The 65856-nt window shown below is 34.3% G+C and overlaps 3 protein-coding genes across 6 annotated transcripts in view; 2 read left to right on the forward strand and 1 right to left on the reverse strand.

Annotated features, from left to right (window-relative positions):
- Window positions 1-2644, reverse strand: part of LOC137837293 (protein RRP6-like 2) — a 13473-nt gene extending 10829 nt beyond the window's left edge. Inside the window, exons 1-2 of one of the 2 annotated variants that reach the window (XM_068646258.1) lie at window positions 1749-2644; window positions 775-930 (exon numbers count right to left, since the gene is read on the reverse strand). In XM_068646258.1, coding sequence (XP_068502359.1) covers window positions 775-930; window positions 1749-2414 — 822 coding nt within the window. In that variant the 5' untranslated portion in view covers window positions 2415-2644. The remainder of the gene's footprint in view (window positions 1-774; window positions 931-1748) is intronic. The other variant, XM_068646259.1, reaches the window with a different exon arrangement.
- Window positions 2645-21325: 18681 nt separating this feature from the next.
- On the forward strand, window positions 21326-37339 carry LOC137837294 (FH protein interacting protein FIP2). Its single transcript, XM_068646260.1, has 11 exons — window positions 21326-21570; window positions 21659-21765; window positions 22462-22596; window positions 25865-26020; window positions 26149-26232; window positions 26634-26680; window positions 26758-26831; window positions 31841-31899; window positions 35305-35364; window positions 36209-36289; window positions 36954-37339. The coding sequence occupies exons 1-11, from the start codon at window positions 21522-21524 to the stop codon at window positions 37005-37007; spliced, it is 906 nt and encodes a 301-aa protein (XP_068502361.1). The 5' UTR covers window positions 21326-21521; the 3' UTR covers window positions 37008-37339.
- A 15432-nt stretch (window positions 37340-52771) lies between these two features.
- On the forward strand, window positions 52772-55797 carry LOC137836430 (probable arabinosyltransferase ARAD1). 3 transcript variants are annotated; one of them, XM_068645149.1, is made up of 4 exons: window positions 52834-52955; window positions 53031-53042; window positions 53094-53743; window positions 55112-55797. In XM_068645149.1, the coding sequence occupies exons 1-4, from the start codon at window positions 52841-52843 to the stop codon at window positions 55664-55666; spliced, it is 1332 nt and encodes a 443-aa protein (XP_068501250.1). In that variant the 5' UTR covers window positions 52834-52840; the 3' UTR covers window positions 55667-55797. The 3 variants fall into 3 exon arrangements, with proteins under 3 accessions (XP_068501249.1, XP_068501248.1, XP_068501250.1); XM_068645148.1 differs by lacking the exon at window positions 53031-53042 and having other exon boundaries at window positions 52772-53017; window positions 53087-53743; XM_068645147.1 differs by having other exon boundaries at window positions 52772-53743.
- The last annotated feature ends 10059 nt before the right edge of the window (window positions 55798-65856 follow it).

Consider the following 65856-nt stretch of genomic DNA (forward strand, 5'->3'; position numbering starts at 1 on the left):
CCTTGTGGTGCCCTAAAATTTATCTTCCATCCTTGGAAGTGGCATATATCCTACCCATATCATTTCTTCTGCTTTAAACCATTTTCTCTTAAAAAAGTCCAATTTTGAAAACTGAAACAAAAACACCTTCAAAATCCTAAACCAAAACCAAACTCATCTCTACCCTAATTCTATTTATTTTTTAGAGCATAAATCACCCTAAACCATAGCCAAAAAATTCATCCAACCTCCAGCCCCATTTTCTGCAAAAAAAATTACCCAATTTGGATCCTAATTTCCAACAATTGAAATCAACAAGGCAACCCCACCTAGAAGGTGCACGTCATCAAAATGTTAAATAACTGCATCTTATAAACTAGAAAAACAATAATCCTAATATACTAAAGACTATCCACTATTGACAAATACAGAAACCACCTAATAAGTAATGATTATTGTCACAATAGAAACAAAAATCAAAACACAGACCTGAATAACTAAACTCTCTGGTCAAGAGTTAAAATAGAAAAAATGGAATAGTGATAGTTTACCTTTGTCAATGACCAAATCTAAATGTTTAAGTTTAAAATATAAATGAAGGCCCATTAATGTAATAAAATGAAATTTCATGAGAGACATATTAGAAGATTGAATGGCTAGAACTTAATGGCCCATCCAATTGTGCTCCTTATCATGTTTCATTGTAATTACACCTTTCAGATACGATAATCAAATTATGTAATTGGTCATGAGGTAATTTCAAAGTAAAACTTTATTAATAGTGATCATGTTTACCGAAAATTCATTAACAGAACGCAGCTTAGCAGCCAACTCCTTTAAATCTTTGACTTCCTCCACAAGCTTGAAAGGAGTGCTATCTATTGACGGAGGCTTCACGGGCACAACATCCCCAGGATTTCTATCAACAAAATCCAAAACAGAGAGCATTTCCTGGAATAATAAATTAATGATAGATTAACATGAAAAAGATACAAAAGATGATAAAAAGAAATTGAAAATTTTCCTTTAGTTCACCTAATATACACATGCCCAAGGTTAGAGATTACTAATGCAAAACAAAATACAACTACCAATAGCTACTCTACCGAAATATAAATCCTAGAAAAGCATGATCTAACCGTAAAATGCTATCAGACAACCAAAAGTTGTTTTCAACAAGATTTCAATACCAAAAAGAATTTAACATTTTCAAAGGATTTATTCATCATGTATCAAAAGACTTTTCAACAAGGCTCATTGAACCTACATCACTGATTCATGCAAATATTAGAAAAGCAAAAGGGTTTGAACATGACCCAGAAAATATCATTCAACACAAGCTATTGCTTTAAAGTACACCATGCCAACATATAAATAGTCAGCATGATTGATCTCAAATATAATATTTAACAACCCTGTGAAACTGGCATTACTATCACTTCTTGATTTAATAAAAATTATTTCTTCCCCCCAAGAGGACCATGTCTTGTTTCTTAACAAGCGAAAAAGAACCAAATTTCTTCTCTTACCTGGCCAAGTTCCATTGGAAATATTCCCTTCATATAAGTTTTGTTAAAAAATCCAAAACATAAGGGAAAATAACAAAAACAACAAAAGATTTTGCTCATTCTAATAACTCAGGCTAAATTGTTAAAAAAAATCATCCATGCAACATCCTTTAAAGTCCAAGTGAATTAAACTTCAGTTACAGAAACACACCCATACAAATTATGTAAGCAAAGCATAAACAACAATACTAAATAACTAACCAGCGGATGAATGAACCTTGACCCATCGTCGCTAGTCTGCAACCACACATGCTCAAAAGGCATGTTTGCATTATTAACCACTATACTAAACTCATCCTGCGGTCTCCTTATCGTCGGAATATGAAACGGAATCTTGGGCTTGGGCCCCATCGTCTTCTTATCTTTAGTCGCTACAGTAACTCCAGGTGTCGCCGGACTCGCCTCAGAACCCATCCCTGGAGTGATATTCCCTCTTCCCCCTTTCTTCTTCCTCCCAGAAACCAGCTGAAACCCATCCTCCTCCATCGGGTGCTTCGCCGGATGCCCAGTCTTCTCTTCCTCCTCCCGAACCCTCCGGAACTCGTCCATTGATGCATCAAACCGCTCCAGAACGTCATCGTTCACATTCACAAGCCAGTCATAGGCGTCGTCCACGTCGGCAGGGAACGCAGCGTGCGCCGCGGCGCCTATGGCCTCCAGCATCGACCGCGACTCCCTCGCGATTTCCTCGACGGGGACCTTAAACTCCTCGAAGTTGCGGTAGAAGTGGAAGTCCTTGTCGGAAGGGAGGCAGCGCGAGGACGCAGCGAGCTTTGCCACCGATGAGGAGAGAGGACCCGCTGCTAGGGTCTGCAGCGCCTGGGCCTTCGCCGTCGCGGCGGATGGTTGATCGTGGTCCACGTCCATGGCGTCGCAAAGATTGATCAGTCGAACTTTCGTAAAGAATCACAATTTTTTTCGTTTTTCTTAGGGTTAGGGTTTTAGGATTTTAGAAGCGTCGCCACCATCGTCGAGCACTGCGTTTCGCTTTGAAGTGAGAAAAAAAAAAGTGAGAAAATCAAGAAAGTGCATTCGTATTTATATACGTTCATGTCACGTATTTTGGGTGTAAGAGTCCAAGTGGCGATAAAACTGGTGGGAAAATCACATGCATCAAAACAAGTGTTTTTTATATGTTAAGAAAAAAAAAACTGATTTTATTTACTCGCCCAATTACTATTATTATTGTCTCTAATGAAAATTTCACAACTTTTAAGAGTTTTAAGAAATTTAAATACATCAGAATTCGAATTTATTTAATTTCAAAAAAAAATCTAGTTATTTTATTTTATAAGACTTTAGATTTAGTAAATTATTTCTTTATAATGTATCTTAAATATCATAAAGTGTAAAAATATATTTAAATATTAAATAAATGTTAATAATTTTAAAACATTAATATTGAAAAGTTTGGTCAATCTTAATTAGTGTTATTTTTCAGTTGAAATTTGTCTAGATATTTTAATTGATATTTGTAAAAGAAAATCTATAAACCCTAATTGATATTATTATTATCATTATTATAGATTTCGTCCACATTATTTCTAGTTGATTTAGTTGATGTCGACCATTAGGTTAACATTAATTAAGTTATTAATTAAGTCTTTGAAAATAACATTTGTAATGTTGTAAAAATCAATCATAATTAATATTGGTTAACATTTGTATTAATTTAAATAAATAATCACCGCAGATGTCTAACCAAAAATAATTAAGATAGACTTCAATTGGTTTGGTAGTTCACATTCGTTAAAAGAATTTGTCTCTCTAATATTAGATGAAAAAACTCTAATATCGTGTAAGAAATAATAGTAGTTTAAAAAAATTAACAATTTAAATTAGAAAAAAAATTCTATCCACATCAATAAACAATCTCAACCGAAAAATAATTCTTAGTCAATCTTAGTCAAGTTATGATGTTACATGCAAAATTGAGTTAAAGATAAAATTAAAAAAAATACAAACTTAAAAATATTAAAAATTTCAAATTCTTACTTTTTCAGGTGTAATTTAAATTTTTCTAATTTTAAATAATTTTGTTACTTTAATAAAATTCTATAATTTCAATTTAAAAAAAAAAATCTGACCAAAACAACAAGTTTTATCATACTTCATCTCAAATTCTCTATAAATTGTTAAAGAAATATCAATAGTTATTAAAGTCAACTACATCATTTATAATATTGAAACTTATTTTATCAAACAAAACAATTTTTAAATATCGAATAAAACATTAAAGAATAAGAATTTTTTTAAAATAAAAGGAAAAAATTATAAAGCTTTATAGTTTAATATATACATTGTGTAAAATAAATTAATATTTTTTTTACAAAATACGCATATCACCAAAAGACTTTAGCATCCTAATTAAGTTGGCACCGACAACTCAACCATCATATGCAAAATTGTATAATGAATAAATATTTAGTATAGTTAAAAAATTGTATTAAATAAATATTTTTAAATATATAAATTTATAATGAATAAATATTTTTAATCTATAAATTATATTTTGAACAATTTAAAAAATATACATTTAAAGATAAATTGATGGAAACTTGATGAAAATGGTGATCTAATTGGTGTAATGCTCTTTTATTAGCCAAAGCTTGAAAGAAGAAAAAGGATATAATGATGGAACGAGGCTTTTATTGGAGTACCTAGAAGCTAAACTAACAAGGAAAGTTTCTTGTGAGAAGGTTGAGTGTAGGAAACAATTATAAGGTAACTCTTCAATAAGTTGAAAGGTAAAATGGACATTAATTTGATCAATACTCATTCAAAAGTGAGAAATGCATGGAGAAAGGATCTTATTTATAGGATGTTGTTCGACCACGAGAAGTAGTAAATGGAGGAAGATTTAAATTTGAATTTGTTGAATTTAAAGAATAAAGTCAAGTATTAGAGAAATGGAATTTGATGATGATGTTTGATGAAGATGACGTTGAAGATATATTGTTTATTATAATTTTTATTACATGTGTTTGTCAGTCTTGCACACAAGGTAAGTTACAAAAACATCAATTTAGTACACAATCTAACCTTAATCTTAACCATAAAATTTATTTTGAAAGGTTCAAATATGTTTAAAAAGGTTTTAATTTTGTTTAATCAATTAATATTGATTAATATATTCTTAATATGTTTCCAAAACAGGATAATTTAGTAGCAGTTTTGTTAATGGATTAAAACAGCGAACAAATAATTGAGTTATTAGCTAGTTTCAAAGAATAATCTATTAACACACTTAATAATTGATTAATATGTTCTTAAATTTTCCCAAAAATGATGAAGAGCAAAATAACATATTAATTGGTCTAGTAATCGATTAAAACATAATGTTTTTCATTGATATTCACTTTTTTATGAGAATAATGAATTCACAACTTAAGAAAATCAATTAAATGTATCTAATTTGATTTTTAAACGAATTTTTGAAACTTTTATAAATTGAACCTTTGGTTCAGTTTGAGATAACACATGTCATACTTTAGAAAGCGTGATTAAAATCATTTAGAGGGATGAAACAAGATGTTTTCACTTGCTCCAAGAGTGCATTTAGAAGTTTCAAGAAATCTTCCAACCCTCTATTCGTTTTATCAAATAGTTATAAAGGTTTTCTATCAGTACTAGATTTTCTTGCTATTGTTTTGTTGTGCATTTGGTAATCTATTTTCATCATGGTATTGTTAGGATTATCACATTTTTTTCTCTTAATTGTTCAAGAGTTGAATTATTGTTTTCTTGAAAATATTTCAAAAGTTGTTTATTGTTTCCTCTTTGTGTGTTCCAAAAGTAGGAGATATCCTCCTTGAGTGTGTTCACGAGTTGAACTGGTTATTTTTACCACCGTGTACATGTTTTCTATGTTTTGAGTACTTGTAATAAACATATAAGAATAGTTGATTTCAATTGTTCTAAGGTTGAATAGCTAAGACTATATGTAAAATTTATTGTGATCTGAACATGTCTAGCTCCAAACTATGTTTTTTTTTTAACTTTTCTTTTTTCTCTGAAAGACATATTACACCGGTTGGAAGGACCAACCATATAATATGTCTAGCTCCAAAGTATGTCTCTTTAAACCTTTTTTTTTATATTTTTTGTTAAACCTTTTTTACTCTAAAAAGAACATATTACATTGGTTGGTCTTTCCAACCGATGTAATATGTCCCAAATATTTACAAAAATATCATCACTTTTTTTTACATCGGTTCTCCATTAATCGACTTAATATGTTGTTGTAGAATGCGTTATTTGAACTAGTGTTGCCCCGTATAAGAAATACTTTTTTTAAAAATTAATAAAAAATATTTTTTAAATATAAAGTTTGAATTATATTTTTCAATTATATTTTTTTATTTAGATGCATTAGATCAATATGGTCTCACAATATTATTCTTACGACACATGTGTAATAAGATGTGGTAAAAAATCTAGAATGTGAAATATGAGACCGCATGAGGAAAATATGGGGATGCAAAAAGAAACTTCTAGATATTTAATTTATGCAGGTCAGCCCACCCTACCCCGCATTTTTCTCAACAGGCTGCGTCCCGACCTGCACAGCCCACCCCACTTTGTCATCCCTAGGCTATTGCAAAATATTTTGTGCAACCTCTACTGCTTGAGCTTGTAGATGCTAAATGATAAGATTATGAAAGGATTGAAATTGGAAAATCATGTGTCAAATATGCATCTCACTAGTTACTGAATCTACGCTTGGACAATGCTTTATTCTCCTTCACCTATTTTATAGGGCATGGAACTCTGCTACTTCCCTCAACTTAAGATAGAGAATAAAAAAACTTCATTATACATTTTGTACTGCCCAGGAGTGCTCGGACCTCAGTCCAAGTGTTTAGGTATTGTCAGCTTGGTTGTGCGAGTTGTGCCTAACTCGGCCAGAGCCGGGTATGAGCCCAAAGTGTGTTACAAGGTCAGAACAGGATTTTTGGTAAGATTACGTAGGAAAGATAATTAAAAATAACAGAAGAAATAATTGAATTGGTTAAGAAATATTATTAAATACAGAAATAACAAAATTGGTTGAAGAATATTATTAAATGCAAGTAAAAGCGGTTAATAATGTTTGTACCCAAAAGTAACAAGTACACGGTGAACAAATTGTTGTTGAATATTTTTGTTGAATATTATACTTTGGATGTTGAGATTATATTCTCGTTGATGAAAATTGTTGAAGGAATGTCTGTAAAAGGGGTTTGAGACCCCGAGTAAAGGTACGTTTTTCTAAATACCCTAAACTGAAACAAAATTTATAGTTTGAATGTTCTGACTGACTTGATCGTCGAATTGTGATCAACAGGTAGAGCCCCCTTTTGTCCCAGTGGAGCAACGTTTCAGAGCACCAAGTGGAGACAAGTCAAAGCTGAGCTCAACTCGGAGACCCACCGAAGTCAACCGACAAGAACACATTTGAACATAACAATTACCATGTATTGAAATAAATAAAAATACTCCAATGTACCATACTTTCATGATTCCATTTATGATGCTTAATATGATAAATAGACATCCCATAGCATTAGAGGACCAATTTCAATCAACTAAGTGTGTTTTCTAGCAATATGACGCTCATAAGATGTCATTTTCCTTCTTTTGATTTTGTTAGCCTCTTTGCTTTTCCTAGTAAAATTCAAATCATTTTCAACATGATGAATCTTATAAAATCAAAGACTCTGATGCTTTTAAGTTGTTTTACTTAATTAAGATTTAAAAAAAAATAGTTTACCAAAACAACCTTAACTCAACTGGTGTCAAGTACATGTGGATCTCACAAATTAGGAACACATTCTACAATACCTCCAAATGAGAAACAAAATCATGGTGGTCTAACCTGTCCAAATGCACTAAGCACATAAACTAAAGTTTTGCATTGAATTATTCAATTTATGACCACCATTTCATTTTAAAAAACAATTGTTATTATATGTCATCACCAACAACAAAACCAACAAAAGTTCTACAACAAAAATTTAATGATGCATAAGACAAAAAAAAAATTGACCCAATGTGATTTGGCTCAACAAATTTCATTGCAGCCACAAAGTGCTTCTTGTAGACAATGGTGAATTTTCACGTGAACATTGATGTTGCACCCATACAATTTCAACATCAATTTATTCATGAACCAATGCAAAAACCCAACAACTACCAATTCACCTTGGTGATTGAAATAACTTGTTTATCAAAATTTGTCATGACGTATCAACATAAGCAAGTGGTCTTGAATGTAACATTACCACCTGAGATACGTTCCAACCAAATCACAATTCCAATTTGCTAAAAAAAACTACACCACTTACTATACCAACAAAAAATTTAATCAAACAACATCAAAACAAAAAATTGCACTGTAAACACCAACTCACGCAGCTATGTTTTCAATTTTACCAGTGAAATTCGTTCTAAAAATTTAAACAAAAAAAGTAATGAACATCAATACTGCTTTGAAAAAAATAAATATGCATCGCACTGCTTGTTGAATTAAACTTCAAGTTACAGAGATTTGCACTGCTAGAAACAAGGTTTTTACTAAAATAGCTACTACATTGCACCAATTCAACTAGTAATTCAAACCTGTTTGATAAAACTCGCTGAACAATATTCCAAAGAATCAATCTCTGCATCAAAATTTTTGGTACCAAAAATAGAAACAAGAATTTCTACTTCTCTGAGACAATTAATCAAACACCTTCTCTATAGTTTATTCAAAACGAAATTGCTTGAACAATCAACACTTCAACAAAGAACAAAAACAACCCAATCAATATAAAACAAAATCACAAATGAAAAACGATTTATGAATTGCTAATCAATGTTGAACTTCACCATGTACAACATCAATGAATCATGAACGCAATTGCACTCTTGATGTGATTTTGTTTTCAGATTTGCGCCAAAATAGGAAGCAAAGGAGAAACACAAATGAAAATGCACAACAATCTCAACCAAGATTTTTTGAATTGAAAAGGAAAGCGAAAGAGAAATTATTCCGCAAAAATGAAGAATAGTGAACACAAAACGTAGAAAAAAAATAATGCGAAAACGAATATAACGAAGAAGAACAAGGTAACATTTTTATCAACTATTCAAACTAAGCTTTTTATGTTAGTCCCAACATAGAGTTTCACTTACAATCCTTATATAGTGTCTACACCACCTGAATTTAAACTTGGAAAATCATAAAAATTAATTACGAACTCAAAAACGAACTAGCGGAACCAAATATGAACTCACCTTTAAAATAAATTATATAGGTTCATCTCCAATCAAAGAACCTGATGTGTGTTGATTTTAGATTGCTTCATTTTAGATGTGACACTTTACTTAGATTGAGATTTTTTTTAGCAATTATAAGATGAGAACCCAAAGAAGATCCCCACTGGACACGAACTTAACCAAGTGATTAAGTAAGTGTGAAGATTCACTTCTAGAGAGCAAAGGAAAAATACAAGAATATGGTGATTGATGATGAAGGGCAAAATGTAAAAGAGCATGGAAGGAAAAACAAGAACATAATGAAAACCGAATTGACAAAGGATGAAAACCAGAACATAAGAACACAAAGATTAATGGACTAATGGAAAGAATGGAAGAGATGAAGGAAAGGAAAAGCTTATGTGATGAAAGAAAGGTGGATCAGGCCACTTGGAGTGTGGTTTTCCTCCAAGATAAGTGTTGATGGCCGCCACTTGTGCAGAGTAACTTTTCTCTTCAAATTCAACATGTAAAATACAATGGGTAGGCCTCCTATTTATAGGTGAAGGAGCCTTGGAAAACAAGCAAGAGGGGTAGGATGGGAAAAGGGAAAAAATGGGCAGCCTTACGCTCTGTTTGTTTCTGGGCGTTTACTATTCACGCGAATGGATTTGGAATAACCACTCTCGTTTGGATCTACTAATTTGTGATGAAAAGGAAGCGCGGAAAGGTGAAGAAACCTATAAAAGCTTTCTTCACTCCTTAGACATGATTTGCAGGGAAATGCAACAAAAACCCAATTTTATATAGCTAAATTACGTAATTACCCTGTCAAAAAAGTTATAAAATAATTAATTATATTATAAAATATAAATATTAAATATTTATAATAAAAAAAATGTATATATATTTATAAAATTATAAAATTAATAATAATCTTATTAATTAAAATAATGATAATAAATATAAATTAAAATATATATAATAATAATTTTATTTTAATCAAATATTTAATAATATAATTAATAATAATAATAAATATAATTATTTACATAAAAACTAAACTTATATAATAGTAATAATAATATTATTATTATAAAAAATAAAAAATTAATTAATTTTTTTTATTATTCAAATATTTTTAAAGATAAGGATAAATTTGTAAATTTACATTTTATACCTTTTAAAAAAAATCACAACTATCACATCATTCACAAATTTCAATAAACTTTCTTCATAAATCCACTCTAATATACCCAAATCCAAACAACCTTACTTTCTTCACACTTTCCTCTCAAATCACTTCATTTCCACTCCCTCAAATCCCCTCTTTAATTCAAACACACCCTTAGGGTTTGACTAAGTCAAACCTGCATACTAGGCTTGTCCTTTTAGAAACTATGTCAAATTGCCTTCCTAAAGGGCCAAGAACAAGCTAAAGTGATAATACACCCTCTATTATTCTAAAGGCCCCTTATTCAAGCCTATCTTTGCTATTTGGACCTCTAAAGTGAGCCCAAATTATTTACAACATATTCTACTTTTTTAAGAAGACCAAAAGGAAGAACTTCTCGTATTCTAGTTTATAGCTTCTTTTTCTTTTGTTGATTCTTTCTCGAGGCTTGGTGGGGCCTGACTTTGTATCTTGAGATGACTGACCCTTTTGGAAAGTGCTTGTTGTGTCCTTAGTCATCTGTCGGTTTGTATCAGAACCACTACCTATTTGGGCTCCTTCTAAAACCAAGAATGAACTCAATCAATGGAAGATTGGTTTCTTACCTTACTCACCTATGCAACTCCAATAGAAGAACCACTAGTTGTTCAAACTCCTACCATAACCAAAAAATGAAGCTCTCCTTACCACACTCACAACAACAATTAAGAAATGGAGCCAAGAAAAACTTTGGATGAAGAGATGCAAAAATCATCGAACGAAGAGATAGGGATTTGGTTTCAAACGAAGAAAGGGGAAAAGGGGGGAAAATACCTCGAGTGGGTATACTATTTTTATCAACTTTTTGTGTGACTGAAAACGCACATGAACGTGAACGAAGGTGCATCACATTTCATGAAATATTACAAAAAAAAATGTTTGATCTTATCACCTTTGGATTTTATTTTTGCACCTCTGAAAGTTTTTAGAATTTTTTTAATAATTTTTGAAAAAGATGATAATGGAGACCTAACTTTAAAGAAAATTATTAATCATCTAGTAAAGATTTAAGATTTCAAAAATGAAAATCAAAAGCACTCCAGAGTTCCAATCTATGAAAAAATTTGAAAAATAAATAAATTAACTAATGGAGTTTATGACATTTTAGGACTAAACATGACTCTAAACAAAACATTCATAATCGTAAAATCAAAATGACTCAATTATAAGAAAATTCCACTGAACAATATTGAAGAAAACTCAAGAAAATTCAAAATAACACAAGAACAATGGATTTGAATCAAACAAAATGACAAAAACACAAAAATAAATCGGTAAACATTTAAGACAATCAAGAAAAAATGAGCAACACGAAATTAGAAAAAAGAAATTCGAAGAAGAAACTACTTATCTCTTAAACCAAAGTTTTGATTACCAAATGATGCAATCCTAACTTGCATTTTCATTTATAAATCTTCTTTTTCATTGTTTTTTATTTGAATTTCTTCAACGGAAGATGAATGATAGTGAAATCTTTAAAAATTATAGAAATTTTTGAAAGAGATGGAAATCATGATGATGATTCTGAGTGTGGTTAGGCCAACACTTAGTTTCTAAAGTGAGGTTGGGTCAATACTACTAGGAGGACTCTAGAAATTTGTCTAGGAAGAAGAGAACTCTAGAGAGAACTTTGAAAAGTATAAGTGTCTCAAAATTTGGACAACATTTCATTACTCAAATCAAAGTTAAAAATCATGTACAAGAAAAGTGACTAATTTCACCACCTCAATGGTGCATGTTCCGGCCGGTTGACCGGATGCGTCTTTGTGCGTGGCTTGTCCTCGCGAGCTAGGGCACCTTCGTTCCGCTCCGTCTGTGAGTACCTGAAAAGAAGTGGACAAAGGGGCACCCTCGCGGCCGTTTGCACTCCGACGATCAAGTCAGCTAGCGAGAAACATCAAAGGGACGCACCTCCGTATCGGAACACCATAACTGGATGTTCTGAAGGTGGTCCAAAAACTGGGTAACTGAACAACTGGTGTTTTCTGCCCTAACTGCCTGTGCGTACAGTGGGTGCGCCAACCAGACAACTAGGGTTTCTCTGTGTGTAAAACTGTGAGGATTAGGTCCAAAGCTCGGATCCCCGTCTCAAACGTCTAAAGCCCCTTTTAAACACCTCCAACATTTAAAGCGTCTTAAAGCGTATAAAAACGTTCAACGCGTTTAAAACGTTTAAAGCATTTAAAGTGCTTTAAAGCGTTCGAAACATAAACTAAATTAATGCGTACCTTAGCAAACTTTCAGGGAAACTGATATACCATGATGTTTCAATGCTTTATGCGATGTGTTCTTCTGACTCGATCGCTACTCTTCGTGGAGGGCCTTACAGCATCGTAACCCAACTTAGGGATAATCCATCGTGTAAGTCCTCCTTCTTGGAATGCATCTAGTGCAAAGGGGGTGACTTTCTGGGTGCCAACTCATGCGCCCCAACCTCTAGTCACTCGCCCTCTCATGGGTCGTATCTGTCCCAGGGTCTCCCAGCGGTGGCGTGGGTACTTCACGAGTCAGATTACCCCCTACTGGTACTAGAACTATGGTCTTGAAGTCACCTTTCTCTTCTCTTTGTTACTGTTCTGAGGTACTGAGGCCTCTCACTGTCTCGCTCTCTCCACGGTCTTTCCTTCCCATGGGTATCGGGGGGTGGCACCGTCAATGCCTTAACCTTAGCGCCGCCTACACCTGGCGACGCCATAAGCGGTCAACCAGTTGAGTTTCTTCCCTTGGGCCCCCTTGAGGGGTCTTAACATACGTTGACTTTGACTTTGGTCAACGCCCAGGGACGGGACGGTACACAAGCCCCATAGTCTTGAGTTGACACTTGTTTCAGCAAAAAGACTAAGGCCTCGCCCTCGCATCCACGTGGTATTCCTGCTGACGTGACATTCCTTTGATCAGTTGACGTGACGCTTTCTGAGCGTCTGACGCGACATTCTCTGCGTTGAGGATGTGACACTTTAAGTTATGCTTTAATCTCTTGACATGTGGCTTGATCGCACGGCCATCACATAGCGCCTCTCGTGCTCCTCAAGTTAACTTTACATCTTTCAAAAACGCGCGCTCCAAACCACTGTTTCATTCACTCTTCGCATTCTCTCCACTGTTCATCTTCCTAAACTCTCTTTGTAACCTTCGTTCTCTCTCGCGCTTTCGATCTTCGAATACACTCAAAAGGTATGATGTTTCTCCTTCAATGGCTCTCCCTTTAACTTTCGTACTGATATAACTGCCTGTGCCTGTTTATTTCTTCTGCATTTCTGTGTTCTTCCCCTTTCCTCTGCTCTCTTCATTCTTTTCTCTTTTCTGGATTTCTCGCGTGGGTAAGGTTTATCTAGGATTTCTCTTCCCCTTTCTGCCTTAACCTCATTCGCTGAACTCTTCCTCTTCTTTATTCTTCAGCTCTTCTCATCAAACTATGGCGCGTACAAAAATGACGTCCAACCCCCCACCCCAAAAATCAACTACAGGGCCCTTTACCCTTGGGCCCCTGACGAGCTGCTCGACGAGTACTCGAGCCTGGTCTCCTCAAAAGCCTAGAGGGATCACGTAGGAGAGTCGAGCACCTACGACCATCACGCCTTCGCGAAGAGGCACGACGAAGACATAACAGTGCTCCCTTGTACCCTAGGGGAGCCTGTATGTGGGGACGAACGGGCCAACAATGGAGTCCCTTTCTTTTACTTCTATCAGGTGGTCTTCAAACGCATAGGGATGCGCCTACCCTTCTCTAGGTTTGAAAGAGAACTTCTGACCGAAATCAACGTCGCCCCAGCCCAGCTACACCCTAACGGCTGGGCCTTCATCAAGGCTTTTGACATTTTGTGCGGGTTCTTCGGACACGCCCCCTCCGTCGAGATCTTTCTCCATTTCTTTGAGGTGAAGAAGCAGGGGGAAGAGCCTCTGGGTAAGCCTTAGCGACATATTTGGAAGGGTTCTCCTGACTCTATTCCAACAGTCCTTCAAGGGGTGGAAGGGCAAATTCTTCAAGGTGTGTTGTTCTGACTTCGACCCCACCGCCCTTGACGGTTTCCCCCTGTACTGGGTGAAGGAAGTGAAGCACACGAAACCCATATCTCTTGACGAGCTGCCCTCGACTGATTGAGAGGCTTGCCAAATTCTGGCCACCGCGGGGGCCTTCAACACCTCCACCTTAATAAGTCATGAACACAACGCCGAGGCCCTCACAAAATACATAAGTATGAGAGCTTCCCTCATAGCCGTCTATTCAGTGCCCTTGCTTGTTGATGTGATTCCAATAGCAAAGAAAAGAATGATTCTTGACATTCTTAGGAATCAACTTGAGTTGGACAATAGTTAGGCACTTTTTCTTAGAATTGGATCAATGTTCTAAGTCAAGAATTCACCAAAACTAGCACCAAATCCAAACTCATATGGAAGTTCCTCATATTGTCAAATTGAACCAACAAAAAGAGGTAAAAATCAAAAGCACCGAATAGAATTGAATAAGAACAACTATGAATCGAACAAAATGAATTAAAAGGCAAGAAAACTGAAAAGGAGTGCTGGAAAATAACAACAGCCGAACCAAAAACTCAAGAACACAAGAACACCGAACAGAATTTCAAGGAAACAAGCTTAAACATGAACAATTGAAAGAGAAGGAAGGAAGGAGAGAAGAAAGCTCATGAAGATGGATGTATGGTTGGATGATCACGCCACTAGAAGGATGGATGCTCCTAGATGAGTGTGCAAGCCGCCACTTGAGGTAACCATGGAACCATCAAGATAAGACTAGAGAAGAAGGCTCAAAGCTCTCCAATGCTCTCTCAAAATTTGAGTATAGTTTCTCTAATTAAAATTCAAATCTGAATTGTACAAGCTAAACACCTTTATTTATAGCCTAGAGGTGCTGAAAAATAGGTGGGAAAATTCAAATAAACTCATTTGAAATTCCCACAAAAAACAAGTCACATGGGAGGTGTGACCTTTTTCTACTATGACACCTCCTAAAAACTACACATACACCACTCTCCTAAGTCACATGGACAATGTGACTTTATTTTACATTTTCACACTCCTTTATTTAATAACCACACCTCCTAAAACTATACAAGAGTATTTCAAAGCTTGGCATTGCCCCTCATGGGATGGACTTGGGCTCTTTGGGCTTTGGCCTTCTTGGGCTTGGGCTTGGACTTTGGGCTTGGGCCTCATCTTTATTTTATGTCTTCTTTTAATTTTGAGAAGACTAGAAGGAAGAACTTCAAATGTGAGGGTGGATGTCCTCTTCCTCCATTAATAAAAGCCTCATTTACTTGATTCTCATCACTTGTTCTTACTTTGTGTATGACTTATCTGCTTTCTTTGTATAGTTCTTAACTTGTGCCTGACCCCTACTACATTATCTTCTTGGTGTAGGTTCAAAAATGGACAAGCAACGCAGGTTGAGGCTTGCTCAAATTCTGAAGTCCAAGGGCGGGGCTTCCTCTCAAAGGGTTGGAGATTCCACACCTCCAACTTCTACGACCGCCCCTGCTTCCCCCATCCCTTGCCTTCAACACCTTCCAACGCCATCAACTCCACCAACACAACTCTCTCCCGATCAACTTCCAAACTCACCTCCTCTCGTCACGGCCATGCCCCTTGCGCTGGTCGAAGCTGCTACTTCATCAGCCCCCCTTGACAAAGGAAATGAGGTAGTGGTGGTGCCCTCCGACGACGATGAAGACTCCGCTGAGGGACAAGTCTTCAAGCGACAAAGGACAACCCAGCATGCCCCTCAGACAGTCGCCTCTGCCACTTCCTTCTCACATGGGGCCGACTCTCTTAGGGAGAACCCTCCAAGTGCCAACTCACTCCCTCAACCAATGACCTTGGAGGGTGGGACTGGGCCCGAGCCCACTTCTGTTCCACCACCTGCCCCAGAGCTCCCCCTCCCAATGCAAGATTCGCTGAGGGGTTTCCTGGATAGGACGTTCCCGCGCGGCCAGGCTGAAGAGCCTCAGAAGGAAAACCTTTACTATGACATGGGCACCTTCATGTCGTGTGCCCACACCTGGCATGCGCAGGCCAGGGCCAAAGCGGTCGAGGCTTCTGCTTTCCAAACGCTGGAGAAAGAGGTCCCCTCTTTGAAAGAGGAGAAGGAGAAGTTGGCCACCCACTAGGGGCGTCAAGAGGATGCCTACAAGACTTCTCTGAGGGTGGCGCAGAAGACGAAGGAGGAGGCCAATAAACGGTTGCATGAGGTGTCGTAAGCCAATGTTGAGCTTCTCAATCAGGTGGTGTCCCTGCGAGTAAAAATCATCAATCTTGAGGAGGCAGCCAAGACCTCTGAGGCGCAGCAGAAGAAACTTGAGAACCAGTGCATTGATCGGGAGCAAACACTGGGGAAAATCGAAGCTGCGCTCGAGGAAAAGACTAGTGAATGCTCCCGGCTAGCCGCCGAGAACGCCACCCTCCAAGCCAAAGTCTAAGAATTGATGGCTGCTTTGACCTCCAAAGAACAAGAGATGACCACTCAGGCAGCAAACTTCAAGGCTGCAGAGGAAAAGCTGAACGAGGAGGCTGCCACTGGATTCGCCGATGGGTTTGCAGAGGCTCTTGTCCAAGCGGTTTGTGCCAACCCTGACATCGACGTCTCTGTGTGCAGCCCTCTGAATGAAGAGGTTGACGGAAAAATTGTGCCTTTGGAGGCCTTTGAGGAATAGCCTCTTTTTGTAATAGCAACAAACATTATTTGTACTTATTTGTAATTATAACTCTTGATTTTGCTTGAATGCTTATTCAAACTTGTCTTTACATACTTGTGTACTTTTAGCTTCTCTTGCTTTTTCATCCGCTCCTGCTTTCTTTACTATCTGGAATGCGTTATCACCCCTACATTTCTTCAACGCTTTGATTATGGCTCTTTAGGTAGCATGCGACCTTCTCTCTTACTCTTCCCTTCTGAGTTGCGATGCATACTCTCCCCCGATCTTTCACTTAGACTCCACTTGGCCTCGTCATTGCCCAAAGGCAAAGGAGGATTTGATCTCTTCTATGGCCTCAACATCGCTCAAAGGCGCAGAGGGCGTATCTGTTCATATGAGGCCTCGACGTCGCTCGAGGGCGAGGGATGACTTTATCTGTTTCTCTCTAGTGCCTCAACGTCGCTCGAGGGCGAGGATGACTTTATCTGTTTATCTCTGGTGCCTCAATGTCGCTCGAGGGCGAGGATGACTTATCTGTTCTATGGCCTCAACATCGCTCAAAGGCGCAGAGGGCTTATCTCACCTGCATTGGGTGTCCACGCTCGAGGAGAGACCTGCTCTGGGTGTCCTCAGCGTGTCTAAACACCTGTGACAAAAGTCACGCTTTGGCGCCCACGTCCATGAAGAAACCTATACAATAGCGTTGTATCATCCATGAGGTGTCTAAAACACCAAGGCAACTTAGCCCTTATCTCTTTGCGCTTGGTGTTCACGCCCGAGGAGAGGCCTGCTGTAGCAGCGCCGTATCGTTCTCAGGGTGTCTGAAAACACCAAGGCGACTTGGTTCTCCACTGCTCCAAAACTTCTTGCTGTCTGATGCCCACGCTCGAAGGAAACGCCCCATGCCCCTTCCTTGCGAGGTGTCTAAACATCAGACACTGGGGCTAGCTATTCATACTTGAGGAGGGGGCGTCTCGAAGGAATCCCTTAACCTCTGCTCAGGGACTAGGCACCCGGATTTCAACTCATGTCTAACATCTGACACCGGGGCTAACTATTCATACCTGAGGAGGGGGCGTCCCGAAGGAATCCCTTAACCCCTGCTCAAGGACTAGGCGCCCGGATTTCAACTTATATTAAACATACCTGTTATCTCTGATCCCTGCATGCGGGTATGTACTCCCTTTACTTGCTCTGATTTCGACGCTAGCTCTCTTATCTGGCGACGCCTTATCTTGACAACGCCTCTTCTTGGCGGATGCTTGTCTGGGCGACGACTTATTTTGGTGACGCCTCTTCTTGGTGACTCCTTGCCTGGGCGACGCCTTTTCTCGACGATTCCTTGTCTTTGTCTTTTGTTTCTTAATCCTTGCTCTTATATCGCGTGGGAGGGAAAAACTGAAACAAAGTTTTACTTGATTTTTCTTTTTTACTGGGGTGACCTTATTAAAAAACCCCCGAAAGGGAAAAAGAGCGTCCCCTTTACAACTGTGTTTTTCATACTGACTTGTAACTAAAGAGGGCTCTAAACTACACGTGCTTCCCTAGGCATCGCCCTTTGTACTAGAGGGGCGCTCCCATACCCTAAGTACCCCCTCTTCGTCTTTAAACTATTCTCATAGCATCTTCGGGCTTCTTCCTGATCAGACTTGATCACAAACATCTTGTCGCTTAAATCTGACAACTTCATCTTCATATGGTGAGTGGAGGACACTGCCCTTAGCCTATTCAGTGCTGGTCTGCCCAACAAGATGTTGTAGGCTGAATTGGCGTTTACAACTAAGTACCGAATACTCTCGGTACGTGACGCCGCTCCATCGGTAAACGTTGTCCTCAACTCTAGATAGCCACGCACCTCTACTGGGTTGTTTGTGAATCCATACAAGCATCCGGTGTAGGGTCTCAATAAATCAGGGGATAACTGTAGCTTGTTGTAGGTCGACCAAAACATGACATCAGCGGAACTACCCTGGTCGACGAGAGCCCTATGTACTTTCCTTCCAGCTGTGACGACCGAAATGACCACGGGATCATTGTCATGTGGGACGACATCCCGTAGGTCAGCCCTTGTGAAAACGAGGCCTGACTCCCATGGGTCATCCGAAAATTCCTTAGCGCCCAAATTCACTAACCTCACATATCTCTTACGCTGGGAGGCAGTGGACCCTCCTCCAGAAAAGCCACCAGAAAGGGTGTGCACTTCTCCATGGACCGGTATCTCGTGTGCTTGATTTTCCTCAGGCACTGTTAGAGCTGTGGTCTCAACAACATGAAGAGCTTGCACCTTACGGCATCGGAGCCGCCAACCAGCATCATCTGCGTGTGGAACGCAGTGAGATGTGCCTCAGGGTCCTCCATCCCTGTGAACGTTACCTTGGGCCCCGTGAATGTGTTGGGGATCATTGTCTCCAAAATCGTCTGTGAGAACGGCGTCGAGAATTCTCTTTGTGGAGTGACAAGCTCAGGCTCGTCTACATCGCGCCATCCACGGCGCAGCTCCTCGTTTGTGCGGTGGAGCTCATCATTTCTCGTCTGAGATGCCACGAGCTCCGCTTGCATGCGCTCTTGCTCCACTCTTGACGCTGTCATTGCCTCTTGCAATCCCTGCATCATACCCGTGAGCTGTTGCATGGTCATCTCTTCACTCCTAGCGCGTGCGGGTCTCATTTTTGTGGCTTATGGAAACCTTCCCGACTGTCGTGCAACTTGAGTGCTGGAACTAGTGAACTGTACATTTGATGGGACTGATGTTTTAAATTGGGCCCCACGGTGGGTGCCAAATGTTCTGGCCGGTTGATCGGATGCGTCTTTGTGCGTGGCTTGTCCTCGCGAGCTAGGACACCTTCGCTCCGCTCCGTCTGTGAGTACTTGAAAAGAAGTGGACAAAGGGGCGCCCTTGTGGCCGTTTGCACTCCGACGATCAAGTCAGCTAGCGAGAAACATCAAAGGGACGCACCTCCGTATCGGAACATCGTAACTGGATGTTCTGAAGGTGGTCCAAAAACTGGGTAACTGAACAACTGGTGTTTTCTGCCCTAACTGCCTGTGCGTACAGTGGGTGCGCCAACCAGACAACTAAGGTTTCTCTGTGTGTGTAAAACTGTGAGGATTAGGTCCAAAGCTCGGATCCCTGTCTCAAACGTCTAAAGCCCCTTTTAAACACCTCCAGCATTTAAAGCGTCTTAAAGCGCATTTAAAGCGTATAAAAACGTTCAACGCGTTTAAAACGTTTAAAACATTTAAAGTGCTTTAAAGCATTCGAAACATAAACTAAATTAATGCGTACCTTAGCAAACTTTCAGGGAAACTGATATACCATGATGTTTCAATGCTTTATGCTATGTGTTCTTCTGACTCGATCGCTAGCCTTCGTGGAGGGCCTTACAGCATCGTAACCCAACTTAGGGATAATCCATCGTGTAAGTCCTCCTTCTTGGAATGCATCTAGCGTAAAGGGGGTGACTTTCTGGGTGCCAACTCATGCGCCCCAACCTCTAGTCACTCGCCCTGGGAGCGTATCTACCTTTCTCTCGTACCATGCACGTGGTTCTCCCCTGGGCGTGACCCTCTCATGGGTCGTATCTGTCCCATGGTCTCCCAGCGGTGATGTGGGTACTTCACGAGTCAGGTTACCCCCTACTGGTACTAGAACTATGACCTTGAAGCCACCTTTCTCTTCTCTTTGTTACTGTTCTGAGGTACTGAGGCCTCTCACGGTGTCGCCCCCTCCACGGTCTTTCCTTCCCATGGGTATCGGGGGGTGGCACCGTCAATGCCTTAACCTTGGCGCCGCCTCGTCTTGACGACGCCTTGTCTTGGTGACGCCTACACCTGGCGACGCCTTAAGCGGTCAGCCTGTTGACTTTCTTCCCTTGGGCCCCCTTGAGGGGTCGTAACATACGTTGACTTTGACTTTGACTTTGGTCAACGCCCGGGGACGGGACGGTACAGTGTAAATCCTCTCCATTGAGGAGAGGACATGTGGATCTTCATGCCTTCCTTGCATCACTCTTTTACTATTTTACACCTTTCTTTCTCTTCTATTTACATCCTACTCTACTTTGACCCAAAATACAAGGCCCAATGCCTCCTAACTACTTTACACAATATTTACAAGGCTAAGAAGAAGAAAAGACTTTACAATCTCTTTAGTAAGACTCAATTTTCATTTATCTTCTTAGGTGAAAATTTTGAGGCTGGATGATTTTCATAATTGTTGATATGACATAAGCTTCGAGATGAATCCTCTTGTCAAATGTAAGGAATGAACATTCCTTGCAACATAAAATAAACATATAAATATTCATGATGTACGATGTTAGCTTAAAATTATTTGACAATGTAAATGTTTATCAAACATAAAAATAAAACTATGTAGTGATATATTGTCTGATAAATAAAATTATCAAACATAAAGTATGACTATGTAGTGATATATTGTGTGACAGACAAAATCTCTGAGTCTTGCATAATATTTTGTTTTAACAAAACTCACATCTTATATGTTTTGTTATTTTAAGCAATTAATCAAAATAATGATTTTTTTTCAAACAATAATTTTAGTTCAAATTGTTAGTGTGTTTAGAGAAGAAACAACAAAAATGTAGTGTAGGAAAGTGCTTCATTAGCATACGATAAGGGTAAAGTGGGAATTTAAAAATTTACGGGGTCAATGTCATGCAGTTATGATGCGATGGTAGACATTAGTAAAAACATCAGAAAATATCCCCATTTTGTATGTTCTGTCTTCCAACCTCTTCTTCATCTTCTAATCATCCAACGAACCCATCGTCTCATTCCTTTCCATTCCGACTACACACACTAAAGTGGCGGTAGCGTCTGCTTCTGTGTGCTGCTTCTCCGTTTCCCTTTGCGCTTCACTTTGCCACAATGAAGGACTTCCAATCCAATTTATCCTCCGTCGTTCGCCTCAACATCGGTAACCTCTATTTCCCCTTCTCTCTCAACACCCTGCCGTTTTCTCACCCTCTATTTCCCTTCATTTCCTCCGTCGATTTTATTCCCAGGAGGCAAGAAATTCTGCACCACCGTCGACACTCTCACGCGAGAGCCCGATTCAATGCTTGCCGTCATGTTTAGTGGCCGCCACACTCTGACCCAAGATTCTGACAAGGCAATTGCAATTTCTTGTTATTGTTAAGTTAAAATGTGTTTTAGGTTCTCAAGATTTTGTTAAGATTGGTTTTAGTCCCTACGTTTTAAAATTGATGGGTTTGGTCGTCGTGTCAAAATGCAGTGGGTTTCGTCCCTGGTGAACTTTAAATGGAATACAGGATCAGTGGCTGAATCTACCGTATTTTAACATGTAGCGATTCAAATCAATTTTGGCTATAATTTTAAAGGCCCAATGCATTTTACCTCTAGGGTGTTGTTTTACGTGTAATCGGTTATTATTAATACTGAATATTATCAGATCATGTTTTTTGTTTGGATGCTGAAATGTATTTTTAATATAAATAGTTTCGTTTGAATGCAACAAAAAGATAAACTTTTACTTCAGAAAAATAGTATTTTTGCAAATGAAGCAGAAAATGAGAAAACTGTTAGAAAATAATCACAAACTACTAATTTTTCCAATTCGTAAAAACAAGTTTTTTTTTTTGGGAAAGCACTAAATTCCAGCTGAAGTTCCAAACATCCAGTTTATTCTATAACACAATTTATCCAGTTTATTTTACGAATATATCCTTTTTTTTTTGATAAAATACATCTGAATTCAAGAAGAAAGGTTCCCCAAACATGTCGTGTTTGTCTAATTGTGTATCTGATTTTAGTTATGGATTGATGTGGTATGTGGCGATGGATGCAGGGGTATGTGTTTGTTGACAGGGATGGTAAACACTTTCGGCACATTCTCAATTGGTTAAGGGATGCTGTGGTTCCTACTCTCGAAGAATCTCAGTACTCAGAATTGTTAAGGGAAGCTGAGTACTATCAGCTACTTGTAAGCACTATTCTGTTTTATTAGAATATGATTGCTATCAATTTGCTTTTGAACCTGAAATATATACCCTTTTAGGTTACATGGTTTAAATTAGAGTTGCGCTTTGAAACTGCAATATTCTGATTGCAATTGTGAATTTAAAACCATGCCAAGTTTTTGTTAATAAAAAGGAGAGGGTTAAGGCATCACTATACTGTTTGTTATCCCAATTATGTTGGCACCACATCGAACATCAATTGTATGTAGCACCTCATAATATTATAAGAAAGGAAAATACACAAAAAATAGTGGACGGACCAAACCTGACCCACTAATCTGAAAGCTATCCTTGAAAAACTCAGAACAAATGAAGCTAGAACATTAGCCCACAAAGTATAACCGTGAGATCTAGTTTCAAACTCAACTGGTTTATCAACACATTGATTTTTTTTTCCGAATTCTATTCTTTTACTATCAGAAATTGTTTTGGTCGAATCAATATTTGTCTCTGAAATTACAAGGTCTTCTTTTTCTTTTCTTCTTTTTTCAGTTTTTGTATTTTTTTAATAACTACTTTTCTTTTAGTATTCAGATCCTTTAAAGATTTTTTTTTCAATGAAAAATTCGACTTTAACGATTGAATTTACCCTTTTGAAAATATTCAAAAAATGAATATACATATTATTACTATTTACAAAACGATTCATCAATATAATACAAAAATCCCAAAAAACAATAGAAGTATTGGACCAAACTTCATATAAAAAGTTGAGAATCACACTCAATCTAGAGATAGTCCAACCTTTGGAGATGGCAACTTACATAGCAAGAATCACACCCATCACCTCTGCCTAAAAGCCATTATGATCACCAAGATATTAAAAGAAACAACCCACATGGGAAGCATGATGATCTCTAAAAGTACACCTAGAACCAAATGTACTTGGAGAACCTTTAGCTGCCCCATTAATATTGCATTCAAACCAATGACAAGGAGGAGCAAGCCGGGTGCATCCTTCATAGGATGTATATCTATGCCAAAACTTTTAAGAATAACGAGCTCTTGCATGTTGTACTTCATACAACTAGTACAACAATTCCCAACCTAATTGACCTCAACATAAGTCATGTTTTTAATTTTTTCATAGGATATGGTTGTCCATATAGCTTTCATAACAACAAAGAAAGTCTTGGCTTGACTATTCCATGATCTTTGCAAGAAACAAAGAATGTAATAGATAGAATCAATAGCTATGTGGCACTAGAACGAGGTGCTAAGCTTGACCCAAAGATGCTTTGCAAAGGTGCATTTAAAACACAAGTGTTGTGTAGTTTTAGTAGCACCACGACAAATTTGACAACAAGAAACACTGACCATTCAATGCTTGATCAAGTTATCATCCACATGCAACTTGTTATGAAATTTATGCTAAACAAGAAAAGAAATAGAAGTAGGAATAAATTTGCTCCAAACCTGTCCTAAGCCATTGAGTGTGTTAGGTTGATTTGAAAGAAATTATAACTTGCTCCTAAGCTTTCTTTTTCTCCTTTCTTGATATTCTCTTTTTGACTTTTCCTCTCTTTTGCTATAAATTCTTCCTTATTTTTCTCTTTTTCATCAAATTCTTTCATGTCTTTTCTCTCCTTTCTTTCTCCTTTTCATAGCAAGGAAGAAATAATTTCTTCCTCATGTTAGTCTTCAAAACATTGCATGCATTAATTGGTGGTACCAATTGCAATATCACATTCTTTTTGCTTCCACCAATTAGAAGCATAACCTATAATTTTTGAAAAACACAACTTTTTCATGTTCATAATAATTATCTCAAAATTAAACACAATATGCTTTGTGATCACCTTTTCCTTCAAATGTGGCAATATGTACCTTTTCCCTTACAATGTCTCCCATAACCACTATTTTTATAAGAAAACAAATATGTGAAAATTGGTCAAATACACAAGAAGGAAGGGTTGAATTGTATATCATTGGTATATAGGGCAGCAACCTCACTCTAAATTGATGCACACGTCTCATGGGGATGAAAAATAGGTTTGAGTGAGTTGTGGGTGGTGCATTTAATAATACTAGAGTTGAACATCAATATTTATCCATTGTTCATGGTGCTCTCTAGGAAAAAATTCAGCACTAGTGAGATGGATTTGTAGCCTAACCCACTTAACCATAACCCGATTTCAGAAACCCAAGGGGAATAGTTAGACCCCTTCATCTTCTCAATACTAACAATATGGTTAGAAAAGATGAGAGAATTTGTTTTGGCGGTTGATCTGGTATTGGAAGACCTTTTTTTGGAAAGTTGGGGGAAAAAAAGTAATAAAAAACTAAAGAAGAGGGCATCAGAACAATGAACGTGAACCTGGGAGAAAGGTTCACAAAATAAAAAAGGCTCCAGAGATATTGGGTCTATTGGGGCCAACATTGTTTTAAAAAAGTCTTGTTGGAGATCCTACATTGACTAAAAAATAAGAATTTTTCATAGTATATAAGTGAGTGTAAACCTCTCCTTATGAGCCAGTTTTATAAGGTTGAGTTAGACTTAAAGTCTACTTTTTAATATGGTATCAGAGCCATATAGAGTCTATCATAGCAAAAGTTTGTTGGGTTGATCAGGCCACCCGTTATTAGGCTGTTATCGGACCATCCATTATATAGCCCCACACACGAGTTGGCAGGTCTTGGCGTGAAGTGGGTGTGTTGGAGATTCCTGATCGACTAGAGATAAGAATGTTTCATAGTATACAAGTGAGTGCAAACTTAACATTATGAGCTGGTTTTATAAGATTGAGTTAGGTTTAAATCCACTTCTTAATATTTATATACTATGTTAAACTACGGGGAAGACAAAACATTAAGATGAAACAATATGTTTTTGAGATAACGTGAATGCTTTATTTATATTTAGAAGAAGAAACCAATACAAGAAATAGAAAATATATGATATATGATGTGGAAATAAATAATAAAATTTCTAATAATACATATACAATCTAGGTATTCCCGATTGTATAAGATCAAGTCATTATTCTTATATTTATAACAATATTCCTGATTTATAAGATTAACTCTTATTTCTATAATTATAACAAATAAAATAATTCTTTATTTTTGTATATACTTTAAGTGTGTGTGTGTATATATATATGTCAAACTTGAACTCTGTCATATTCCTTCTGCCTAGATTAGTCGCAATTACTTTAGCACTTGGAAAAGGAACTGAAACTTCAGTCTGTTTTAAAACCCTATAACTTGTGATCACATGGTTAACCTCAGGGGCTTATAGAGGAAATACACGCTGTCCTTAATAAAAGGAAGGAAGTTGATGAGTTCCATACAGAGTTGACACGTACAGACATCATCAAGTGTATACAATCTGAGAAAGTAAGGTTTCGAGGGGTTAATCTTTCTGGCCTTGACCTCTCTAAACTGGTAATATCTTGGACCAACAATGTTTTTTAGCAGTATCTTAGTTTACTTATAAAGCTGCCAAGTGTTTCTGGATAATATGTCTGGTATCGTGATACCATGTTCTTGATCATTTGATTATGGATTTTCAGGATTTATCATATGTGGATTTCAGCCATGCTTGTCTTAAAAAAGTGTTCTTTCCACGAGCAAACCTTCAATGTGCAAAGTTTCGAGTAAGTATGGTTCTGTGCAGACTCAATACTTGGGATAATAATTTGGAAAGTAGATCTGCGTATTTGGACATTGCAAATTGGACCTGAAATAAAATCCTTATTTAATGACCGGTAAAGTTTTCTTTGATTTGCTTGAGAACAATAAAATCCCACTTTAAATGACCAGACCAATAATATCCATCTTTAACTTCATAATATAAATTATTTATAGTACAAAGTTGGGCAAAATATTGTTTTGTTTTCATAATCACCACATTTTTTCTTGATAACTTTTTAAAAGTCGTGAAATTACATGCTTATCTTGTTTAGTTAGAAAAATGTACATTTCGGCTATTATTAATCACTTCATATAGATTTAATTTTAATTTATAAATTTATCATGTGCCTGTGTAACTTTATAGGATGTTGATGCTGAGGCCTCCATTTTTCTGAATGCAACTTTGCGTGAGTAAGTTACTCAGAACACTACATTCAATTGCACACATACTTTCAGGCCTCTAAATTGCTTACTCTTGCCTAGGGAAGATGTGAATTTACTGGGGCAAACCTTCGTGGTGCTTTATTGGCTGGTGCATGCCTTCAGAGTGCAAATCTACAAGGTCTGGAAGTATTTTATGTTTATATGCTTCTTAGTTTTTATCAATTCTCATATCTGAAATCAATACCTGTGTTATTACCAATACAAACAACAACACAACCAAGCCTTTCTGCACTATGTGGAGTTGGCTACGTTGATCAATCCATGGGCTATATCAAAGCATCACAATATCATTTGAACCACATTATGTTGCAACATTCATTAAGCACTGTCATGTCATAATCTTATTAACTTTCTAGTAGAGTTTTCCTTTATGTTTTTAAGCACACTTTGCCATGACAAATTTTGATACTTTTTTTTATATTCATCAACCTAACTTAAATCCTATTCGAACTGATTCCAAGATACCCCACTGTGCAATTTGTGGTCATATGTAATTCCCTATTTTCTATACCTAAATATTGTTTTCATGTCTACAATATTGCTAACTTTCTTATAAAATCTTGCAATCTTTATATTCCATCTACTCCCACCAAAAGCCCTTTGATTCCATGCTACTTTTCACAACTTAAGTTTAGAATTTATTATGCAGCCCATCAAGACATCCGCTGAAAATCCAATTTTTTCAATAAAGAGAAAATTGATACAGAGAATTTACATATGGTGTCTTGCTGAGCAAGCAATATCTTATATTAAATACTTAGTGGCTTGCTGTCGGTTAACAGATGGACAGATGAGCAACAGCTGTGAGCTTTGAGACCACAATTTACTGCTATTCTGACAGAGAGCATATGATTCCTTAGCAAAATTAGATGGTTGACACAACAAATATGCCATCTTAATTTTGTAAGAATGACAGAATTGACTTGTCCCCATTCAATATCAATTATAATTTAAAGAAGTTTGATTATGATATTTGGGATGTGAGAATGATGAACTCAAGAAAAAGAGAAGATAAAATATTAATTATATCCAGTTCACTGTGGCAATGTAGTCTGCATTCATATTAATATTTTTAGTATTTGTGTATTGTGAACAAATAGTAAATAAATCCAGCATGCAAAATACCAAACCAAGTCCAACTTTTTTTTATTAGAATTTGGAGTTAGAGCCTGATAAGGTTCAACTTATGTTTTAGCTTGAATTAGAACTTGTTTTGGATTTTGAATTAGTTTATACAAACAACAAAGAACAAAGATACTTAAGGATAAACACACCACACAAGAAGGAATAGTAGACATACGATTGGCTATTCAGTAGAAGATAGAATGAAAACAAATACACAAGACAAGTAAACAAGATTAAAGAAAGAAAAGGATGGAGATACTTACAGGAATGAAAAAGAGTGCCACTTGAAGATGGAGTAAATTTCATCTCGTTGATAAGCTTCTTGAAGAATCACCACTTTACTTCTAAAAGCTCAAGATAAGATTCCAAGCACATGAATCTAGAGTCTATACTACCTTATTTGTGTCTTGTGCTGCATCTTCATCTCCTAAACTGCTACATGAATGCTTAGGTCATCCTCACTTGTCAAAATTAAAGAGAGGATGGCTCCAAAACCTAGTAGACTTCAAGCTTTAGAGTGTGAATAATGTCAAAGTAGGAAAACATATTAGATCTTCATTTCCTAGACATTTTGAATTTAGATGTAACTCTGCTTTTTCTATCATCCATTCTGAAATTTGGGGTCAAGCTTTGTCTCATCTTTTGGTTTTAGATATTTTGTTACTTTCATTGATGAGTTTTCTAGATGTACTTTGATTTATCTAATGAAAGATTGTTCTAAACTTTTGTCTATCTTTGTTTTTCCTTAATGAAATAAAAGATCAGGTTGGGAAAGTAATAAAAATTTTATGAAGCGAAAATGCTAAAAATACTTTTCCTCTGATTCCTCTACTCTTAAGCTCACATGAAATGTTACATCAGTCTACTTGTCATAACACACCATAGCAAAATGTATAATAGAAAGAAAAAGTACACACTTGGTTGAAATTGCTTGTACCTTATTGCTTAGTGCAAATATGCCTATTCATCATTAGGGTGATGCAATCCTAACTACTTGTTTTCTTACTAACAAAATGTCTTTTTCTTCACTTGATAATAAAGTTCCTTACTCCATTCTATTTCCAGAAAGAATATCGACGTTTTTCCTGAAACCAAGAGGTATTAATATGTTTGCTAGGGCCACTTTGTTTGAACCAACTCCTTTCTTCCCACCTTTTACACAAGATATTAGTTCTGTCCAACATGTCCTATACTTGTGCCTTTAGTTGAGTTTTTGTTCCTCATGCTCTTGAGACCCAAAATTCCATACAAAATCCACCTGAAACATCGTCACCACCTCTTATTACCTATCAATGTAGAAACCAAATGACTAGTCTAATGCCCAAAGTGAATCCTCTTTCACAAGTCCTTCTTAATCATTACTTAATACCACGACTCTCGATAATGATGACTCGAGTTGGCCCATTGCCATTCGTAAAGATACCCACTCTACTTGTAATCCACATCCTATTTACAATTTTGTTATCTACTAGAAATTGTCTCCTTCCTATTTTGTTTTATTTCTTCTGTATCTTCTATTACTATTCTTATTAATGTGACAAAAGCATTTCATCATCCTGGATGAGACAAGCCATGATTTCTGAAAGGTAGACCCTTTAACATAACAGTACATGAGAGTTAGTTCCTCTTCCATCTGGGAAGAAAACAATTGGCTATTGTTGGGTCTATGCCATTAAAGTTGGACCTAATGGTGAAGTTGATTGCCTTAAAGCTCGATTGGTGGTCAAAAGATACACTTAGATTAATGGGTAGATTATAGTGATACTTTCTCTTTAATAGCCAAAATGACTACTCTCAGACTTTTCCTTGCCATGGCAACCATTTGTTATTAGCCTCTTCATCAATTGGATATTAAAAAAGCCATTCGACATGGTGATCTAGAAGAAGAGGTCTACATGGAGAAACCTCGTAGGTTTGTTCTTTCGGGGGAGTCGGGTCTAGTTGTCAAATTGCATCACTTTCTATGGTCTCAAACAATCTCCTCGTGCATGGTTTGGAAGGTTCAGCCATATTGTTCAAACCTTTGGGCTGAACTGGAGTGAGACAAATTATTCTGTTTTCTATTCTCATACCTCCCATGGAAAATGAGTACTTAATAATGTATGTTGATGATATAGTCATGACAGGGAATGATGTTGCTAGAAAATCTCACTTAAAGGAATGCCTATGCACTCATGTTTAGAGAAAGGATATTCAAAGTTTCAAATATTTTTTAAACATTGAAGTAGCCCAATGAAAGGAAGGTTTTCTGTAATTTCTAAAAGAAAATATGCTCTACACATCCTAAAAGAGATAGGTATGGTTGATTGTGAACTAGTGGATAGTCCTATGAATCCAAATCATAAATTAATGGCGGAACTGGGAGAAGCTTTTCCTGATCTAGAAAGATATAGAAGATTGGTTGGAAAACTTTTTCTATCTTACCATTACTAGACCAAATTTGTCTTCTGTAGTTGGTGTTGCGTCAGTACATGAAGAATCCTTGTATTGATCATTGGAATGCTATCATTTGTATTCTAAGATACCTTGAAAAGGCTCTGGACAAGGTCTACTTTTATTCAAATAAAGGGAATACTCAAATTTTTGGGTATTGTGATGCTGATTGGGCAAGTTTTCCTATGGACAAACACTCTACAAGACACCGTGTTTTCGTTGGAGGAAATATTATCTTTTGGAAAGGCAAGAAACAAAATGTAGTTGTCTGATCAACTGCTGAAGCTAAGTATAGGACAATGACATCTCCACTTGTTTGCTTGTATGGGTAAAACAATCCCTCCAAGAGTTATATTTTTTTGAGATTCACTAGATGAAGATGTATTGTGATAACAAGCTGCTTTCCAAATTGCTCCCAATCTAGTGTTCCATGAGAGGACTAAACACATAAATTGACTGTCATTTTATTCTGGAAAATTTGTTGTCCAAGGAAATTGTATTGAGTTTGTTAGATCCAATGCTCAACTTACAGATTCGTTAATAAAATCCTTGAGAGGACCTCAGATTGAATGTATTTGTTCCAAGCTTGACACATACAATTTGTATGCTCTAGCTTGAAGGGGAGTGTTAGAATTGATCTTAAATAGGCTTTAATGAAAAACTGCTATGTGCTGTACATAGGACTCTAAATATGACCTTATTATTTTCCTTCCTTTTCTATTAAGTGTTACCAAAAAATTTATGCAAGCTATTTGGGCTTGAAACGACCCATTTAAACCTAATTACTAATTACACTTTAACAAAAGAAATAAAAGCTTACAAATTATTAGTCTTAAGAAATACAAAATAAGGAAGAAAGAGAAAATATTTTGTTGATCAAGAACAACTTGTCTTAACATGCTTCTTGTAACTCATCTAGGTATGATGTGTTCTTGCCCATTTTCGTCTTTATCATTTATGCACTCATAAGAGCCTAAGTCAATCCCACAAAACCATTTTATAATCTTTGTTTAAGTTGTATCTTTAGTCCATATGGGACTAAACCACCACTATCCTTGAGGCTACAATTAAGGAAGCATCAACTAAGGTAAGCTAGGGTTGATGCAATTTAAATAGTTTTCCAACACTCTCCGTCACACATATCGGCCAAGAGCATAACAAATGTAGGTGGCCAGTAATAGATCAAAGAGTTTATCATCATATAATTCAGGTTAAGAATCAAACTCAATCCCTTAAAATCAACTTAGAAGGTGAGGACTGCCCAAACATTATAAACTATATTTAAGTTATATCTCTAGTTGATATGGAACCAAACCACCACCTAAGGCTGCAATTAAGGCATCCTCCAAAGAGGCCTTCAATAAGGGGAGTTAGATTTAACACAATTTAGGTGACTTTCCAACATATATTGCTTTATAGTTTTTAGGCTTCATCATATTTCAATTTGGATTACTTTATGCTCTTGGTTACATTAAAATGTAATGAGAAGTTCATGCATTTGCTTATATTGATATATCAGAAAATATACTTGGAAATGAAGTTAGTTTGTTTGAAACTGCTATTTTGCAGATGCTTGCTTGGTAGATTCTAGCTTTTGTGGTGCAGATCTGCGTACAGCACATCTACAGGTTCACAAACTTTAATTTTTTACTTGTCTAATCAATTATTAATTTTGTTTATATAATCAATTTTGGTCTTATATGTGAGTTTCATCTGAGTTTACCATTTTTTAAATAATAAACATATTTCTTATATGTCTTGTTTTGTCATTTTATCTAGAAGAGGAACAACTGCAATGACTTTGTTGAGATATATTGTGGAAGAAACAAAAATAATCTCTCTCTATATCTATTACAACAAAGGAGCATGTATATATGTGTCTCAAATACAACGAAGATACAAAGAAATGGGCCAAGGCCCATATATTTACATTTAAAACTCCCTCTCAAGTTGGTGCATATAAATCATATGAACCAAGATTGTTATAAATATAATCAATTCTTGGACCCTATAATGATTAAGGGAAGAGCCTATTGGTAATTAAGAGTTAACAAATTGTGGTGATGTCTTCAAATGCAATCTTTCTTGGATAAAGTGACAATCTAGGGACATAATGAACATTGTCAATGTAAAGAGAGAAGTGAAAAGATGAACAATATCAACACTATGAGATAGGGCCCGAGAACCATTAGCCATGGTAACAAATGGTAAAAAATCGGAAGTGGAAAGGGAAGAGATAAAAGACTTATTACCAGGGATATTATTTGTGGCTGCAAAGTCGAGGGCCCAAGGGTCGAGAGAGCAGGACTGAGTAAGACCAACAAACAGAGGGCATTCGTATGCAATAGAAGCAGTTGAACTAGATGTTTGATTTTCCTCATACCATTTCATGAACTCATGGAAGGTAGTTAGTGAATCCAAACTATCAAATGGAGTGGGGCCTAAAGCACGGGATGGAGATGGAGCAGTTTGGGCAAAAAAACAAATTTGGTAGGATGACTATGCAATGCATGACACGGGTCAATTGTATGGTGTATTTGTGCAAATGATGACATTTGGGATGACTCAAGTTTGCAAGAGCGGCGGTGATAAAAAAAAAGGCATTTCAATGGATGACTTGCATGGTACTCACAAGAGGATGCATTAAGCAGAGGTCAAAGTGGACACATTTGGGGATCCCAAAATCTGATCATGAACAATTGAATACTCTTTGAGAAGTCCATATAGAGCCATCAACATGAAGAAAGGTTGGTGCTGCTCTAATTCTTGAGCAGGAGTGGAAGTGGGAGGCAAAAATTCATTAAAAGTGGAAGAATTAGACCGAGCACCACTAGGAGAACTCATTGCACACTATAGGAGAAAGAAAGCAACTTCAGGAGACAGAAAGCATCCCCAAATAGGGTGAGAAACATCAATCGGGATTTGATCACAAAAGCAAGATTAGAGGGAAAGAGGACACAACGAGACCGACATTGGACATAGCAACTGGAAAGGAGGCCACACGTGCCACCACGCATGGTGGCTTGCGAATTTGTGAGAAGAACGTGTCCAACATGCCTCTTGTGTGTGAGGGATCAAATGGTGGTGTTGTGAGGAAGAACGGTGGTGGTGACTTCGACGGCGGATGATGGTAGAAGGAGCAAAGAGAGCGACAAAGGAGTGGTGAAGGAGGCATAAAATTGGAATGAAACACAATTTTTGAAAAACTTTTGCACTAAGAACAATGGGTCCATCGGGAAGGCACAATCTAGTTTAGGCTCTAAATACCATATTGAGATATATGAAGTGACAAAAAAATCTCTCTTAATGTCTATTACAAACAAAATACAAGATAGGCCAAGGCCAATATATTAGTTACATTCAACAAAATTCAATGTTGTCTCTTCTACTTATGTTCTATCAAAATCTAGAAATAATAGAGAAGTCACTTAAATTTCTATTTTTCTGCTACCCCACTCAGCCTAGTCAATTTTCTCTTGTCAAGCAGAATTTGTGCAAGGAAGGACCATCAATATTTTTTTAAAACAAAATCCATTATCATGAAGTTGTATTCCAAGTTTCTACTACCTCTTAGTCTCCAATTTCTATTAATGTTGAATACTGGTGTGACTTTTTATCATCTCTAATGCTTTGATGAATTAAGTTTCAAGGGATGAACTGCGAGAGAAGTTGACCCTTAGTATAATTTTATTTGGTAAATAGTCGATTTAGTACTATATGTATTGTTATATATTGTTTTTAGTACAATAAGAAAAAAAGAAACTACAATCTTAGTACAAAAAATTTAATTTATTAGTTTTGTTTAAACTCCATTAATGGTTGAGGTAATTGAACACGTGTTTGATCTTTAGTAATTGTTATGTGTGTTTATTAAAAAGAAAAATAATGTTAATATACAATTAATCTTGAAGGAGTCACCAAGAATTTTAAATTTACAAAGCAAAATGAAAAGGGTAAAAGACTCCCTTCAAGGTTAGTTGCATATTAATGTTAATTTTCCATCTAATAAACATGTGTTACAATTATTAAAGACCAAACACGTGTTCAATTATCTCAACCATTAATAAAATTCAAACAAAACTAACAGGATTAAAAAAATTGCGCTTAGACTTTAGTTTTTCTCTCTCATTATACTAAAAACGAAATATGTCAATATTTATTGTACCGAACCAACTATTTACCCAATTTATTAGTTTGAAAAGAATTGTTATCATGATGGGGTTTGATTAGGGATTTAAAAGAAGATTAGGTCAATATAAGAGATGCAAATCATTACATTTTTGGCTTGTTTGATTGAGTTGAAGGAGAGAATTAATGTGGTATGTTTGGTGAGAAGCTAAAAGAGAAGAATTAATTTAAAATTTTTTTAGTACCCACTTGTACTATTTCTCGCTTGATTCTACTAATCTCTATATTTCTCATTGTCTCCTATCAAATCAACCAAATTACACAACTTTCAAAAAACTCTACCAATTTCTACTCTACTAGACTAAATATTCAGTTTTATTTCTTACTAATTTTTTTTTTTTTGTTTCACTTTGTTTATTCTCTCTTTCCATTCCCTCTATTTCTCTCTTCATAATCAGAAGGGCATTTATGAAAAATGCATCGTATTTGTAGAAACTATGGATTGAAATGAATCTGTAACTGCATATCCTATTACTGTCATGCGTGCCCAAAAGCCAAAATGTATGAATTATTATTTATACCCACATAGACAATTGTATTCAAGGATGGTTAATATAAGGCAGCTTTAGGATTTCTGAGTTATGAAAAAAATAGGAATTGTTTATAAATCAAGCAAGTGATGGACTAAGCTTAATTATATTTAAATCTGTTGTGTATGTGCTCTCTTTAGTTGTCAAGGTTTTAGTGGCAAATGGTAGTTTTCATTATAATATATTTTAACAGATGGATATTTTTTATTTTTAGAGATGGGTTTTATCTTGAATCTTGATAAAAGCAGCTTTAATGTCGTGTCTTGATTAAAAGTATGTGATAATAATTAATCAGTGTCTTTTTTAACTTAACAGAATGCAGATCTTACCAATGCCAATCTAGAGGGAGCCGTTTTGGAAGGAGCTAACTTGAAGGTAAAATGCTCTGGACCTGTATTATGAACATATATAATAGGCTCAAAGATGGTTTTACACTACATAAGAAAAAAGGTGTAGGTGATTTATCCACTATTTTCTCAAAAGCATGAGGGTAGCCTAACCAATGCTAATCTAGAGTGTATCACCCTATAGATTGGCCTTTCTACGCCCAAATAGATGCCTTTTAACTTCCTATCAATACTCAAAGTCATCACTCAAACCCTCCGATAATAATCCCCCTTTCATTTGGTTAAGCTCTCTCCATTTATACCCATTTTCTCTCACCCCCTTTTGTCCCCAACTGCATGATTCTTGCATAACCTTGGTCCTAACATCAAAGATACACAGAGCCCTTATAAAATACATGAATTAGTTAAGATATGAATCAATCTCTTAAGCATTCTTTATCATATTTTCATTCTCAAGTGTTTGTGGAGTATTTAAATTTAGAAATAAAATGTAATTTTATTAAACATAAGGGTCTGTGTTAGGCCCATAAATCATGTTGTCAGTGGTTGTGTAGTAAGAGAGTTTGCTTTCTTTTTTGTTTTACTTGCGTAGTGGATATTTCCTATTTGTAAGGAGATTGTTTCAGTCTAGTCATTTTATCTGTCTGTTGGATTTTCTCATATCCCTCTCTGATAAGATATAATTATCAATACCAGTTTAGTCATTTCCCACATTTGATACCTTGCTTCCTATAAGTTTGTCAGTTTAATTTACTAAATTATTACTGATTTTCAGTTCATTTTCTTTTTTCAAATAAGTTCATGGCTGGGTGAAATGAAATGTTAAATCTTATTTTGGTCTACTTTAATATCAATTCCCTTTTTTTTTCTAGGGGGCAAAACTGTACAACGCTAACTTGAAGGGTGCAAACCTTCAACGAGCTTATCTCAGTCATCTTAATCTTCGACATACGGTATGTTAAATAGCTGCATTTTTCGTAATTCTTATGAGTTTCTTTGCTATTTATGATATTGTAGATTGGCTAATCAATATTTTCCATTTAACTAATTCATCTGTTATGGTCCTGACATTGCTCCTTTGAAAATTTTAATGTCCAAGTCCAATGATATGAATTGGAGTGGGGAATGTTTGTACTATATTTTGTTGTGCTGCTGTTGCCAATAACTGATGGATGCCTCTAAAATGTAAACAACTGATTTTGAAAATGTAGTTTAAATGAAACTGAACTGAACATATAAGCATTTCAGTTCAAGGTGGCTGGCTGCTATGTTATTCAAGTGTGTTCCACACTAACCATTCTTGTTGATCAGTGGACACTTGGCTGAACCAGAGTTTATTTACCAAGTATGGGAAACTGAATCACACATCATGGAGAACTTCTATATGATCTGTTGTTTCCAACATAAAACTAATAACTGTAGTCAAAATGACAAATTTTAGGCAATGGAATAAATACCTTGCTAGATCAGATTTGTGGTTTTCAAATTCCCATTGTTTTAATGCTTCTTTTGTTAGCTCCGTATGGTTAGAGTGGGTGGAAAATTATGGCGAGTATATTTTTCTGTTCAAAAGTACATAAGTTAACACATTTTCTTCTTCCTTTTTATGTTACTCAGCAATTGGAAGGTGCGAGGCTTGATGGTGCCAATTTGCTTGGAGCAATCAGATAATATTTGTGCAGAAAATTAAAAAAAAGGGAATTTGGAATATGGCTATAAAATGTCAATACTAGATGAGTGAACTTGGGAATTTGAAAGTTATCTGGTAAATATGCGTAAGTATTAGTGCTGCTTTGTGAGGTTGATATTTGTGTTCTGTGTGCTGATATTGTGAGATGAAGCCGTTTAGGCTGTTGTTCATATTTTGTATTGATTCTGGTTTTTGGCTTTTCCTAAGTACCCAGAATATTACTATTTATATTATGTGAACTATCTTGTGTACAGCGCATGGCTGATAAAAAGCTCGTATTTATGAAATTGTGATTGCCTTGCATGGTCATGTATGAATGAAGTTTTTGGCTAATTTTTTGGATTTGTACACATCATTAGAGATTTGAACTTAAATATATTGTTGATCTTTGAAATATACTTCTATTTTGTTTTTAGTCTTTTAAAAACTATTAATTTGCTAGTCTTTTTGATATATTATTTTGAAAAATATCTCATAGATTAAAACTAAATCTTTGATAGCGGAAAGGAACTCTATAGAGATTAAAAGTTGCATCCGATTATATTTTAGAAATAAATAGATATTTAAATCATAGATTTATTGTTTACAAATTTTTTGTAAATTTTTATTCTTTTAAATCTTCGATCTTTCACAAATGAATTAATAAATACTTTCTCTCAAACGAAAATCTCATCATATAAAATACTTCTCATTGTAGTATATTATATGTTATATGTTATTTTCTCTAAATCTAATTAGTACTTATTTTCAAATTCATCATTAATCTCTAGTTAGAAGTATGGATTGAGTAAGAGGGGATGCATTCAACTTTTAAAGATTTTAATATTTTTTACAAATAAATTAAAACTAACCTTAAATCAACTAGTACTTCAAAAGGTTTAGTTGAAAAAAATGTTATTTGTAATGTTCTTCGATCTTTGGTATCCATGCAATATAAATTCACTTGAAATATAGGTTCTAAGAGATGAGAGAAAATAATATGAATTATACTAGTTTTTCTTTGGAAACAAGTTATGTTCAATCCTATAATCACTAACAATTCTATCACACTTATTGATGGAGGACAATTCTCACTTTCCAAGCCATCATCCTTAAAATTAAGAGCAGAGAACAATTTTAAGATGTACAAAATAAATGTCTATAAAACATGTAAAAAGTATAGTAGACAACACTTATTGATGGAGGATCATCCTCACATCCCAAGCCATCATACTCAAAGCTAAGAGCAGATAATAGTCCCAAGATAAATATATGTTTTAACTTGTATAAAACATGTAAAAAGTAGAGTAAATATTTTCTTAGATCTTGTATTTCTAGGTCATTTATAGAGTAGGTTTTTAAATAATTCAAAGACACTCTAGAAATCCTCACTTGTCATGCAAGAAAGGATTTCTAGAGCATCTTAGGAGGCTTGGGCGATACCTCTTTAAGCTACTAGAGCTCACCATGGTTAAGCTTGCTTAACTTGAGTTATGGTAGCTAAAGAAGCAATCTAACTTCATCCTTTTTCACCTATAAATAGGTGACTTCTATTTGTATTCAAATTTGGAATTAAGTGAATGAAACCTCAGACCACATTCACCATAAGGCAAATACTTCCTATACCAGATCATTTTTAACCTGCACCCAACATATTTTTTTATTTTCCAAAAATGCCCTTAATTCTGGAAATAAAAATTTGGAATTGAAAATAATATATTCCGGAAAAATAAATCCGGAAGTGATTATTGAGTTTCAGAAATAAAAATCTGGAAACAAAAATTAAAATTCTATTTTGGACAAAAAAATCCAGAATTAAAAATAATACATTTCGGAAAAAAAAATCTGGAAAAGAGATTATTGTGTTTCGGAAATGAAAATCCAAAAACAAAAATGAAAAATTCATTTTGGAAAAAAAAAAATCTGGAACACATTTCGGAAATTTTTTTTATAGACAGTTTCGTCTTTTCCGCTGAAATCGGGTGTAGTGATATGGTGCAGGAAGCAATTGCCCCACCATAATTCTCTCTTTTGCTAGAGAGTCTAAAGGCCCAGTGAAACCCAAAACCCTAGGGAGTTGGCCAACACTCTGCTTAATTTCAGCACCAAAACCACCTTAATTCTTCACCAATTCTTCATTATATTTGGTGCATCTTTCACAATCTTCCGCAGCTCATCAATTCTAACTCCTCCACGGTTGAAGTGGGATTACATCAGGTAGAGCATCAAGATCCAAAGGACACCGTTTCAAGCTAAGCCATTTTCTTTAAAAAATTTGGTCCAACACTTGTTTTTCAATTTTAACCATTCATAACCCTTTCCCACCATTTAATTTGTCTTTTCCACCATTTAAAATCACATACAAACAATTTAATTGGTAAAAAGTGTCTTAAATCACAAAACAACTCCATCAAACACTTGTTCTTCCCTTCTATGACATAACCTCACTATTTGTAAGTGTTCTTGTTGTTTTTCAATTTTAATCGGTTCTTTTGTTGCTTTCTTCCATAAATCACCGTTTATAATTAGTATTCTTCCATTTAATCGGTTTAGTTTCCATTTTAATCGGGAAAACATGCTTCAATCTGTTCATTCATCAATCCGCATGAAAACCTGCAAAAAAGTAGTTTAGGATTTCGTTGTTTTCATTTGTTCTTGCTTAATTCTTGTTGTTTTCCATGTTTAATTCCTTTCTTATGTTTGTTTGAGTTTTCTTCATTGTTTCCAAGCTTTGCATGTTACTTATTACGTATGTTGAATGTAACGGGCTTAGCCCATAGTTTATATTATTATGTTATTGATTTTTTTTTTATTTTCATATATAAATAAACACCTGTGTATTTTACATAAGGAATATCAATCATATATTTATTTTCTTTATTCTTAATATGGTATCTAGAGCCTAGGGTTAAGATTCAATTGTTTTTTGGGTGAACACACTGTTCACTAGGCGTCGCCCTACCGCCACCCTCTGTCGTCGGAGCCACCATCGTCAGAATCTCGTCGAAGTTATCATCGTCGGAATCTCACTAGAGTCCTCATCATTGGAATCTTGTCAGAATATCGTCAGATCCGCTACTGCTGTCGCTGTTGTCACCAATTGGATGACAACTAGATCTATGGATTCATCTCCTACCACTATGCCGCCGACAATTGGATCTATGGCTTCTTCAGTTGCCACTATTCCCAATCCATCAATCGATACTAATTATGTGAATGTTGATCTTTCTATTGACAAATTGGATGGAACTAATGAAAATTGAGCCTCAAATATTAAATTATGGTTGAAGAGTTAAGATTATGTTGATCATGTTACCCAATGTGTTCGCAATGTTGTTGCAAATGGGGCTTCCCGTTGGTTGAAAATTGATGTTCAATTATGCATTGTTATTAAATCTACTATTCACTCATCTTTAAAATATTTTTTTCGTGTTTTTGAGACGTGTTCATAATTTGGGAACATGCAAAATTATTATACACCAATGATACTTAATGTCTTTATGGTGTGTGTCAAAATCTGCTTACCATTGTTGCTTCCAAACGTCTTGATTACAATGAAAAAATATTTGGGTAAACTACATGCTCTTCTTCATGATTTTAATGAATTATTGCCTCTTGCCTCCTACCTCTACTCCTTCTCAAGAACAAGAGAAACGATTCAAGTTCTTCTTATTATTTGGCTTACATGGCCTTCTTGATGTTATTCTCATATCCGTGATCAAATTTTGGGATCTCCTGTTGTTCCCAATTTTACTTCCACGTGTTCTACCCTTCTGCGTGTGCCAGATAAACACATCATTGATATACCTTTTCCAGTTCTCTTCTGCTTTAATCTCTCAGCGTTATGATTGCACTCGCTCTTACAAGCCTGGCAAAGGGCGTCACAAGTGTGACCATTGTGGTGAACTTGGCCACAAAACTGATCGGTGTTATGCCTTACATGGTTTTTCTCCTAAATTTGTTGCGGTTGCCCAAACTGTTCCAGTGCAACCTTCTACTATGAACCTTACTTCATATGATATCTCAGGCCAACCTGCAATTTTTAATGAATTTTTTAAATGGTATAAGGATCGTCATAACTCTGGTTCCACTGCTTTTGTTGCACATTCAACTACACCTTTTCCTGGCCTTACGCATTGAAATTCTCTTGGTCCTTGGTTTCTCAACTCAGGTGCCACATATCATATTACTGGTAATAAATTATTTTTTTTTTCTCTTCTTTGTCTATGTCCAGTTATTTACCATCCTTTACCATGACCAATGGCTCTAGGGTTTCATCCCACGGTGTTGGTACTATTCATCTTCTTCCTTCTTTATCTATTGATAATGTTCTTTATGTTCCTAGGTATCCCTTTAACTTATTATCCATTAGTTGTCTAACCCGTTTCCTTGATTGTGTTATTTCTTTTACCAAAGATTCTATTTGTTTATAGGATCGAAGTTCAGGACAGATGATTGACATCAGATATGAGTCTCATGGTCTTTACCACCTATGAACATCTGCACATGTTGACACGGTTATGGATACTCCATCTCTTATTTATGTTCAGCTAGGTCATCGTAGTCTTGCTAAGATGCAACACCTTGTTCCAAGTTTGTCCAAAGTGTCTAGTTTTTCTTGTGAGTCGTGTCATTTAGGTAAATAAAGTCACAGTTCTTTTCCTAGTAGTGTCTCACAACGTGCTTCATCCCCTTTTGCATTAGTTGACTCTGACATTTGGGGACCAAGTCGTGTGAAGTCTAATTTATGATATAAGTATTTTGTTACTTTTATTGATGATTATTCAATATGTACTTGGTTATTTTTAATGAAATCTCGTTATTAGCTGTTTTCTATATTTTAAACTTTTTATAACAAAATTAAAAATCAATTTGGAGTTTCAATTTGAACCTTACACAATGATAATGCTCGTGAATATCTTTCTCATTATTTTACCACTTTTATGAAATCTCATGACATTCTTCATCAAACCTCATGTGCTTATACCCTTTAACAAATTGGGGTGGTTGAGCGCAATAATAGATACCTTGCTAAAACTACTTGTACAATGTTACTTTCATTGTGATGTTCCTCAACATTTTTTAGGTGATGTTGTTCTTAGTGCATGTTATCTAATTAATTGTATGTCATCTTCGGTTTTAGAGAATAAAATTATACATTCTATTTATTTTTTCATGAACCTCTTCATCCTTTACCACCTAAAGTTTTTAGGTCTACATGCTATGTTCACAACTTTTGTCCTAGTCTAGATAAATTATCCACTAGGTCACACAAATGTGTATTTTTAGGGTTTACTAGATCTTAAAAAGGATATAAATGTTTTTCACTCTCTTTTAACCATTATTTCATTTTTTGCAGATGTCACCTTCACTAAGTCTTTTTTAATTTATTTATTTTAAGCCTTTATCTTCTCCTGTGTCTCCATTTGAACAAGTACATATTCTAGTTGTCTTTGATCCTCTTTTTATCTCTAGTAATTATCTTCCTCCACCATGTCTTCAAGTTTACAATCGTCATTAGTCTTCCCATCGTCCACAGGATGACTCTCTTCTAGTTCCAGATCCTCCGTCCCTTCTGACTCCAATAGTTGAACCTGATACTCCCATTTCCATCCTTAAAGGTATAAATTCTACCCGTAATCCCTATCCACGTTATAATGCTTTAAGCTAGCACCAACTATCTAAACCTTTCTATACCTGCATTTCGTTTATTTTTTTGTGTCCATTCCAAAGTCTGTAGATGATGCCTTAGCTCATCTTGGTTGGCGTGAGACCATGCTTGATGAAATGAGTGTGCTTCAGAACAATGGAACTTGGGACCTCGTTCCTTTACCTTTTGGGAAATCTGTTGTTGGTTGCAGGTGGGGTTTTGTTATAAAAATTGGTCTTAATGGTACTATTGATCGTCTCAAGCTCGTCTTGTGGCCTAGGGTTATACCAAAATTTTTGGTTTAGTCGATGGTGATAATTTTTTTTTCCAATAGCAAAGATGACTTCAGTTCGCTTATTTATAGCCATGGTGCTCTTCAACAATGGCCTCTTTATCAACTGGATGAAAAAATGCCTTTCTTAATGGGGATTTGTCGGAAGGAATTTATATGGAGTAACCTCCTGGCTTTTTTATTCAAGGGGAGTCTTCTGGATTGGTATGTCGTCTCCGCAAATCCTTATATGGTCTTAAGAAGTCTCCTGGCTTGGTTTGAAAAATTTAGCAAAGTTGTTCAATAGTTTGGTATGACTCGTAGTGAAGTAGATCATTCAAGTTTTTTATCGTCACTCGAGTGTTGGGTGTATCTATCTTGTAGCATATGTTGATTACATTGTGCTTACAGACAATGATCACCATGCCATATTACAGGTAAAACAACACCTTTGTCAACACTTTCAGACCAAAGATCTTGGCAAACCCAAATATTTTTGGGATTGAGGTAGCATAATCAAACAATGGTATTATTATTTCTCAGAGGAAGTACACATTGGATATTTTGGAGGAAACTGTTGAGACACCTATGGATCCTAATGTCAAAATCCCATCTATTCAAGGAAAGCCTAACTCAGATCCTAAGAAGTACAAAAGATTAGTTGGAAAATCGAACTATCTTACGGTCACTCGTCTAGATCATTGGATTGCAATCATTCGTATATGAGTTGTTAGTGTGGTGAGTCAATTCTTTAATTCAACATGTGTTGATCATTGGATTGCAATCATTCGTATATTGAAATACATTAAAGGTTCTCCTGGAAAAGGCTTGTTATATGGTCACAATAATCATACTAAAGTTGTATGTTATTCAGATGCTGATTAGGCTAGGTCTATGTTTGATAGAAGATCTACCTTCAGATATTGTGTTTCTATTGGTAATAATTTAATTTCTTGGAAGAGCAAGAAACAAAATGTTGTGGCAAGATCAAGTGCTAAAGCGGAATAAATAGTTATGGCTTCAACTACTTGTGAGCTTATTTGGCTTAAACAATTACTCAAAGAATTGCAATTTGGAGAAGTCAATCAAATGACATTCATTTGTGAAAATCAAGCTGCTCTTCATATTAGCTCAAATCCTGTGTTCCATGAAAGGACTAAACATATTGAGATTGATTGTCATTTCATTCGAGAAAATATTGTGTCTAGAGACATCAAGATTGAATTTGTCAATTAGCTGATATTTTCACTAGATCTTTATGGGGACCTAGAATTGATTATATTTGTAACACATTTGGTACATATGATTTATATGGACCAACTTGAGGGGGAGTGTTGAATGTAATGGGCTTAGCCCGTAGTCTATATTATTATGTTATTATGTTATTGATTTCGTTATTATTCATCTATAAATAATCACCCCTAAGTGTGTATTTTACACAAGGGATATCAATCCTATATTTATTTTCTTTATTCTTAATAACGTCTTACTTTTGCTTAATTTGTCACTTACATTAAGTATTTCAACCATAATCCAAATTGTTTGATAATTGTTCATAGATGCACTCCAACTATTTAAGAAAATTCCTTTGCATGTTTCAATAGTATAAGCTTTGGTGCTTCTTTGTTTTTCAGATTTTGAGTCTTTAAACTTATTATTTGTTCCTTCATAATTTCCTATATGTCTTGTAGTATTATTCCTTAATTCATTAGATTCCTTCCATTTCCATAATTGTAGTACTTTGACCTAAAAGTGAAAATTTATTTTGAATTCATTTTATGTCCAAACCTTGCAAAAAAATTAATATGAGAGCTTTAACATATCTAGTTAAAAAGGCATGTCCAAATATCAAATACAAAAACATAAACAAATCACAAAAGTCAGGACGTTGATTGCGTTTGACTAAGCATTCTAATGTGTAGTTTGCTCTTTGTTTGAAAATTATTGCACCTAATTCCTTTGGTGTTTCACACTAAAAATTTTACCATTATTACTTATTGTGTTACCTTGTTCTGGTTAAAATTTGAGTTTCAAATTCGTAGTCTAAAAATTGCAATAAATGTTTAGAACAACCCTTGCTAACATTGACCTTAAACTTTCTCAGTGGTGACTAAAGCCTTACTATACATCAAATTGTTTTATTTGTTTCTCATTGAATAAACATCCATTTAACTTCAAATTTGTTGCGCTTTGTCACTTGTTAAGTTGAGATTCTACAATAAAATTTTCACCACCAAAAATGCTATGGAAAAATTATTACAAATTCTTGAATAGTTTGTGTCAACCTATTATATCACAAAATTTTAAGTAATATTTTTTTAGAATTAATGGCTTAAATAAGCAATCAAGGAAGTCAATCAAACAATGTAAAAGAAACTGTTTGCAGAATTTCAATCGGTTGAAACTTCGTTTTAACTGGTTGTTTATAGGAAATAACAAATACAAGAATCATGAAAGGAACATAATACACATGAGTTTACAGGAAACACAAAGCTCCTAAGATCAGGCCTTGAACCAGAGCAAAGCTATTCAACAATCTTGCAAAAAACTCTTGAAAAACTTTTCAAAATCAATCTCAATCTCATTGTATTTGACATCTTGTTGTTGTATTTTGTTTTGAAAGTAAAACCATTTTATAGCTCTCAAAACTAGCCATTCAAGGCAACAACCATGAGCCAAAACAATTAAGATTTGATTACAAAACAGATTAACAGGTTTTCAAAAAGTTGTTATGAAAATGTGACAATCAACCGGTTGAAAAGTCGTTTTAACGGGTTGAATTGATTAGTTAGTTATTTAACCAAGTCAAAAACACTTTTATAATCTTCAAACAAGCCAAGTGACAAACAACCGATTATTTCGAGGTTTCAACCGATTGTTTTTCTCTTTGCTTAGAAAAACACTTTTCCCTTTTGAAATAGATTGAGCAAGCTTGTGCAAGAGACAATGAATGATTTGTACAAGAATTCTAAACAACTTAAACTAAGCCCAAATCAAAAGCAACACAACTTCAACCTTCATCATAGATTTGAAACATCAAAACTCCCATGCTCTACATTTTTTTTCTTTGTATTTCTCTTTATAAGTCAATTGTCTGGGAAAATGCTCCAAAAGACAATCTCAATAAAACTTTGTAATAATAACACGTGCATTAGTGTCACAGTCTGTTAGTGGGCTCTATGTAATTGCACTATCATTATAAGATTCGTTTATTTTTTTTCCACTTGCATTTATTTCCTTGTTTTATTTTCAATATTATATTCTTTCCTTTATTTTCTTGATTTTACGCCTCTGTGATACGTAGGTTTTTCTGTTCTTTGCTTATAGACCTTCCATTGGTTTTAGGTGTTCATTTGCGCATTCACACACATACTTAGGCTTCAAAATTGTTTTGAAGTCCTATATGAGATAAACTCTGACTAAAAAAAATCCTGATACTAAAGTAGTCCATTGAGACTAACGTCACTTTCATATTCTTTGATTAAATCCACTAAAAATAAGAATATGTGTATTAGACTTTGAGGTATTTCGTATTTAACAACTTTACAGTTATTAAAACTGATTTTAATAAGATGAAGTAAAATCGCATGAAGTTGCGTTACTTATTAGTCAACTAAAATAAATTAAAAGTGAACTTTTAGTCATTTTATTGAATTAAAATAATTTTAGTAAGCTAAAATATACATAAATTCATTTCTGAATTGGTTAAGTAATTTTAGTTAATTAAAAAAATTAATAACTAAACTGCTAAAACACTTTTTAATTTACTAAAAAGGATCTAAACATTTTAATAGACTATTAACACTTCTATAAGCCATTTTATTCAAATCTTACCAAGGTCAATGAATGAAAACTTACTTGCTACACTTAAAACAACAAAGTTATAACTCAAACACTAGATTAGTTCTAAGATAAAACTTTTATCAAATTCAAGTGGTTAGCATATTAAACCAACTAACTCATGCTTGATCTTTAATATTAAATTCTCTTCGTGTATGTGTACATGTGTATATAATAACAACAAGAAGAGTTTAGATGAAAGAAAATTAATAATATTAAGTTTACTTAAATTTCAGAAGTAATATGTGATTGAACCAAAAGTATAATTGAATCAATCTTTTTATAAGATTTAAGACAATTGTCACTAGTTTAGAAAAAAGATTTTAAAATATTTTTAGAAGACTTGTGAAAAGATAAGATGAGCTGGTACATGTGCAATAGCTCAGGCAAGAGACACTTATTTTTTTTTTTTTTTAATAATGGTTCAATCTAACTGGATTACATCACTTCTCCTTTAAGAATATAATCAAACTAATTACACAACTATTCTCAATTACATCTATTATATATCATGTAAATAATGTAACTCCTAACTACCTCCTTTATCTTTCTCTAAGAGAAGGAATATATTTTACTTTAAATCAATTCTAGCTTTCACGACTATTTTATATTTTTCACTCCTGGATATAACAAGAAATGTTGTTTGAAGATTACATGGATAATGTTAACAAGTTAGATGATTCAGTAACCACTAGACGGTCCAGTAGTTGCTAGACAGTCTATCACCCATTAGACAGTCTCGTGATATGAGAGTCTATAAGTTTTGATGATAACAAAAACTATAAGATGTGTTAATTATTCTAAAAAAGTTCATTAGTGTGCATAACAAGTCAAACACATCTCAAACCGTCTATAAAGGTGTAACCTATTAGAAGGTCCTGCAGTATTAAAATGGTTAGACAAACAATCTTTGATTTAATGAAAGAATAATCAAAGTAGAAAACATTGGCCAATTAGACAATTCACATGTGAATAAGCGCTCCAAACAATCCTATAAAAGATATGAAGGTCACACTAGAAAATATTGTAAGTTGATCTCAATAAGCAAGATGAGCAAGACTCACTAGATGATCTCACTGAAGTAAACATACCAGATTGATCTAATAGTAGAAGATCACACCAGATGGTTTAGTTAGACATTCCCTAAAGGCATATCAACACAGACGACTCAAAAGCCCAAGGAAAGTATATCAATACAATTTTTATTGACATACTAGACGATATTTGGAGCTTATAAATGACAAACAACCATTTTGTCTTCTACGCGTTAGACAATCTAACGTATCAAGGAGTGTCTATACTTGACTTTTACATTTTGAGAATGTTTTTTTGACACCGCGTTAATGTTCTCAAACCTTATTTGATGATTTGAATTCATATAAAACAAATTTTTCAAATAAGATAATTGATTGAATTAGTTTGGAAAGTTTTGGCAGTTCTAAATGTAAAATAAAGTATATCGAAAACTCTAAATATTGAGTGTCTTAATGATTTGTGAATGAAATACACTTTCTATATTGATTATAAACCATTTCAAGTAAAATTATGCCTTAAGGATTAAGTTTAAGACTATTTTAGAAAGTTTTCGAATGAATAATGTATTACTAGAAAGATTTCGAAAAGTAGAGACACACATATTCACTACTTTAAAGAGTTTTTCAAAAATATATTATGGAAATATATCCAAGGTAAAATATGATTATCTATCAACATTTAAATCTTGTATTAACTTGGAAACAATTTGAAAATGCATTTACAATGGAAATTCTAGAAATAGAAGGTCTTGATAATTCAAAACTATAAAAGATATTGCTTTAGTGATACTCGTGCTTTATTATGATACTCATAATGTTGCTGAAAATGTTTTAGGAGCAATTGGCTCCAAAAATTTGTAGGTACAATTGGATAAAAAATGGAGGGTTGAATGGAGTATAAACTCATTTAAATTTTATCAAAACACGATCAAGCACAAATGATAAAAGATAAAGAGAAGGGAAACGTATGCACAAAGATTTATACTAGTTCACCCTAAACACCAGGGCTACGTCCAATCCACTCAAGCAACCCGCTTAAAAACCTTTACTAATTATTATCCACCTTTCCAGGTAACAAGTATTCTCCACCTCTCCAGGTAACAAGTATTATCCATCTCTCCAGATAACCAATATTTTCCACCTCTCCAGGTGACAAGTATTATCCACCTCTCCAAGTAATAAGTATTAAACACTTTTCTAAGAAAACAATCTTAATCTCCTTCTAAGACCAAGACCTCTCAACAAGTGAGAAACACTATCAAACATAGAGTAAACGTGAAAACTCACAAGGTAATATTCAAAAGTGAAAGATTTACAATACAAGGCTCACTCTAGAAACAATTTGTGGTCTAAACAACAAATATGAAAATTATCTCTCAAGTACTAAACACACTAAAAAAAAAACGCTTGATCGCTTGTAGTAATCTTGGATGCTTGTATTTGTGTGTTCTTCTTCACCTTCAAGGTCTTTATATAACACTTCATATTTTGACCTTTGAGACTTTGATTCTTCTCTTTGTTCACAGAGTTGTTAGACGCTGGATATGGAAATTTTTGCTCTTGATTGATTCTTCTACATCTTGGACTTGAATTGTATTTGAATTGCTTCTTCTTTCAGTCCCGATGTGAACTATGAGTCTTCATTACTTTGATATTCAAAATCTTTATCAATACTTTTTATTTAATTTCATTGTTTATCATCTATCTTTGCATTGGGCTGGATATAGAAACTTTAGCTTTGGTTGTTTTCTGTGCGTTTTTGAGCATGTCAAACATTTTGAATTGTTTCCTTTTGTTCCTTTGATATGAACGTTGATCCTTCATATATTTGTGACTTGATATTAAGTTGAATAATCATATTGATATTCAACTTCTATGCAATAGATGCTTGATATGGAAACATTTTTTGTGTTGATATCTTCCCATCTTTGCCATTTGTAGTTTTGTTCAATGTTCTTTGAGATGTATTTGAATGTTGGATGTTGGATGTAATTTTGGATTTGATTTGAATCTTGTTATCCACTTTGAGCTCTATTGCATTTGAAGTTAATTATGAAAGTTTTAGCTTGCGTTTTTAATGCCTTTTCTCTTCGTTATTTGTATTAGCTTTGAATGTCTTCAATTTCCTCCCAAGAATCTCATTATGCAATAACTCCATTATGCATTATACGCTCAATAAGGAAACTTGTTCACGTTCTCCTCTGCTTCTTGATGGTTCACTTGATCGTCTAGCACATGATCATCGTATGATACATTCATTTGGTCATCGTCGGGTCCATGTAACGCTCATGCTTCATATGTTATTCTCAGAGTATTGTCCAACACGTGCCTTGATAGCATCATTTGCCTTTCATTTTTTACACGTTCTTCCTTAACAACACAGTCTATTGAGTTCCCTTTTGTAGACATTGTCTACTAATTTGATGAGACCTTTTGATATAGCTCTTGTATGTTATGACCATCGTTTGTCACTTCCATTTGATGCTAAGTTTGTACCATCATCTGGTGCTTTCATTTTCAGTCCCTTATGTGTTAGATTGTCTGACATGTTTGTTTTGTGTGACACTTGCTTGTATTGACATTCAACGTGTGTAGGCCTTTTCAAACACTTTGCACATACCGTCTGGTGTAGGCTTTTTCGTAAATGCATTTTATTATGAGCCTTGTGACGTTTGATTGTACATGTCATTTGTACACATCGTCTGACATGTTCTCCTAACAAGTTCTTGTGTTGATAAACCGTCTATTGTCTTTCTAAGAACTATTGTCACTACAAGAAAATCATGAAATAGAAACAAATTTTTAGAGACCAAAATAATTAGTTGCAATAGTAACTAAATTGAAGACCATTTTAGAAACTAATTTTTTTTTTGGTTTCTAAATTAGTTTCTATTATTGTTAAATAGTTTTTAAATTGGTATCTAATTAGCAACTAAGGTTTTAGAGACCAAATTTAGAAACTAAATAATTGGTAGTTAAAAATTTGGTTGCTAATTAGATACCAATTTAGAAACTATTTAACAATAATAGAAACAAATTTAGAAACCAATTTTTTATTTAGTTTCTAAAATGGTCTCTAATTTAGTTACTATTACAACTAATTATTTTGATCTCTAAAAATTAGTTTCTATTTCATGATTTTCTTGTAGTGGGCACACTTAATAATTATTTGTTTAGAATACTTAACATACCTTATAGTGTTTGTTAATATATAAACATTTTCTCTTAAAAGATGTCTTATGGAATGGAAGATCATCTAATGCCTCAACAATCTCCCATTTTCGATGATGACAAAACCTTTTAAGGGTCATGCATATAATTTTTTAAGGGTCATGCATATAATTTTGACAACTATGTGCGAACCAACACACAAATAAAGTCTTTATTCGTTAAATGAATTTATTACACCCGAAAAGGAATATGAGGGAAATTAAAAAACAAAGAAATTATTATCTTTCTAGGAAGGAAAGAAGTTATCTGTGGTGCGAGGTGAAGGGGTTTAGAAGAGTCTAAGCTGTGGAGCGCTTAAGGGACTTAGGTTGGGTACACCATTATGAGGTCTAGGCAATTTTATTTATAACATTGATCAAATTCTGGAAATGGGTACCAGAATAAGGCCAATTAATTTTCAATCTACTATAAATATAAATACAGAATTTCCTCAATTTAAATATTTTATTATAGAAGAAAAATTAAAATAGTTGGGAAGATGAAATAATAATAAAAGTAATTTTAAAAGGTTATTAAACTTAACAAATGTTCATAAAATCCACTAGTTGAATGTGTTCGTGGCCAGTGTTAATTTAAAAATTAAATATAAATAATGATAACAATATATATATATATATATATATATATTAAAACATAAAAAAAATATATATATATATATATATAATTTAATAAATATAAATATACAATCTTAATATATTTTAAATATGTAATATAGTAGATGGAAATAACATAACATTATAAATATTAATTTAATATAAAATAAATATTATTTTAATATATAATTATATTTGTATATTATATAAATACATATCAATATTAATATTTTCACATATAACATTAAAATATATTAAGAATAATATTAATATGATTTTTAAATAAAATTTATATATAATGATGTAAAATCTATATATTAAAATGTGATGAGTAAAAATATTAAAAATAATTTTTTTTAAGTAAAAGTAAAAACATTGATATTGTGCACTGAGTTAGTTTTATCTATAATAAAATTTACTTAAAAAATGTTACTGTAAGGTGTGAAATTTACTTAGAGTAACGTTTCTTAATAAATGTAAGTAATAAAATGTTATTAAAAATATTAAATGGGGTAGTGTAGCAACAAATACTAAAAGAACATTATCAAACTCACACCACATTCAATATGAGATGCGTCAATTCATAATAACATTATGCCATTTATGTTTGGTAAATCTTAGAAAAAAACTAAAATTAAATACTATTCCTAATAAAATAAATAAGATACAAAAAATAGTGTAGTTGAAAGCTTAGAAGCCCGTTTCCACCGTTAGACCCTATTCATGCGCTATCTTCTTCCATTCCTTTCTTAGTCTACACATAATGACATAAACTACATACTTTTTTTTTTCCTTATCAATAACCACAACTACCAAAAACACTCATATCTTTTCTTTTTTTCTTTGTTTTTATTGTTCCTAGTCGATGCCATCTCTACATATTTGGGACAATGTTTATCTATGCATATAGTAATCACTCATCATATTTATGGTTGATAATTTCGATGAATGGTGAATTGAGCTATGAATGTCATCTTTAAAACTATTCACTTGTTGAGGTTCATATTGAATTGATGTGTATGATCATACCCTTCTTTTGCCTTTTGTAGTTTGCACAATCTCCCTCTAGTCATTGCAAAGTTAACAATGGTTATGATTGTGTTAAACATGTGAAGTGTTGAAACAGTGGTTGGGTAATATAATAATAATGGGTGAGAGAAAAGGGGTTTCTTCTTCCAAAGTTGTTTTTAGAAAGTTATTGCTTTTCTTTTTCACAATGACATCGGTTCTGTTTGTCTTGTCCTGGTTCTATGTTATGCGATCCACGTATCGTCCTCATTTCATTGAGTACAGTCTGTTACCCAATTCAAAACATTTATCTACATTAGACGGTTCAAAGTATGACATGCAGAAGCAGAATGTTGATTCCTCATTTGGGAACCGAGCAATCCTTGTAGATAGTGAAGACTTGAAGGAGGGTGGTAGGAGAAAAGGTCCTAATGGAAAAGAAAAAGTAGTGAAGCATAGAGGGAAATGCCACCAAAATGATGAACTTGTTATCAAGGTTTACATGTATGATTTACCAGCAGAGTTCCATTTTGGACTCTTGGATTGGAAACCAAATGGGAAAAGTGTTTGGCCAGATGTTAGAAATAACATACCTGGTTACCCTGGGGGCTTGAATTTGCAACATAGTATTGAGTTTTGGCTTACATTGGATGTTCTTGCATCAGAATTTCCTGAAGCCCCTAAGGCAAGGACTGTAATTCGAGTCCAAAACTCTAGTGAAGCTGATATTATATATGTACCATTCTTTTCATCTTTGAGCTATAATCGCTACTCAAAACGTAGACCAAATGAAATGAAGAATGGGAACATGATATTGCAGGAAAAGTTGGTGAAACACTTGACAGCTCAAGAGGAGTGGAAAAGATCAGGGGGAAAAGACCATTTGATTTTGGCACACCATCCCAACAGTATGTTAGATGCAAGGATGAAGCTGTGGCCAGCTACATTTATTCTATCAGACTTTGGGAGATATCCTCCAAATATAGCCAATGTTGAAAAGGATGTGATAGCCCCTTATAAACATTTAATCCCTTCATATTTAAATGACAACTCCACCTTTGATACTCGTCCAACATTACTCTACTTCCAAGGAGCAATATATAGAAAAGATGTATGTTCTTCTTCCTCTCTAATGCATTGGTTTCTCTTGCTTTTCAGAGAAGATAATTTTGCATTGACATCAATAATTCATGTATGTTAGAAAACACTTTGCTTTTCAATTATAATTAAACAATGTTTAAAAGGGATAATAGAATGCCTCTTTTAGTCGTCTTTGATGTTTTTTTGATCCTTTTAGAAGGAGGGTCTACTACATCTGATAAGTCATCTAAATAATGAAGAGATTGGTTAAAATAGAGCCTTTTTAGGTCCCATGATTATGAAGTTGGTGGAATTTGAACCCTTGTGTTGTTTTGTGCATTGGTTGGTTCAGTATTTGTGCTTAACTAAGTTTACTACAATATAGTTGAACTTTTCTTAAGAATGCCCCTCTCCATTGGAATAATGGTGAATTTAATGTATTTATATTGGTCAAAGGCAATACCAATTTCAAGAGGAGCAAATTAATTTGTCTTCATAAAAAAGTGATTTCTTAATCATGTTAGTTACATAATGTTATGCAATTTCTTGATAAAGTGAACTCTGTCTTAGAATTATAAGAAGGAGAATGGTGAAACATGCTTTATATTGACACAAATGGAGAATCTAAATTCCAACTTCTCGAGTTCCTTAAATGGAATGATCATCACTTTCACTAAAAAAAATCATAAAATAGAAATCAATTTTAGAAAAAATAATAATTAGTTGTTATAGTGACTAAATTAGAGACCATTTTAGGAATTAAATAAATGGTTGGTTTCTAAATTAGTTTCTATTATTCTTAAATGGTTTCTAAATTGGTAGTTAAAACTTTGGTAGCTAATTAGATACCAATTTAGAAACTATTTAACAATAATAGAAACTAATTTAGAAAACATTTTTTTTAGTTTCTATAATGGTCTCTACTTTAGTTACTATTGTAACTAATTATTTTGATCTCTAAAAATTGTTTTTTATTTAATGATTTTCTTGTAGTGTTTTATAACCATGTCTGATAAAAGAAGTTGAACATTTTGCTAAATCACCTATTTCTGTTAAGCATTAAATTCAAACCGCTATTAGTTTGGTTTTCTTGAATGATTAATAATTATTACTTTTAATTCTAGTATTATTAATAATTATTACTTTTAATTCTAGTATTGAATGTGATTTATAATATTGTTTTAAATGCAATTTATAATTTAGCTGTTCTAAGAGAACATATGAATTAAAAAGTCTAATGTGAGACTCTGTAGTAATATTATATTCTCCAATTCAAAATGCAGCAGAAAAAAATAAAAATATATTCTCTGTTCACAGTTTACTTGTTATTGCATTATAAATACATTTTTCTTCTAAATTAATACTGGCTATTTTGAATATATATTTTCTGTATGATCAGGGAGGTTTAGCACGACAAGAGCTATTCTATCTTTTGAAAAATGAAAAGGATGTGCATTTTTCCTTTGGAAGTATTGGAAAAGATGGAATTAAGAAAGCAACAGAAGGCATGCGTGCATCCAAGTTTTGCCTCAACATAGCTGGTGACACTCCTTCATCAAACCGATTGTTTGATGCCATTGCTAGTCACTGTGTCCCTGTCATAATCAGTGATGCAATTGAGCTACCATATGAAGACGTTATTGACTACTCTGAGTTCTGCATATTTGTTCGTACTACTGATGCCATAAAAGAAAATTTTCTGATAAACTTTATCCGAGGTATTAGCAAAAAAGAGTGGACCCGAATGTGGAACATGTTGAAAGAGATCGAACATTTATTTGAGTTTCACTTCCCTTCTAAGGAAAATGATGCTGTTCAAATGATTTGGCAGGCTGTGGCACGCAAGGTTCCTGCCATGAGGTTAAAGTTAAATCGACATGGAAGGTTTTCTAGGTCACCTCCTAGTGCAGACAAAGAACTAAAATCAATACCATTACCAAGGAATTTTTGGTGATAAAATTACTATTGAACAGGATATGAAACATGTGGTAGTTATATTTACCTTCAGAATTATCACAACATTTTCTGGTTGTATTGCTCAGTATTTCTTCGGTTTGTCTCGCTACCAGGTTTTTTTTCCCATTTTCCTCCAATGATGTATAGACAAAATTCAATTGATGTTGTCTCTCCTTTTGGAAGTCTCCACAGTTGGGTGGGTGACATTGTAGTACAAATTAATTGGTAGAAAAATTTATCAGGTTTTTTTAGCTGGCATGATATAATTTTTGTCTCTTATTATCGAAATGCAGGTGTTTTTCAACATATTAGGAAGTTTGAAAAGTTGTGTCACCATTTTTGTTATGTTAAAGTAAAATTGTGCTTTGGTACGATTTTAGTTTAAGATGATTACATATAAATCGTGGCACATTGACTAGACTTCACTTTTTCACAATAAAGACGTGCCAACGTGACGACTTTCCAACCTTGTAAAAGCGCGTCATTTTGGTGAAAGAAAAAAAGGAAAAAATGGTCTCATACTAATAGAAAAAACTAGTTTATCATGACATTAAACAATTGTATGGGCTTCTTTACTATGAATGTTAACTATAAGTACGGAATATGTTTGGTAAATTCTCCCTGCACCTCCATACATTCTTCCTAAACCTCCATGTATTTTTTTAATTCTAACCCTATCCTTCTCAGTATATGGTAAGGTTTTTCACTCGCTTATTTCTTTTTTCATTTTTTTTTTTATACCGGATTGTAAAATCCCAACACCCCTTACTATAATATGTATTATGGATTGTACAATCCAAAAGGTATTTCTAGATCAAAAAATAACTTCTAAATTATATAATTCAGAATGTATTTTAAAAATGTATTATGCATTGTACAATCTGAAAGGTATTTTCGAATCCAGAAATACTTTATGGATTGTACAATCCATAATACACATAATAGTTGGGGTGTTATGAATTGTAAAACCTATAAGGTGTTACTGGATCTGGGAATACCTTCTGAATTCTGTAATCTATAATGGTTTCTTTCTTTTAAAAATGTATTATAGATTCTACAATTTGAGAAGTGTAAATAGAAAAAATAACATTTCCTAAAAAGTATATTTTTTAAAGACAAAATGGTCTTTACGTATGGACCTATAGGAGGTGTAAGAAGAAACAACCAATATGTTTTGACCAATTGAAGTGATGGACAATTGAATTCAACAGAGAGAAATACAAGAAAAATATTTAAGTGTGCATCATAAATTAATTATATGAGAAAAATTGGCATTACATTCAACTAAAAACATTGACATTCCCCTCCGATTCCGGACAAAAGCTAAAGTAGTAAAATGAAAAGAATATGGGAATATCTTGGTTAATTGTTGATAATTTGGAAAGTTGAAAGTGAAGAAAAAAAATAAAAATGAAATGACCCACTATTAGAAGATTACACTTCAAACAAGATATAACAACTGAAAACAAAACACCTATTATAAACTAATCAGTTACTTGATAAAATATTGTGGCTCGCTTGTGCAACCTACTTTACCAGTTAAATTTAAATAACTATAACTTAAAATTGTTGGAAATAGTTTCTTATATTTTGTTGGTTGTGAATATATTTTTAGTTAACTTAAAATCTAAATTTATTTGCAATATAATTATAATTAAGAAATTAAATGTTCATAAATAGAGAATATTATAAAGAAAAAAAACATACAAACAAGCTTTTTGGTCACTCCTTGCCTTTTTACATTTTTCAATTTCATCTACGTCCATCAGTATGTTATCACTTTAGAATAAAAAAGTTGTGAAGAATGGTTTTGTAAAATATTGTTTTTAAGGTTCTTAGATTGTCTGATATCGTTGGACTCTCTCAATAGACTTTTTAGTCTCAGTCTTTACGAGACCTGGACTGCTTGATGAAACTATCTAGTGGTTGCTCTATTATGAAATGAGAAACATTTCACATATCTTCTTCATTAGTTTTAAGCACGTTTCATGTGTCAGTTATATTGGTATTTGTACTATAAGTAGAACCTTGTACCTCGCATTTTATGGTAACTTTTCAAGTTGAACTTTAAGTTGAAATATGAGGTTTTGAGGCAAGTCTTGAAGGAGTTCGCTATTAGAGAAGTTTCAGAGCTTGTACATGACTAAGTCCTTAGTGGATCGTCTTATCTGAAGTAGGCACTTGACTATTATAAGATGAGTAGTATAAAGGAAATAAACGAACAACTAAATGAATCAACAAGAGTTGATAATTGATCTGGAGAACATTGATGTGCAGATTGATGATGAGGTTCATGCATTATTGTTGTTGTGTTCATTGCTTAAGACACATGATCACTTCAAGGAAAATTTGACATCGAGAGACTCTCTCTCTTGAGGAGGTTCAGGTGATTTGAACTCTAATAAGATGAACAAGAAGCTTTAAGTTAAGGCGTCTAATACTAGAGATGACCTTGTAGCAAGGGGTAGGGTGTCTACCAATGATAACAAAAGAGGTAGAAGAAGGTCAAAGTTGAGGACAAATAATGATTTAAATACATCTGCTTTAAGATGCTACCATTGGAAAAAGGAAGGACACAATAGAAGGTTTTTTTCCAAAGAGGCAAAAGAAGGCTACCAACCTTAACAAACCATTTGGGTTTGATAATGGTCTATGGATCTTCTATGTCTAGTGAAACAACTTTGGTGGAAGAAGATTATGAATCATTAGAGGTCCTTATGGTGTTAAGAAGTGTCGATGATTGTGAGTGGATAATGAACTCTGGATGTTCATTCCATATGACACTAACTGTTTGTGGTTTCAAAAGTTTATAGAACTTGAAGGATGTTTAGTTCTCCTTAGTGACAACAAGTATTGTAAGATAAATGGAGTTGGAACCATCAAGTTTCTTCTGCATGATGGAATTGAGAGAGTTCTTGAGGAAGTTAGGTTTGTCCTAGCTTGAAGTGCAATCTGATATCCCTTGGTGACCTAAAGAAGAAGGGATATGTATTTAGAGGTGAGAGGGGAATGTTGAAGGTGCTGAAGGGATCCATGGTAGTTATGAAATGTTCAAGAAAGAATGGCTCGTATGCCTTGGAAGGTGTTATAGTGTCTAGCTCAACATGAGTAGACCATCTAATCCAAGACTGAAATATCTCAGAGAATGTTAGGTCATGTACGCGAAAAAGACATAGAGGAGTTGAAGAAGTAAGGCTTGTTTTGCAGTAACAAAATTGAGCAATTGAGATTTTGTGAAGATTGTGTCCAAGAAAAATCTTGTAGAATTCTTTTTAATGTAGGACAACAAAGGACAAGGGGAATCCTTGATTATGTTCATGCTGGCTTATGGGGACCTTCTACAACTATATCACACTCTAGTGCTAGATACTTTTTTGTCAATAATAGATGATTACTCAAGGATGTTATGGATTTATCCTCAAAATATGAAGGACTATGCCATTGAGAATTTCAAGAGTTGGAAGTGTCTAATGGAGAACCAAGTCAGTAACAAAATTAAGCGATTTAGAACTAATAATGGTTTGGAATTTTGTTCAGAATTGTTCAAGACCTTTTGGAAGGAGAAGGACATTGCAAGGAATCATCAAATGGTAGCAAAGACTCATTATTAGCCTAACTGAGAGATTTAATAGGTCCATTTTGGAAAAAATAAAATGCTTATAGTTAAGTGTTGGATTTCCAAAGGTATTTTGGGATGAAGATGTTGCTACTACTACTTACTTGATCAATAGACGTCCCTCAATAGTGTTGGAGATGAAGACTCCTGAGGAAATCTGGTGAGGAAATTCCCCAACAATGATCACTTGATAATCTTTAGTTGTGTTGCCTATGCTCACACGAGGCAAGGAAAATTGGATGCATGTGTTGTTAAGTGCTTGTTTTTAAGTTATTCAGAAGGTGTGAAAGGATATTGTCTATAGTGTATTGAGCTAGGATTCGAAAGGTGTACCATCATTTGGGATGTCATTTGATGAAAACCCATCCAGCCTCGAAACATTCGTCTAAGGAGATTGGAAGCAGGAAAAGGATCTCAGAAGACTCTCATCTCAAAGAGAATTAATGTTGTCTGCTCTTCCATTTTTATCTAGTTTTATAAACATTGTACAAAGTAGTATAGGTTTTTTTTGGGCTTGTATTTGGGTCATTTTCTTGAGCCATGTTTTGGGCCAATTTTCATGGGCCATGTATTGGGCCAATTAGAGTAGGGTGTAAATAGAAAAAAGAAAGAGTCTAGATAGAGTTACAATTGGGCCTCTTTGGACCCAATGAAACTCTAAACCATCTAGGGTGCACAAATAAATTACTAGAGTGCAAACAAAAAGCATGGAGTAGCAAGGAAGGCATGAAGGTCCACATGTCATCTCCTTAATGGAGAGGATTCCCACCAATGCCAAAAGGACATTTGTCTTCATGGAAATCGGGAGGATTCTCTCCAATTAGAGGAGGACACTTGTCAACCTCTAATTTGAGAGGATTTGCTCCAATCAGAGAGAGTCACTTGTTCTTCTATGAGTGGATAGTTTTTAGGGTTAAAGCTTGCACCTTGGCTGCCCATAACATTATAAATACAAGTGCTACCCCCTTGTAAATTATATTTGAATAGACTATTGAATTGCTGAAAAAAAATTCAGCCTCAACTAGTCTGTTAGCTCACTCTTTGTTAGCCTTATTTCTAAGTGTTTTAGAAAGGAACCTCTTAGGAGTTGGCCTTATTTCTTTCACTCATTTTAGCCACCAAATTCTGCACCCCAAAATACAAAACAAAATACTCATAGCAATGCAAGCTAGGATTGCATCAAGTGGTATCTAGAGCATTAGGTTCACGGTTCTTCAAGAGATAAGTTCTCAAAAAAATTTGTTCTTCATTTTTCCATATTGTTTACATGTTATTTTTCATGTCTTGATTCTGTTTTTGTTTTAGTTATACCATTTTGTTTGTTGTTTGTTTGGCTTAATTGGTTTAATCGGAGTTCTTTTTGAATTTATCTCGTGTGCTTTTGAATTTTGTCGAGTATTATTTCATTTTCTTTAGGTAAAAAAAATTATGTGGGTTTCATTTTTATTTTATGATCTATTTCTATTTGTCTAAAGTCATGTTGTTTTCATATATGTCATAAAATCAAGCAGTCCTTTGTTTGAGTTTTGTTTCTTATTTTTACAATGAATATCCATGTGGTTTGAGTCATTTTGTGCCTTTATGTGCTCTTCTATTTATTTTTTTTTGTCTCTTATCTTGTTATTAAATCATTAACAAGTTCATTAGAGTTAAGTTTCTATTATGTCTTGAGTTTCAATTCTTTTTTTTTCAAATCCCTTAGGTTTCTTCTTTTCCAGTTTTTGTGAAGTTTTGTCTTTGTTGTGAGAATTTATTGTGGATTTGTATTTTGGTAAAAACATTTGAAAAAATTCACATAACCCTATTGAGATGTTATTGGTATTGAGATAAAACAGAACGTCCAAAAACAAAATAGGAAAAAAGTTATAAACAGTAAAAGTTGGAACGTTTTCAATCTAGAAAAAACAATTTCAGTGTGGTGTTGCTCTCAATATAAAATTTACTGCACCTTATTCCTTGGGTTTTTTTACCTGAAATTTTTACCACACATTTCTTGATGTGTTGTGGAGTTGGGATAAAAGTTTGAGATTCAAATTCATTATAATATTTCCCCAGTAAAGTTCTGAATCATCTATGTCAGTGTTGGAATACAGTTTCAATCTCTGAATACTGGTACTGCAGTGTTTGATTTATTTCTCTCAAAATACACATCCGTTTCACCTAAAATTTGTTTCATTTGATCAAATACTGTGTTAAAATTCTCACACAAAAACTTCATACACAAAATGTTTCTGGATGAAGTTTCACAAATTTGGGAAGTTTCAGTGTCTGTTTCATTCTAGAATTTTTGTTTTGAAATCTATTATAATTCCATTCTTAGGTTTCCTATTTGAGTGCTCACTGTTTTTGTTATCTTTAATTGTTGATTTGTGTCTTAAAATACCCCTTGTAGTTGTCAAATAAATCCATTTCATTTTAGCAATTTTAATTGAGTTTTTCTTGATTTTTTACTTGTTTGCCTCATAAGGTGAAATTCATATTGAGTGGAAGTTTGGTTTTGAAGTTGTGAAGCTAATTTCTACTAGATGATTCAAAGCTAAAGGCTAAAAACAGTAATTATTTGGAGAGGGAAGCAATTGATGACAAGAATCAAGTTCATATAAAGAGAAGGAAGATTTGACAACTTGAAGTAAAGAAATTGATACAAAAAAAATTATTGTATTTTTAGCTTTGTATCACGGAACCTTTGTGTACAAGTTTAATTTCTTTCTTACTTTTGTTTGGTTTGGGAAAATGATTTCAAAACAATCTCATTGAGAACATTGTAATAGTAAAGCGTTTATTCTTGTGGAAATGTGCAAGGGATTCAAAGTGTCACTTGCATTTTCACCTAGGTTTTCTGTCTAGATCTTCTTGCTTTATTTTACTTTCTTATTGTTAATTTCTTGCTTTCTTTTGTTTTTTTTCAAGTCTCCGTGATACTTAGGTTTTGTTTTCCATTTCTTGTAGTTGATATTCCTCTGATCACTAGGACACCTTGCATACATCACATTTAGGGAAAATTTGTTTTGAAGTTTCTTTTGAGGAAAAACTTTGTTAAGACTATCCGAGGTAAGCTTTGGTTAAGGGAGGATTTGCTATTTAATAAGTCCTAATGATTCACCTCTCTTTACTGGGAGTGAACTTGGAGACAATTTGATTTGTTGACCTTGATTGAAACTTCACCAACTCTAAAACCTATTTATGAAAATATTTTATCACTCATTTAAAATAAAATAAAAAATTGAAAAAATCATTTCTTTTTAATTTCAAAATGAGTGATCATTTACACGCATCAAGTGTAAAAGGAAGTAATAGGGAACAAGAAGATGCCTATGGGTGGAGAGAGGAGAATAGAATTTTTGAGAGAAGATAAAGATAGAAAATGGGATGAGATAAAGGAAAAGTTTGGCAAAATGGTTCTCAACAAAAATAAGGACAAAAAGTTTGAAGAAGAAAGATCTATTCATAGAAGAAAGATTTATAACTCCCATTATCAAAGCAAGGAAGTGGTGTATTTTGAGCCTAAAAGTTTATATTATTCTACAGAGCCTGAAGTATACATTCCCTACTTTGATGGAAACAAAAATGTTGAATAATATTTAGAATGGGGACAAATCTTGATCAAATTTTTAAGAAATACAAAGTGGATGAATATACTGGATTTTTCTTGGCTACCCTATTTTTCATGAATTTGCTAGGTCTTGGTGGCAACAAAGGTAACTTAATGTTAGAATTGGTACAACATCAAAAGTAGAGTACTGTAGTGATTTAAAGGCGTGTATAAGAAGAAAATTTGTTCTGCCTTCATATGATAGAAAAAGAAAGCTTAGAGAAGAAATGAAAGAGCTTGTTAAAATATGAAGAAAATTTGTAGACGGAGAAAAAGAATATGCTAGAAGAGAGAAAGTGTTTAAAGAAAAATTACAAACTCTTGTCAGAAAGAAAGAAAGGAAATACAAAAGAGAAAGAGAGGTGAACGAAAGGAAAATAGAGAAGAGAAAAAAAAGAGAGAAAAGTGATGATGGTAAAGGAAAGTACAAAAAAACTCTTTTTCTGGATTTAAATCAGATATCGATAACATTTTATCTTCTCTAGAAAACCCTTGTGAGGATGTCCTTGAAGAAAAACTATGTCTGGAGCTGAACCGATATAGATATAAATGTTTCCTCCATAGAAAATACAGAAGAATGTTTGATTAAAAAGGAAGAAGAGGAAACCAATAAAGAAGAAAAGTCTTTTATGACACCCACTGCAAGCATAGTTAAAAAAAAATCCTCAAAGGGGGATTACAATACTTTGATCTCTTCTTTTCAATTATATAATGCTCATTCTTCTTCACAAAAATCTCAAAAATAACACTTTGTGATGTTATTGCCTAGCTTGGGCAATAAACAACACAAAGTGAACAAAATTATTTTTGAAAAAGGTCCTATGTTTTTCTTTCAAAATTTTTATAAAAATAAAGACCTTATTTTTTTTTTCTTTTCTTTCGTTTTAATTTTTTTTAATAAAGAAAATTATCTCATATTTGTTTGATGTCTATTGTAGATTGACATTCAATCTAGGAGGAAAATAACAAATAAATAAGAGGCTGTTGTCATTGAACATCATTCAGGATTTGAGGACAGATCCTTCTCAAGAGGGAGAGAATGATGAAAACCCTTCCAGCCTCTAAACATTCGGCTAAGAAGATTGGAACCAGGAAAAGGATCTTAGAAGACTCTCATCTTAGGGAGAATTAAGGTTGTCTGCTCTTTCATTTTTATAAAAATTGTACAGAGTAGTATAAGATTTATTTTGGGCTTGTATTTGGGCCATTTTCTTGGGTCATGTTTTGGGCCAATTTTCATGGGCCAATTAAAGTAGGGTGTAAATAGAAAAAGAAAGAGTCTACCTGGGTGCACTAATAAATTACTAGAGTGCAAATAGAAAGCATGGAGTGACAAAGAAGGCATGAAGGTCTACATGTCATCTCCTTAATGGAGAGGATTCCCACCAATGCCAAAAGAACATTTGTCTTCATGGGAATTGAGAGGATTCTCTCCAATTAGAGGAGGGCACTAGTGCACCTCTAATTTGAGAGAATTGGCTCCAATTAGAGAGACTTACTTGTCCTTTTATGAGTAGATAGTTTTCAGGGTAAAAGCTTGCACCTTGGTTGCCCATAGAATTATAAATACAAGTGCTAGCTCCCTTGTAAATTAGCTTTGAATTGTAAATTGAATTGCTGCCAAAAATTTCAGCCTCAACTAGTCTCTTATCTCACTCTTTGCTAGCCTTATCTCTAAGTGTTTTAGCAAGGAACCTCTTAGGAGTTGGCCTAACCTCTCTTAAGCTTCATTATCATTCTCCATACACCAATACTTCACAATTTCTTTCACTCATTTTAGCCACCCAATCCCACCAAATTTCGCACCCCAAAATACAATACAAAAGACTCATAGCAATGCAATCTAGGACTGCATCAAGTGGTATCTAGAGCATTAGGTTCACGGTTCTTCAAGAGATAAGTTCTCAAAAAAGTTTGTTCTTAATTTTTCCATATTGTTTACATGTTGTTTTTCATGTCTAGATTTGTTTTAGTTTTAGTTATACCATTTTGTTTGTTATTTGTTTGGTTGAATCGGTTCAAATAGCTTGTTCTTTCTTGAACTATTTATATTGGTGTTTAGGAGTTTTTTTTTTTAGTTTTTTTTTTGTACTTTTGAATTTTGTTGAGTTTTCTTTCATTTTCTTTTGGTAAAAACTGTTTATGTGGGTTTCATTTTTATTTTATGATCTATTTCTAGTTGTCTAAAGTCATGTTGTTTCCTTGTATGTGAAAGGATATTTTCCTATTTTTCATCTCCCCATTATTAGTTTTAAGTATTTTAATTTTTTTATTGCTTTTTGTTTCAAATTAATGTTACTTTATTTAATCATTTTTTCTATAAACAAATGTGTGTTGAAAAACCATTTTTCTTTTCTTCCAACACTTAGTAGAATCTCTACTAGAGTTTTTACTCACTTTTCACGACCAAATTAGGTTTTTTGACCATGATGGGGTTATTTTTTTTGGTTTTTACCAAAATGGGGTCAGTTTAAAAAAAATTACAAATCTAGGCAAGTCGTGCCAATTCGGCACGACTTCATATGCAGAAGTCGTCCCAATTAGGCACGACTTCTGCCATGTCATACTAAAGTCGTGCCAACTTGGCACGACTTCTGCCCTGTCATACTGAAGTCGTGCCAACTTGGCACGATTTCTGTCCTGTCCTATTGAAGTCGTGCCAACTTGGCACGACTTCTGCCCTGTTATACTGAAGTCGTGCCAACTTGACACGACTTCTGCCACGTCATAATTTTTATTTTAATTTTATTATTTATATATTGGGTAGTAAGTTATGTAATGTTAAAAATTAATTTGATACATAATTTTCTAATAGTGTTAGTTTTAAGGAACAAAAAATTGGATAATTGTGTATGGATCATGTTTGAATTGAATGAATAAATACATAGATAAAGAAAATGAATGTTCTAAGAGTGTTATGAATGAATAAATACATAGATAAAGAAAATGAGGAAATTAATAATCAAACTTGAATTGAATT

This window comes from Phaseolus vulgaris, chromosome 4, assembly GCF_000499845.2.
Source record: "Phaseolus vulgaris cultivar G19833 chromosome 4, P. vulgaris v2.0, whole genome shotgun sequence".
NCBI lineage: Eukaryota > Viridiplantae > Streptophyta > Magnoliopsida > Fabales > Fabaceae > Phaseolus > Phaseolus vulgaris.

Bases quoted from the DNA above. Each gene is read 5' to 3' on its own strand.
- LOC137837294 (XM_068646260.1), top strand. From the start codon at position 21,522: ATGAAGGACTTCCAATCCAATTTATCCTCCGTCGTTCGCCTCAACATC. The intron at 21,571-21,658 runs GTAACCTCTATT...TTTTATTCCCAG, and splicing joins CGTCGTTCGCCTCAACATCG to GAGGCAAGAAATTCTGCACC. The intron at 26,021-26,148 runs GTAATATCTTGG...ATGGATTTTCAG, and splicing joins GCCTTGACCTCTCTAAACTG to GATTTATCATATGTGGATTT.
- LOC137836430 (XM_068645147.1), top strand. From the start codon at position 52,772: ATGGGTGAGAGAAAAGGGGTTTCTTCTTCCAAAGTTGTTTTTAGAAAG. The intron at 53,744-55,111 runs GTATGTTCTTCT...CTGTATGATCAG, and splicing joins GAGCAATATATAGAAAAGAT to GGAGGTTTAGCACGACAAGA.